The sequence below is a fragment of the Amborella trichopoda genome, chromosome 5, assembly GCF_054954075.1.
Source record: "Amborella trichopoda isolate Santa Cruz 75 chromosome 5, AtrichopodaSantaCruz75HAP2 v2.0, whole genome shotgun sequence".
In the NCBI taxonomy this organism is placed as follows: domain Eukaryota; kingdom Viridiplantae; phylum Streptophyta; class Magnoliopsida; order Amborellales; family Amborellaceae; genus Amborella; species Amborella trichopoda.
The window spans coordinates 15,111,546-15,183,634 of NC_142340.1; the positions used below are offsets into that span (position 1 = coordinate 15,111,546).

The 72,089-nt window shown below is 36.9% G+C and overlaps 1 long non-coding RNA gene and 1 other non-coding gene across 2 annotated transcripts; both read left to right on the forward strand.

Annotated features, from left to right (window-relative positions):
* The first annotated feature begins 31,785 nt into the window (after positions 1 to 31,785).
* On the forward strand, positions 31,786 to 34,489 carry LOC148781982 (uncharacterized). Its single transcript, XR_016055329.1, has 2 exons — positions 31,786 to 31,893; positions 34,259 to 34,489. It is a non-coding gene; the product is annotated as an uncharacterized LOC148781982 (long non-coding RNA).
* A 7,682-nt stretch (positions 34,490 to 42,171) lies between these two features.
* On the forward strand, positions 42,172 to 42,968 carry LOC18431114 (dirigent protein 22). The gene has a single exon (XR_016056701.1). It is a non-coding gene; the product is annotated as a dirigent protein 22 (transcript).
* Positions 42,969 to 72,089: the final 29,121 nt, after the last annotated feature.

Consider the following 72,089-nt stretch of genomic DNA (forward strand, 5'->3'; position numbering starts at 1 on the left):
ATAAGACAATCAATGGGTATCAAAACGTGCGTGACAATCCAAACATTGATTCTATGATGTTTGATCGCTCGAATTGCCACCATAAGCGTTCAAAAAAGGTCTCGAGGCCTAGCAATGGAAAAATGTCTCTTATAGAGGGATGGTTTTGTCATTTGTTGAAAAACATTTAAGGGTATTCTGATCATTAATTCCAAAAATGGGATTAATAATTTTATTCATTAAATGTGTAACTATTAATAATTTTGAAGGTTTTTAGTATCTACCCTATTTTTAGGGATACTCTATATAAGCAAAGTGTAGTCATTTGTATTGAAACTTTGAGCTCTAGCCCTACCCTACTCTATATACCATAGCTCTAGCAATACACCATAACACCTATACACCTTAGCCCTTCCATACATACCAACCTAATCCATACACCATAGTTTCTATACACCATACCTCACGCTAACCCACCTAAACCTTAGATCCTAGCCTTGGCTCACAAGGACCAAGACCTCTCTATCAAGTGCATGCAAATGAAACCATGAAGGTGCACCTAGGGTCACGTCCATTCTAGGTCCACTCTCTCTCCTCTCTTCTCTCTCTTTCTCTCTCCTCTTCTCTTTCTTTCTCTCTCCTCTTCTCTCTCTTTTTTCCTTTTCTTTCTCACTTTCTCTCTGCTCCCTCTTATCACTTTCTCTCTCATTCTGCTTAGACCCTAGACAAGTCCGAGCCTCACCCCTCCTCTCTCTCTCTCTCTCTTTCTCTCAGACCCAAGGTGGCTCGGAGCCTCCCTCCCTCTCTCCCTCTCTCACTTGGTTCTTCTTTCTCTCTCTTTCTCTCTTCTTTCACTCCCTCTCTCTCTCTCTCAAGCCTAAAAAAAAATCTCGAACCAACACTTAGGACAGGTCCGGCTTCTCCCTCTTTTCTTCTCTCTCTTTCTCACGATCTCTCTCGTGCAAAGTCCCGGACCTACACCTAAGGTGGGTCCATCATCAGCACACCCCTCTACTCTCTCGTCCTCTCTCTCTCCCATCTAAAGCTCGGACCCACACCTCGCCCTGATCCTCTCATACTCTTTCTTTCCCGTCTAGAGCTCAGACCTACACCTAAGGTGGGTCTATCTCTCACCCCACCCCCTTTACTCTCTTGTTCTCTCTCTCTCTCTCATCTAGAGTCCAGACCCACACCTAAGGCGGATCCATCTCTCTCCTCTATGTTCTCTTCCTCTTTCATTCCCTCTTGCATGTTCAGAGCCTAGACCTGCACCTAAGGTGGGTCCATCTCTTTTCCTCTATATCCTACTCTCTCCCACTCTCTCACTCCCCAAGATACCCGGACATGCACCATAGGTGGAGTCATCTCCTTTTAGCCCCCCTTTAATTCTTGTCTCTTTTACCCTAACACGTTCCTCTTTCTAACATTTATTCTCATCTCTCATTCACTCAACTCATTTTATTTTATTTTTTGTGCCACTACTTCTTCATTCTCTTTCTTTACTCATCTCTTTTCTCGACCTTGAGCACTCAATTTGGGGTCTTCTTGAGATAGTGCCTTGAGGTTCTAACTCTTGGACTGCTACTCTAACCATCAGCTCACACAGTATTGCTGAGTCGTAAGAGACACTGATTCTCTTGCACTCGATCACTCAGACTGGAGTCATCTTGAGCTAGCTTAAAGTACTAACTCTTATAATGCTCTAACCACCGAGTAACACAGTGTTCGAACTATGAGGGATTGCCATATCTTTTCGCTATCTTTTATTCTCTCCCTTGATCACTTTTAGGGGCCCAAAGCGACATAGTTACAAGCCAAGCCCTATAACTCCACTTTCCATATGCTCTAGGTACTAAGGCTTCAAGCCTGGTATTTTCCCTTGTCTCCGATAACAACTCTTAGGAGAGGTTACAAAGGGAGGCTGCCCAATTTTCGAGTCATCCTTTCACTTCTTTCATCTCTTCTTCTCCTTCTTCGTATCTCTAATCCAAACTCTCATCAACATACTCTCATCCTTTTCTTTATTCTCTTTCTTACTTATTTTTCATATCACTCTACCCACAAAACTAGAACCACTATCCCACAAGAGCATTAAAGAGGAGATTATTGTAAGTAGACTTTTTATTAGCAGTCTTTTTGTGAGAGTTCGAGTGAGGTGTTGATTTCAGAGGGGGTTGAATTTAAACCGTGCTGCTGGACTACCAGAGGGCTTTCGTCATTGATCTAAGAGGGTTGTAAGCCCGGGAGTATACCACAAACTCAACTGTGGTGAGGTAGGTGTTTGAGTCCACCTCTTCATTGCTCTAAAGTCCTCTCACCATTGGAAATACCTATCCGCACGTGGCACGCGGGGCGCACACGTGATCGAGTGTCAAGAGGTTGTCCGAGAGGGAGCTCATCTAGCCGGGTTTTCCGACGGAGCCTGAGCAAGGTAAATCCAGGCTCGACCAAAATCCTCTGTCAGAAGTGCTGAAACAAAAGAGTCAAATTCAAGAGATTTCATACTATTGAGATTCATGATTAGTCCATCCCATGATTCTTGCACAGAACAAAGTAAAATAGTTTTTCGTCTTCGTCATCAATTTTTACATCCAACGACATCAACTTGTTAATCAAGGCATTAAACTCATTTAAGTGCCCTTGCAAAGATGCACTATCACTCATCTCAAATTGTAAGTTTTCGACGAAGAAAATTTTTATTAGGAAGAGACTTACCTTCATAAGTATTTTTCAGCCTATCCCATAAATCTTTCGCATAAGTTTCTGAGGAGACATTGAATAAAATAGACTCATCAAGTGCTAAAAAAATATCTGCCTTGGCCAATTCATCTTTCTCGTCAAATTCCTCATCATCCATCTGTTCCGATTTATTTTCTCTACCTTTTAAAGCCATTACACAACCATTTTTCACCAACACCGCATAAATCTTTAATTTCCAGGATGAGAAGTCCAGACCGTTAAATTTTAGAATTTCGTATTTAGTTGAACTTCCTCCAGCCATCTTCAAAGATATGTGATCTGCCACAAACTTCGTGCCTAGCAAGGATCTAATCTACCACAAACCTCATGCCCAGCAAGGATCCAAAAAACCACCCTAAGGCTCTGATACCAATTGTAAATGATAAAAACCAAGGTTAAGCAAAAAAAGGGAAAGAAAAGTAGTGCGGAAAAATAAAAGAATAGAAACACAGAAATTTACGTGGTTCGGCAAGTTGCCTACGTCTACAGGACAACAAAGTTCTCTTCCAGTAATTAAAAAAACACCATACAAGAATAAAGAATATGAGAGATTACAAGCTCTCTCTCAAGCTCTACATCAAGGTCTTTCTCATTAAAATACTCACACAATGACTAAAGAACTAACCATTTTTTCTCTTGATTTTACCTTGCATTTATTGTTCTCTCTTTACAAATCACAATTTATAAAGAGAAAAAACCCATAAGACTCAAGTGCTTGTCTCTTTTGATTGAGTCTCCTATTGTCCATAGATTTACTAAATCTACTGGGAGTTACAAAAGGTTCCCTCAGATGATTTCCATCCTATTCATACATGGAATCAGGGTTACAAACAAACCCACCAAAATAGGAAACCTTATCTCACATAACGTGTCCAAAATCATCCTTAACAAAAACGTGTTCGTTATATCTAACGGCCTGTTGGTCCCAAAGACGACCCATTTCTTAGAACTCAAATGAACTGCTTTTGCATATTCAACTCTATTCCCCATCCGTTGATTTTTCTCTCTTAACTGTCCATTCCTTTCGCTTTTCTACTGATATAATAGAAGCTTCAAAGACACTCATGAGGTTCATGAAAAGCTATGAAACTCTCTGGTTTTAAATATTACCAGTTTTTCTCACCAACCTCACCAACTTCAAATAGAACCTTTCATTTTTTTTCCTGATAATTAACAAAACCTTTCCTTTATTGTCAAAGTGCTGAAACCCAGATCTTACGCTTTCGTTTCTAAAAGTAGGTCAATCTTCTCTTTTCTTCCTCTCTCTCTCTATTAAACCAAATGACACGATTTCATTATCTATCTTCTCTCTTGCTCTTATCTCTCTTTCTCTGTTCTTATCTCTCTCTCTCTTGGAACTTTCTAATCTCATGTCTTCCGTATATGACTGGTTATACTTTTCTTTCCCCCAAGGCTTAACAATTTTGTAGGAGGACCAGTGTTGGGCCCATGGAAGAGATGGAGCAAATGATAAATAAAACAAAGTGATTAGTAGGGTGGCAATTGATGGGATCCGTCGGGTATACCCAACATGGGTCGGGTATAGGTCTACTATTTGGAACGGCGGGTCGGTTCCGGGTGCAAAACTTGGACCCGAACACTATATGGGTCTGGGTCCGGGTCCAGCTGGACCCGACCCATACCCGTAAACTTTTAGACATAAATTACTTTACTTTAAGCCCTATTTATTTGTGTGTATTAAAGATTTTATGTAATTAGAACTACTAGTCTTCATTAGCTATTAAACGATAATTCACACGGCTTGAAATCTAATAGCAGGTGATAGTGACCTTGTGGCTAGTAATACGGGTAAATGATGATAAAAAAATAAGAGCAAAAAAAGGAAGAGAAAAAGAAGCTTATATTGAGGTTGACAATAGACCCGAGACCCGAAGGGTGAGGATATAGGTCCAGTTTTTTGACCTGATGGGTCGGGTCTGGGTCTAAAACTTGGACATGAATCTATTCAGGTCTAGGTCCAGCCGGAACTACCCATTTCACCCGTTGCCGCCCCTAGTGATTAGCGTGAAGGCTGGAAAACATTGTTGTATACATTGTTCAAGTATGAGGAAAAATGTCATCCAAGGGAGTAATTAATTGTTGTATTTTCAAGCTGGAAAATAAAGGAACAAATGAAAGGAGGTCTTATTTGCCCAAAAATAAAGAAGGTGGTCTTCCCAAATGTCGTGGAAAGCAGGGGAATTGGTCAATAATGGAAACATTAAAACCAATTTGGCTCTAAATTACTCTCATTATATATACCCTCTGTGCCCTCTCTCATTCTCCCAGACTTCATCCTCCTCAAATCTCATCCTCTCTCCTATCGACAGAATGGCCTCCTCACTTCTCTCTAAAAATTCTTGCCTCTCCCCACTCCCTCTCATCGTCCTCCTCTTCCTCTGCAGCTAGACTTTGACTGAAAAACCCGGACACTTACCAAGAAACCAACCTACCAAGTTCGATTTCGAACCTGCCATGATTGGTTTCGGTAAAGAGAAGGTGACCCACCTCCACTTCTACTTCCACGACATGCTAAGCGGCTCAAAACTGACAGCCGTACAGGTCGCGCGAGCAGACTCCACCAATACGTCGGCCACTGGGTTCGGAATGGTCATGATAATGGATGATCCCCTCACAGAGGGGCCCGAGCTGACCTCTAAGCTGATAGGGAGGGCTCAAGGGATATATGCCTCTGCCGCCCAAGAGGAAGTTGGCTTCCTGATGACCCTCAATTATGTGTTTGTCGAGGGCAAGTACAAGGATAGCACCCTTAGTATTCTTGACCGCAATGCAGTGTTTAGTGGTGTAAGGGAGCTTTTAGACTGGCTCGCGGTTATGCCTTAGCCAAGACCCGTGCCATTGATCTCAAAACTGGGGATGCTGTGGTCGAGTACAACGTAGTGGTTCAGCATTATTGAAGAACTTAATTTTCTCTTTTCTCTTTCTTTTCTTTTTTTTTTGTTTTTTTTGTTTTTTTTTTTTTATCCTTTTTTCTTTACTATGATATATTGAAGGGTGTAGACCCCGTGACAGGCTTTGATAATGCCCTTGTGTTATGTGAAACATAATAATAGACGTAGTTTTGTTTGGAAGAAGTCTATGTAAGGCGTATGCAATATGTTCAAAGTAGAGCTGTACTGAAGTAAGAATGGGGTTGGGGTTGGGGTTGGGGTTGTGGTAGTAGCATGCAACATGTTCAAAGTAAAGCTGTACTGAAGTAAGAATGGGGTTGGGGTTGGGGTTGTGGTAGTAGCACCACTTGTGCTAGGTAAATTCTAAGCTTCAATGTTTACCTAATTCATTCAAAATCCACTAACAATTTTGAAAAAAAAAGCAGGTAGGAGCTCGTCATACCCAAAAAAATGTTGCATTGAAACTCTACTCGAAAATGTAATTTTGGTGTCAAAATCCTCACAAATTGATCATCTCGACTTAAACAATTACTTATATGAAAATGTAATTTTGATGCCCAAATCTCCCGAAATTGATCATCTCAACCTAAATAATTATTAATACAAAAAAAATATATGTCAAATCCTATATGATACATTTTTTGGATCCTCCATTTATTAGTTCACAAATCACTATTTTTAGAGTTTCAATACTCAAGGGAACAGATAAATTTTCAAAACATTATAGGATTCTACTGGTGGAACTGCTTTTCTGTTTTCCTATGAATGTTCTTTTTGACTTTTTGCTTCACCTCTGTCATATGGTTTTCTCACTTTTTCTGTCTCATTCTTTTTCCAACTTTTATTAACCTAAAACTCCTTTCAGTTGTCATTTCACCTATTATGTACGATCGTTATGGAAAGTCCAAATTGGTGTGGGCCTATTTTACAAAACATAACTCTAAGAATCTGGAAAAGAAACAGAAAGTAGGAATAGAACAAAAATCAAAGATCTTAAGAAACGGTTAAAAGATATGACTCCGATGCACAAACGGTTTGTTATCCAAAAAATCAGTGGAGCAGATTTTGTCAAAATCGGTTTACCCATGCATCACGGAAGGCATACATTTATGGGATGGGATCCCTTTTGAAATGGAAATTATTTCCAAAAGAAATTATCGTAGGAAAATGAAATCAGGGGAAAATTTCTCCAAAAGAAAAGGTGTGGGGTTTTGGAGAATCTCCAAGGAATAAGGTGAGAGAGAGAGTGAGAGTGAGAGTGTATGTGAGACTTATAAAGCTAATTAATTACTTTGAATACCCTTACAGAGGTACAAGAATGTCAATTTTCTCTCTATCACAAATCGATTTGGCTCTGTTCCGATCAAGGCCTGGTAAGCCCTGAAACTGTTCAGGCCTGACCTGGAAAGTGTCCATGAAAAACATGCCTGGACCAGGCCTGGCTCTGCCCATTAAACTCTATTTGTTGGGGCAGGGCCGGAGAAGTCTTTTTGCTTTAGCTTTTTTTTTTTTTTTCTTTTGAATCTCAATCTTCAAACTTTTCTAGGTAGCAAACCAAACTAAAATACATAGGTTAAAATAATTTTTAGAGAGAGAAAGAGATTGGGATTCTAGAGAGAGAATGGTTTTAGAGAGATTCAGTTTTTGGAGAGAGAAAGAGAGATTGGGTTTCTAGAGATAGAAAGAGTGGGTTTTTAGAGAGAAGGAAATATTGATTTTTTGGAGATAGAGAGGTATGATTTTTTAGAGAGAGAGAGTTTGGGTTTCTAGAGAGTATAGGTTTTTTAGAGATTATAAACGAGATTGGATTTTTAGAAAAAGAGATAGATTGAGTTTCTAGAGAGAATGGGTTTTTAGAGAGAGAGATTGGGTTTCTAAAGAGAATAGGTTTTTAAAGAGAAAAAGATAGATTGAGTTTCTATAGAGAGAATGGATTTTAGAGAGGAAAAGAGTGTTTTGAGAGAGAATAGGTTTTTAGAGAGTGCGAATGGGTTTTTAGAGAGACATTGGATTTCTCGAGAGAGAATAGGTTTTAGATAGAGAATAGGCTTTTAGAGAGAAAAAGAGTTTTTAAAAAGAGATTGGGTTTTTAGAAAGAGAAGAGAGATTGGGTTTTTAGAAAGAGAAGAGAGATTGGGTTTTTAGAGATAATGGATTTTTAGAGAGAGAAAAAAAGAGATTGGGTTTCTAGAGAGAATAGGTTTTAAATAGAGAATACGATTTTAGAGAGAAAAAGATCGTTTTTAGATAGAGAATGGGTTTTTAGAGAGAAAAGAGATATTGAGTTTCTAGAGAGAACTAGTTTTTTGAGATATAGATTAAGTTTCTAGATAGAAAATGAGTTTTTAGAGAGAGATATTGGGTTTTTAGAAAGAGAATAGGTTTTAAAGAAAGAGATATTGGGTTTCTAAAGGGAGAGAATAGGTTTTAGAGAGGTAGAGATTGGGTTTTTAGAGAGAGAATATAATTTTAGAGAGAGAAAAAGAGGTTAGGTTTCTAAAAAGATAATGGATTTTTAATCAAACAAAGAGAGATTGAATTTTTAGAGAGATAATGGGTTTTTAGAGAGAGAAAGAGAGGTTGGGTTTTTAGAGGGAATGGATTTAGATAGACAAAGGTAGATTGAGTTTTTAGAGAGAGGAAGAAGGGGTTTTTAGAGAGACCAAGAGATTGATTTTTTAGAGAGAGAAAATAGGTTTTTATATATAGATTAGGATTTCATAGAGATAATGAGATTTTAGAGAGAGAAAGAGATATTGAGTTTCTAGAAAGAACAATTTTAGAGTTAGAAAGAATGGGTTTCTAGAGAGAGAATAGGTTTTTAGAGGGATAAAAAGAGATTAGGGTTTCAGAGAGAGAGCAAGAGTGTTTTGAAAGAGAGAGATTGGGTCTCTAGAGAGAAAATAGTTTTTAGAGAAAGAAAGAGAGATTGGCTTTTTCAAGAGAGAAAGAGATATTGGGTTTCTAGATTGAGATAATGGATTTTTAAAAAGGGACAAATTGGGTTTTTAGAGAGAGAGCAAATGGGTTTAAATTTTTTTAAAAAGTATTTTAGCGTCTATTTATTTTTGTTGCTTACTACACACAAATAAAAGTTTGAAGAGTGAAGATTCATAATATATGTCCGGTTACGTTAGGGTACTCATGTTATAAGGCATTTAATAAATGCAATCAATAAATTTTGAACACTTATATTGTTTTATTTTGTATTTGAAGCATTTCTTTAGTAAGGGTATTTTGGTCATTAAGAGGGGTGTAACAATATCTACATGTAGTGTGACATCATTCACAACGAGCACAATGGAGGCATTTAATTCTTCATGTGGTGATGTCACACCCTATGTGGATGATGTCGTATCCTTTCTAATAACAAAAATTACACTTATTTAAACTTATTAGATTACTTAATAAGGGTATATAAGTATCCAAATTTTATTAATTACAATTACTAAATGCTTTATAGTGGGAGTACTATAAATAGATATTTATATATATATATATATATATATATATATATATATATATATATATATATATATATATATATATATATATAGATATAGGGAAAAGATAGGATTAGCCCACTAGCTCATATGAGCATATGAACCCAACGACCTAGATTGAATCTAGGCCGATCTGACGATCACGGATATCTGGTAGTATTTGAATTTTATTTATTTTTCTATCCAAATCACTTGAAATTTTAGGTATGTGTTCTTCTTATCAAGACGCACCTAAGAAGAAAATAAAAAAAAGTATTCGTAAAAAATAAAAGGACCAAAATACCCTACAAAACGTTTTGGGGGTATTTTCGTCTATTTATTTAATGCAAAATATTTTTTTGATAGTTTTCAAAGATTCACCTATTTTTTATAAACACATTCACCTATTTTTTATAAAAACATGCCTAAAATTTCAAGTGATTTGAATTTGTAGAAAAAAAAACACTATCAGACATTTCTGATCGTCAGATCGGCCCAGAATCAATCTGGGACATTGGGCTCATATGTTCATATGAGCTAGTAGGCTAATCCCATCTTTTCCCATATATATATATATATATGGAAAAGTCTTCCCGACGCCTATAGGCGAAAATGAGCAGTGATTTTGCCTACCCTCATCACTGTCTAAAGTTCATCGGATGGTCACAATTGTCTGGTAGTACTTCATGTTTCATTTTTTTTCTATAAATTGGAATGATTTGACATTTGGAGCGTGTGTACATCTTAATGAGGTGCACCTAATAAAAATATAAAAAAAATAATTTCTGAAAACAAATTGACCAAAATACACTTGAAAATTTTTGGGTTTTTTCGTCAATTTATTCTTTTAAAATATTTTTTTGATATTTTTCTTAGATTCACTATTTTTTATGAACATACGTTCCAAATTTTAGATCATTCTGATTTGTAAAAAAAATGAAAAATGAAAAACTATTGGATAATCGTGACTGTGCGATGAACTTTGGACGGTGATGAGGGTAGGCAAAATCACTCTTCATTTTCATCTATAGGCATTTATTAGTATCTTCATATATATATATATATATATATATATATATATATATATATATATATATATATATATATATATATATATATATATATATATATATATATATATATATATATATATATATATATATATATATATATATATATCTGGGTGTGGTGTCTATAAGGTTGCAACCTTAAACAATCTAAATAAGGTGCACCTTCCAAATTTGTATAGAGCCGAGGCTCTAACCAATCAAATTAGAGCCCACCTTCAAAAAGTGTCCAGAAATATGGTTTCAATATTGGAAAGTTTTGTGATAGCCTTAAATTATATTTCCATCTTTAGTTATAGAATTTAAAGTTTCAAAAATAATGTAAATTAAGCAGATCTATGAAAATTTGAAAATCATGAAAATTGATGGTCCAAAAATGCATTACAAGATGCACTATTTTCAAATTTTGAAATCCATTTTTTTCTCATGTCCATGCATCTTGATGTCGAGATGATCAATTTAATGATATTTGGGTATCAAAACAAGTTCTTCTAGTGATTGTTTAGAGCCTAGGCTCTATATAAACTTTTCCCTTATCCGAAAATCTATTTTCATATCTAATTATAAAATTTTAAACTCTAAAAATGGTTAAAATCATGTATATCTATAAACATATGACAACCTTGAAAATAGATAGTCTAGATAATATGTTGCAAGAAGCACAATTTCTAAGGACTCAAAATATTTTTTTCATGTCCGTACATCTCGATATCAAGATGATCAATTAGAGGGTTTTTCAAATCATGTCATTATTTTGTATTTTAATTTTAATATTTTTATTCAAATCCAAATTACTTGAAATTTTAGGCATGTAATATTTTTTTAAAAAAAATATTAGTAAAAATATAAAAATAAATAATGTGCCAAAAATGACCAAAATACCCCTGATACATTTCAGGGGTATTTTGGTAAATTTAATTTTTGTAAATTACTTTTTAAATATTTTTATTAGGTGCGCCTTGATGAGAAGAATGAACGCCTCAAATTTTAAGTGATTTGGATTTGTAAAAAAATATTAAAATTCAAATACGAAATAAGATGGTGACCGTCAGATCGGCCTAGAGGGCTCATATGAGCTACTAACCTTAGAATATTTCTAGATATATATATATATATATATATATATATATATATATCATGTCACCATGTTAATATAATATAATGAAACCACATATCTAGAAATCCATGTTTACGGTATTTGTATGACCCAAAACTTTGCACGCACAAAGCTAATGGGCCGAGCCGGGGCCGGGCTTATTGAGTTGGGTCGCATTATGTTTCAGGCTTTCCAAGCCAAGCCAGGCCAGCCCGCTTGGCACATTTTTTAGCTTTTCTTTGCCAATTTGGCCCGGTCTTTTAAATAGTGCTATGATCAATGGCTCGGCCTGGTCCAGCCCAGAGCCTTGCCTGTTAGTGGCCCAAAATCAAATCCTGTCTGGAAACAGCCCTAGTTAGAAACTTTATAATGTCTTGAAAATCTATTTTCATCCTCAGTTATAAAATTCAAAATATCAAAAATAGTAAAGACAATCACATCAGTAAACATTTAAAAGTAGACAGTCTAAATAACTTGTTACAAGATGCACAATTTTTTAGACTTGAAATTCTCTATTTTCTTCGTGTCCATACATCTTGAGGTTGAGTTGATTAATTGGAGGGTGCTTCATTGTGAGCACACTTCTTTTGTAAGATTTTTGACGTGAACCGTATTTCAATAATATAAAGTAGTAAACTTATGATTTTGCAACCTTATCGAAAAGAAAAAAATAAAATTGTTGTCTTATAAAAGCTTTTGGGTACATATCCTATAGTCCCGCGAGAGTATGTTCCCTTGCTCCCTCGGTCAAAAGGCATACTTTGGAGGATTTTTTCAATTTGAAATTTTAAGAACGACCTAAATTCATAGATGATTATTTTCACAAGAAAAAATTTGAATTTTTTGTTTTCTAGCACTTATTTCTCACCTTTAAAAATTGGACGGTTTCTATTCAATATTGAGACATCATTTTTTCCATGTGAAGAGGGTGCAATTACAGTAAATGTTTTATTAAGGTTAATTTATGGATTGAAGAGGATATATCTCCAAAATCCAAGGTTCTAAAATTAATCCCAGATAGAGGTTCGAGGGAGTAAGTGAATATTATACTCCCAAGGAATATAATATCTTTTGGCAAAGCTTCGTCCTTGTTTTATGCTTCTAATAAGGACATGTTTTCTATGAGCCACGGACTCACATGTAGAAATGTGGGCCCCTTATGAAGTGGAGAACGACTGTATATAAAACACACTCTTTTGATCTTCTTATGGTTGTTCCACTGTCCAGCATCCCTGTTGAAGAGGCTATTGAGGAGAATGCTGCTTTGACGGTGTCTAATAATCCCATCCGCTCTGTTCTTCTGCTTCATGATACACCTATGTCTGGGGGTATCGTTGCTACTTTGGATGATACTGCGAAGGAAGATGATAGCCTTCGTATTATGCTTGATGATTTGGGCTTGGACTACACATTTCAATCGTTGTGGTCATGCAAACTCATAAAGACAATATCAGAGCTAAGAAGACCATTGGGCAGGACGCTGAGGAGAAAGCAAGGAAGGTAGCTGAAGAGTTGGTTGAGAATGATTTCGCACTACTACAGCCTGAAGTTGCGCATGTTGTTGGTTCATGTGGTCCTTCAACTATTGTTCATCAGTCGGTGAATGTCAGCCAAAGGAAAGAAGAAAGTTGCACCTTCAAGGTGCTCAGCTAGGTTGCAGGCGAAACATCCCATGCTAATGCTTCAGGAATGCCAAACGATTGAAGTTAACCCGGTGTAGCTTTGCTCGAGTGAAAGCTCAAACTCTTTGGATGTTGCTCGCACGTTGGAGTGGCAATTTTTTGGACACATTGCTGATGGTCCAGGTATTTCCTCTAATTTATTTTAATGATTATCTTATCTTGAAATGTTAGGGGATTAGGAGATGCTCGTAGAAGAAGAGATGTCCTATTGCTGGTTAAGAAATTTACACCTGATATTGTTATTTTGCAAGAGACTAAGCTTCCCATCCTTTCTGCTAATGGGGCTTGGACCTAGTCTGTTTGATGGTATGGACTCGTGTGGGGCTTTGGGAGGGTTGTGGGTTTTGTGGGATCCTCTGATTCTACAATGTTTTGATGTCTGTAAAGGGGACTGATGCTTGGCTATAATGTTTAATGGTCCAGTGCCCAATTTGTCTTAGGGTTTATGGAATGTTTATGGTCCTTATGATGCTGCTCTTAAAGAGGGTTTTCTTTTTGAATTATCAAATGTTCATGCTACATTTAGTTTGCGTGTGTGCATTGGGGGAGACTTTAATTTGATTCGATGGCCTGACGGTCGTCCTCAGCAACTCGCAGTGCTCCTTCTATGAGACTGTTCAATGCTTTCATTGAGAGCCATATGTTATGTGAGTTGCCTTTGTCTGGTGCATCTTTTACATGGTTGAATAATAGCACCACTAATTTGATCATGACCAAGATCGACAGATTCTTTGTTTCCAACAAATTCCTTGAGGTTTTTCCTTTGGCTTCGGTGAAATCCCTTCCGAGGTTATGCTCTGACCATATGCCGCTGTTATTTAGCTCTAGTGCCTCTTTTGGTGGCCCTAAACCTTTTTGTATGGAAATTCGGTGGCTGAATGAGGCAGAGATTGCTGATCTCATTAGAGATACGTCGGCAAATACCATCACCTATAGTTCGCTTGATTTTCAACTTCATAAGAAGTTGCTCAATGTAACGCATAAGTTGATTAGTTGGAAGAAAGATAATCAGTTTCACATGGGTGCTAAAATTGATAGACTGTTGGAAGATATTCAGGATATTGACCAGGCAGTTCAGAGCGAGGGTTTTCTTTCAGAGGTTAATCTCTCTTTTAAGACAGAGAATTAATTCCCTGAATGAGCTCCGTAGATATGGGGAAATCTATTGGAGGCAAAGATCTCGTGTTAAGTGGTTGAAGGAGGGGGACCTTAACACGAAGTTCTTTCACGCTATTGGCAGTGCTCGTAGAAGACAGAATGATATCTTCGATTTGTCCATACCTGGGATTGAACATGATGATAAAATAGGACGGGAACGAGCCATTATTGAGCATTTCTCTAAGGCCTTCACCTCAGAAGTTCGTTTTACTCCCTATATGGATCGGATTCCCTTTAAGACTCTCTCGGTGGAGGTGGCCGGCCAGCTGGAGGCAGTTGTGTCCATGGAGGAATTAAAAGCCGCATTTTTTTCTTTCGCTGGTGATAAGGCCTCGGGGCCGGAGGATTCCCTTTGTGTTTTTTTCATAGGTTATGGCTTATGATTTCAGGGGAGCTGTTAGGTATGTTACATGGTTTTCTCCTTAGGGGTGTGTTGTTTAAGGGCATTAACTCCACTTTTATTTCTCTTATCCCCAAAAAATCAGTTATTTCGGAACTGTCAGATATTAGGCCTATTAGTTTGCTGTCAAGCTTGTATAAAGTTATTGCTAATGTTTTTGTAATAAGATTGAAGAAAGTATTGCATTCGCTTATCTCAGATCCTCAAGCAGCCTTTATCCAGAATAGGCTTATAATTGATAGTATTCTAATTGCTCAAGAATGCATTCATTCGCGGTTGTCCAGTGGAGAGCCAGAGGTGGTGTTGAAATTGGATATGGAAAAGGCCTACGATAGAGTTGAATGGGGCATTTTGTTGGAGAACATGAAGAGGATGGGTTTTGAGGCGAAATGGAGGACCTGGATCTTTTTCGGTGATTATCGAGGGTTGTCCCAAAGGCTTTTTTAAAGCTACTAGAGGTCTTCGTCAAGGAGACCCTCTTTCACCTTTCCTGTTCACTATCAATGCTGAATGTTTTAGTCTCATGCTGACGAATGTGGTGAATAATGGACATTTTTCAGGGTTTCCTGACAAGGTTAGTAGACCTATTATTTCGCATCTTCAATACACTGATGATACCTTGATTTTTAAAGAGGCTAAGATGGAGAATATTGTAAGCATTAGCAGGTTTCTAAACTGCTGTGAAGTGGCGGTAGGGCTTAAGGTAAATTTCTCAAAAACTTCTTTGGTGGGGATTAATTGCTCTAAGGAATGGACAGAGGAGTTGGCGGCGTCTCTCGGTTGCAAAGTTGACACTTTCCCCATGACTTATTTGGGGTTACCGGTGTTTGATAATAGGCTTCCCAAATTTGTTTGGGATAAAGTGATACAATGTGTCCAACTAAAGCTAGATATTTGGAAGTATAAATATCTCTCTTTTGGGGGAAGGGTGACTCTATTGCGTTCTTGTCTGACCATCCTACCGATCTATCAGATATCTCTCCTTAAATTGTCTGTCTATGTGGGCAATAAGTTGGAGAGGATGATGCGTAATTTCTTGTGGGGCTCAATAGGGGATTCTAAGAAGTACAATTTGCTAAGGTGGGATAGCGTTTGCACCCCCAAATGTGAAGGGGGGTTGGGCATTAAGAAGTTATCACTACTGAATGAAGCTTTATTAACCAAGTGGTGGTGGATGAGTTTACAATTCAAAGATCAGTTATGGTATAAGGTCCTTGTGGCTAAATATGGGGTGGATGGGTTTGGTGTTTGGATAGGCAGGGGAGCTGGGAGTTCAACTCGTTCGGTCTTTTGGAGGGATATCTTTTTGTGCATAGGTTAACTTCATAAGGACATTCGGTGGTGCGTTGGAAGTGGTATGCATATCCCGTTTTGGCATCATAAGTGGTTAGGCAATGGTCCTCTAAAGTCCTCCTTCCCTGAGCTATTTGCTAAAGTGTCTAACACGAATGCTTTGATAAGTGACTGCAACCAGTTCATAGGAGATTCAGTGGTCTGGTCTATTTAGCTTCCTTATAATAGGGTCAACGACAGCTTCTTGATACAATACTTATCTTTGTTGGAGCAGCTGAAGGAAGTTTGGATCTCATCTTCAATTGAGGATGAGTTGTGTTGTGAGCATAGCCATGGCGGACTTTTCTCGGTGAAAGCCATGTATTCTTTACTGTTTTATGACAAGCACATATGGTCCTTGCCTCAGGTTGCTCTGATGTGGAAATTGAGGGTTCCTCATAAGGTCCAATGTTTTTTATAGTTAGCTGGTCAAAATAAGATCCTAACGGTTGACAATTTAATTAAGAGAGGTAAAATCCTTCCCAATGTTTGCTTAATGTATAAGGATAATGGTGAATCTGTTTCACATCTTTTTATTCATTGCACCTTTGGCTCGCATATTTGGGCTTCCTTTTTGGACATGCTTGGATTTAGGTTGGCTATGCCTCAGGATGTATTGTGTATCATTTCTCAGTTGGTATTCCCTAATCTTCCAAAGTTGGGTGTTGTCTTATGGCAAATCATTAAGGGGGCTATTTGTTGGGAGATTTGGAGAGAGCGGAACCGCCACACCTTTGATGGGGTTGCTCTCTCTTGTGAGAGTCTCTTTCATTGTATGTTACATACCCCTTGGCATTGGTTTTCGGCTACTAATGAAGGGAGGGGTGTCTCTGAGACGGATTCTCACCTTTACTTAGCCAATTTGGTCTTTTCCAAGGTTCCCAATTCTCGATAAGTTGGATGCTAGCTACCTCCTTATAGTGGGTCTTTAAAATTGAACTTCGATGGGAGCTCTTTTGGTCCAGGGAACGCAGGTATAGGTGGTGTTGCAATGTTGCAAAGTTTTCTTTGTTGCTTTATGGCCTACGGTTAATTAAATCTAGAAACCTAGGAAGCATTATTGTGGCGGAAGGTGACTCTCTTAATGTGATTAAGTGGTATAAGAGAGAACAGAAAGTCCCTAGTAGATTGTGCCCTATTTGGGGTTGGGTGATGGATATGATTGTATTGCCTTCTCTGTCCTTCAAGCATGTCTACAGAGAGGCCAATGTTGTGGCTGATGATTTGGCCAAAAGAGGGGTTTCGCTTGCTTCTTTCTCCCTTGGCCAATCTCTTGATTCATTTTCTCCTTGATTATTTGTAATTTTGCTTGAATTTCTGCAATAAAAATTGATAACATTGGTAAAAAAAAAAAGAATGTGGGGCCCTTAATAATTTATTTTTCAAATAGAATTTGATCCTAAATTTTAGGGAACATATAATCTTTAACATGGGGATTATTAACCTGTAAAAATAAATAAAATTTTAAAACTATAAATGATATTTTTTGGATAAAATATTTGAACGGTTGATTTTACTTTTTTTGTTTAAAGGACTATTATTTACAGGGGAACCCTATTTTGGTGGACGGTGTAAATCTCCAAACCCGCATAATAACAGGTGCGAGCTTGGGCGCACCAAACAATTTTCCTTCTAATAAGTTGGATTACATGTTTTCATGTATGAATGAAATAAGTGATGTTATAATTGTTTCTCTCGCTCATGTCTATCTCCCTCTCTCTCTCCATGTATTTTAGGATGATGATTAAGAGTAGGTTCATTTAAAAGCTTTATGGGGTCCAGTATAATGCATCAATATTCGATTCCATACTCGTTTGCCTTGCTAAACACAATAAAACATGCATTAAATTTCACTCGAAGAATGATCATTCTAATTTCCAATTTTCCATATCAGCTTCCTGTGTCATTTAGCCATTACTCTCTATATTGGATTTGAAAATAGCTAAAGAATGCACCAACATCTTTGAAGTTGCAATACCATTTGTAAGCCACTAAGAAGTAAGAACACATACATTCAAATGTGATATTAGCTAATACTCATACTTTACCAAATCATAGACTTAGTTCTTCCCTTAATTCAAATATAGTTTGGATCTACCATGTAATATGCAAGATGGATTAGAGCATATATTGAGGGACTGTGGATTAGAGCATATATTGAGGAACAATAAACAATCTTAATGAATATATATGATAATTTGTAAAGATCACATACACTCTACTGCAAAGAGACTATTCAACAAAGAGAAAACCTATTCAAAGATAGAGACTATTCAGAAAAGAGAAAACCTCTACCTGATTATAAAACTCTCTCGGTCTCTTATGCACATCCCTCTCTCTCCTCTCTATCTCTTAAGCATGTCTCTCTCTCTTAACCCCCACTCCCCTCTAAAATCTTTGTCTTCATCTTTTTCTTTTATATTTTATTATCTTTATCTCCATAATTTACAAGTAAGTTAAGAAAACGTGAAAGGGCCTAATCTAAATTACCTAATTCACCAAAAGATAAGTCAACAAAATATCCTAACCTCTTATTTTTAGGAAGTGCATGACTTTTGTAGACTGTTGCCTTTTCTATCACTTTCCCTAGGATACAAAATGGAAAACGTGCCCCACTCTAAAATTTAGGATTTTTTTTTGTAGATCAGTGAGGAATACATGCCCCTACTTATTTTTAAAAATAATTAGTGATTTTCAAATGTGTCAGTGAGAATAGAAACCTAGACCGATAGCTGAGGCTCAAGTGGTAAATGTGTCAATGGGAATAGAAATCTAGACCGGTAGATGGAAACCTAAACCGATAGGTAAGGCTCAAGTGGTAAATGGAAATCTAGACCGGTAGATGGAAACCTAGACCTATAATTGAGGCTCAAGTGGTGAATACGTCAATGGAATGGAATCCTAGTTCAAGTGGTGAATGCATCAATGGGAATGGAAACTTACTCCGGTAGTTGAGACTTAAGTGGTACTACCACCACGACCTCGATCCCATTCCAAAAAAGAATGTAATTCAGTGGGGATTTGTAAAATTTAGTATATCTCTAGGCTTTCTTCCTCTATTTCTACATGCAATATTTTAAGGTGTCAATCTCTTTGGAGTTGTATATCTATCTCTTTAGATATACACTTACAAGTTAGAATCTCTCTATGCGTACTTTCTCTCCAAAAAGATATGTACTATTTCTCTCTCCAAACAAGTGTGTACTCTCTCTAATCCTACGATGTGTACTCTTTATCTCTCTCCTCAAAACAGATGCGCACTCTCTCTATATTCAATTGTGTACTCTCTATCTCTCTCTTCAAAACAGATGCATACTCTCTCTATCTTCCTTTTCTCTCTTAAAATGTATGTATACTCTCTATCTAATCCCACAAAAGATGTGTAATCTCTGTCTTTTAAAAGATGTGTACTCTCTCTCTTTTCTCTCTCTCTTCTTTTAAAAGTGAGAATGTCTCCTACAACCTCTATAAAATTAGAGTCTCTTCTTATTTTCGTAACAAGTTTCTACCCCTTAACTTTGGCTTAATAATGTAGTAATATATAGTACATTATTAAGCAAACTACATTTATTAAGCAAGAGTTGAGAGGGGTGGACATTTGTCACAAGAATAAGAAATGACCCTAGTCTTATAGAGAGTGTATGACATAGTACCCATCTATAGGGAGAGAGAGAGATGTACCCTCTTTAGAAGGAAAGATAGATGTAGATGAAAGATTGGTGTGAGAGATATATAGAGAGAAAATTAAAGAGTAACAGATTTTTAGAAGATAGAGAATCTTTAGAGAGAATTTTATGGTTCCTATTAAACTTCCTAAAAGTGTCGGTGTAGTAATATAGGAAGAGAAGTGTGTACCCTCTGTAGAGAGAGAAATAGAGAGACATGGATGAGAGAGATCTAAGAGAGATATGTATACTTATATACAAGGGAAGAGATAGAGAGAGAAAAGATGAAAGAGAGATGTGAGAGATATATGGAGTGAAAATTAAAGAGTATGAGACTTTTTGAAGACAAAGAATTTTTAGAAAGAATTTTATAGCTATTATTAAACTTCCAAAAGTATTGGTGTAGAGATATAAGAAAAGAGATGTATACCCTCTTTAGAGAGAGAAAAAGAGAGACGTGGATGAAAGAGATGTGAGAGGATTATGCATGCTTATATTCAAGGGAAGAGAGAGCATATGTATCTCCTAAAATATTTGGCAGTATCCTAAAACAAACCCTAGATCATGTAGAGAGCTTTTTTTTATGGAAGCTTAGAGATATGGGACGTGGAAAGAGATATGGGAGAGAGGGAATGCATGAGAGAATTTAGGAGAGATGAACGAATTTTATAGAAGCTTATATTAAAGGAGAGAGATAGGGAAAGATTGGCGAGAGAATGCCTGTAGAGAGAGATGTCTATGGATTCTTGATATGGAGAGATTTTAGGAAAGATGAGATATTTTTATAGAAGGTTATGTGTAGGGAAGAGAAAGAAAAGGAAGTGGAGAGAATAAATATATATCATAAATAACTATCTATAGAAACATACTAATGATACCAAATAGAACAAAAATAAAATAATTGATTCTATTATAAATTTTCATTTATTTAAATAGAATATGATAATCTAAACATACCACAATCTATATCTAATTAGAGAGAGATGCACATAACTTTAAGGGAAGAGAGACCTAAACATAGTATATTTAAAAGAAAAAAGAGAGAGTATCCCACGTCCAGCTTTAAGAGGGTAACCCAAGCCGCTCCTTTAAGGTACGAGAATACATATATTCTTCTTATCTTCCTCTCTCAAGGTATGAGAGTACATATATTCTTCTTTGATAGGATGAAGGCATGAGAGTACATATTTTCTTCTTTGAGATAATGGTTCCCATCATGCTTTATGGTTTTCTTATATTAGTTTATTTTTATTAAAGTTTTTGTTTTCATTAGATATTGGTTTAGTTTTGTTGAATTTTGTGTTTTCATTACATAGTTTCGTCAAGCTTTTACTAGGTTTTGGACATCTTTGAAGTAATGTTACCCCATCATGCTTTATGATTTTGTTATATTGGTTCAATTTTGTTTGTGCTTTCATCTTATATTGGTTCAGTTTCATGAAATTTTTTGTTTTCAGTCCATAATTTTGTCATGCTTTTACCTTAGTTCAGTTTCATTAAATTTTTTGTTTTCATCTTATATTGGTTTTGTTTTATTAAATTTTCGGTTTTCATTCGATAGTATCGTCATGTTTTTACCTGATTTTGGATTTTTAATATGCAAAGTCATAGAAGTGCTCCTCTAATTGTTTTATTTTTGTTTTTCTAGATTAGTTTTCATAAGTTTTAAGTTTCAAGTTTTGTTATTTCGGTTAATTGATAGAGGGGCTTGCCTACCATGAAGGAGTAGAAAGAGAGATAACATACTCATAGAGGTGCTCCATAAGCATATGTATTGGTATGAATCGTGCAAGGGATTTTCATGTGCCAGTGTATGTGATGATGCAAGTTTTTATTTTTGGGGTAAAAATATGGCTCGGTGGAAGAGATCATAGTCTGCAAATATGAATTAGCAAATTCTATAGGAGGCACTCTTATGTATCATTTGTGATATTCTAGGGTTTGGATCATGGCTTAGTAGTTAGGGCATTCAATGGCACAATACCTCAATTTCTTCCTTTCCCTATTAAGAGTGTATTGGACCTGAGTTACTTTGAAATAACAAACAAAAATTATAAGATATTAAAATAATTCTAAATTTTTACTCTACTTCACAACTTTAATGAGCTTTCCATATAAATATTATTTTTTATGTATGCAATAATAATATATATATGGGTTTGTCTAGAGTTAACATCCCCTCAAAATACAAAGGTTAAAGCTAAAAGGGGTTGTGATGGGTATATTTATCAAAAAGATTATTATTTTTTGTTTAAAAAATTATTTTAATAGGTAACTTAATCGTTAACCAAGGGTACATTAGAATATTTTACAAAAGTACAATGGCATTTTAGAAGTTAGTGTACTGAAATTTTATTTGTTGAGTACCCTTGTCTTTAAATAAAAATTTCAACTTTTACTCTTTATGGAGATGACAAAAGTACCTATTGTGTAATATTTACAAAATTGTCCTAACTTAATGATGAAGATATCGCAAAGAGTAACTTTTTTAAAAAAAATAGTCTATACAATTAGTAAATCCATTATTCGCAACTCTCTCTACCTTTAACCTTTGTAATTTGAAAGGTTGAAGTTTAGATTATATATATATATATATATATATATATATATATATATATATATATATATATATATATATATATATATATATATATATATATATATATATATATATATATAAACCTTTTTGATATTTTTGAGGACAAGAACAATTTTTATGGTGTATGGATGAGGCTGTCAATGCTACCGCCCTCAAGAAATCGTCCATTGGTTGGATAGGATCTCTTGCTCAAACTAAGAGTCTAGACTATCTATTTGTTAGCGATTGGTTTGGCAACATGCCAGGCCACCCCGGCTCAGCTTAGCTTGGCTTTGGCTATGTCTAGGCCGACCCAAATATATTCAAGAGGGACATGTTCGATTTAATGTTTTTCAAAATGACCCACATATAGAAATCTCATATTATATAGGATTGAGATATTCTAATGTTACGTGGGATTGAGACATTTTTTTATTATGTGAGATTGATATTGATAATTGATAAGTTTCGAATAGGAAATAGAAATCCAAAAAGGGTTAGGACTCTTGGATATATTTCCTGGTCTTCTAAGATATATGTAATATCAATAGGAATTTCCTATTTAGTATGATTCCTAATCTTATATATATATGGGATGACAGTACAGAGACTTTGTGTGCCATATTTGGATCAACATATGAGAAATGTGCTTTCCTCTAGAGAGAGAAAGGGGCAAGGCCTCCTGTACGTAAGATGCAAGAGGTTTCCTCTTAGAGAGAAGAAAGCGTCCTATGGAGAGAAATATTGTGATGGTGCCTCCTTTAAACTCCTGACTATTGAGAGACTTGTTTCTTGTAGAGACACAGTTCCATAGAGATTTTGGGTTGTTTTCCTTTTCTTTGTTAGAGCGAAAATCAGTTTCTCATTGCTCTAGCGTCTCTATCTCGTATTGTCGGTAATGGTTGCCAGAAGTAAACAGTTGCTCTCACGTCTCTATCTGGTGTTGTCGGTAATGGTTGCCAGAAGTAAAGAGAAGAAGGGAGAGTGGTTTAAAAGGATTTGCTCGACTTGGTTTTAGTCGAGAGATGTAACTCTATATCCTAAATTCTTTGATGTAACTTTCAATGGTATAGTGAATTTCTGTTTGCCGTACCCGTGGAGCCCTTTTGGATGAACCACGTAAATCTTTGTCTTCTTGTGGTATGTGTTTCATGCTTTATTTCTCATACTTATTTGTCAAAAATCAATATATTGGGTTTTGAGCTTCCACGCAGTACATGATATTTGTTAGTGATCGGTTTGGTAATAGATCAGGCCAGCCTTGGCCCAACCTAGCTTGGAAAAATTAGAGCTTAGTATATTCAAGAGGGAAAATTTAGAGAAATACAAGATAAAAATTTGGAAACACAAAATTGGTCCTGGGGCCAGCCCCACTATGTCCTTAGAAAAAAACTATTTTATATTTTTGTGTTTTGCACTGAAAGAGGGAAATAACTATGCAATATCTAACTAGGAAAGATATAGAGCGTACTAAACTTCAAATAAATAAATAAATAAATAAGCGAAAAGGTAATGAATAAGAAAAGACTTTTAGACTAGGGTGCACTTGGCATATGGAGCCTCTGTAGGTGTAGAAGTACGATGCACTTCAAATTTTATCATGGTATATAATTTTGATGTAAAATGTTATTGGGATTATCTCAAAATCTATTTTTATATGTAATTATAAATTTTTAAATTTAAAAAATGGTTAAAATCAAGTAGATCTATAAACATGTGAAAATCTTGAAGATGGATGTCATAGATAATATGTTGTAAAATGCACTAGTTTTGAGACTTGAAATCTTTTTATTTTTCATAGTCATACATCTCGATGTCGAGATAATCAATAAAAGTGTTGTTCAACATTAAAACTACCTTTTCCGAGGCATCCGTAGTTCTACATTATAAGGTAGCATCCTTATATAAATGTTTTCCTTTAGAGAAAAGAAACGACAACCCAAAAAAAAAAAAGAGTGAATTAAATTAGTAAGAAATATATCAAAACTGTAAAATTGGATATAATTAATGAAGATATCCAAAAAAATTGAATATGAATAAAACATAAAAGAGGAATATAAAGGAAATCCAGAAATAGTATCTGGGCCCATTTGGATTGGCATCTTGGGCTGGGGCCTTGGATATGGTTGATGGATAATATACTAATTTCCTCTAATTTGAAAAGAGGAACTAAACATGATTCTTGATAGTGCGAGGCTTGGAGGAGTATATTTCAAAGAAAAGAAAAGCTAGCGTTTTGGCAATACAGATCTATATTAAACTTAGGGTTTTAAGGGGCGATTAGGACCTTGGTAATCGAAATTAGGGTATTGGCAACCTAAATGTGGGTTAGGAACCTATTGGGCTTGGCGTAGGCCCTACCCATTAACAAGAATTTTTTTTTGTCGTTTTCTTTTTAATCACACTCTTCAAACTTTTTTTGGTTTGATAAGCCAAAAAAAACATATCTTAGAATATTTTATAGAAACTTTCATGGGTTTTTATGGAAAAAAAGACGCAATTGTTTGCTGGAAGTTTTCCTTTATCATCTAGAAAGTATAAAGAAATTTTGAGTAGCTGATAACTTGCTGGAATGTTAAAGAAGTTTTGGTTTATGTTTGATAACACATACAATATATATAGAAATTTATAATATATATAACATTATTTAATATATACTATAATATAATGTATTTTACAAATATTTATAAATAGAATATTATATATATATATATATATATATATATATATATATATATATATATATATATATTATAAATGAAATGTAATGTAATACTTATACAATATAATTGATAATATAATAAATATATATGATAATATAATATATAATATATAATATATAATATATAATATATAATATGAATACTTGTAAACCCAAAATAATTTTTAATTTTTTTTTAACATTGTTCATCTAGTGATAATAAAGCCATCTAAAAATATTGGAAAAGAAAAACTTTCTATGATCTAAATCCAAGCATCTTATCAAAACGGATGGCCTAGGTTAATTGGGTTGAAAAAGTACTTTTGATGTTGCATTTTCAAAATTTATTTATTATTATTATTTATTAGAATGAAAAGAGTGTATATGTTAAATTTTGGATCAAACAAATAGACCTAACATGATTTTTGAATATTGTTGCATTATATTACTATACGACCATTGCATGAAATCATGCCATATATATATATATATATATGAAACTCTTGTCAATGTCTATAGGTGAAAATGAACAGTGATTTCGCCTATCATTGCACAATCATAGTTGTCTAGTAGTGTTTTATTTTTCATTTTTTTTCTACAAATCCAAATTACTTGAAATTTGGAGCATGTATACATATTAGTGAGGTGCACCTAATAAAATTATGAAAAAACTAATTCGTAAAATATAAATTGATCAAAATACCCCCATAAATTTTTGAACGTATTTTGGTCAACTTATATTTTGTGAATTATTTTTTTTATATTTTTATTAAGTGCACCTCATTGCATACGCTCTAAATTTCAGGTCATTCTGATTCGTAAATAAAAGTTGAAAATTAAAATACTATCGGACAATTGTAATCATGTGATGAAGTTTAGATAGTGATGAGAGTAGGCAAAATCCTTATAAATTTTTGCCTATAGGAGTTTTGTAGTATATTATATTATATTATATATATATATATATATATATATATATATATATATATATATATATATATATATATATATATATATATATATATATATATGTGTGTGTTTGTGTGTGTGTGTGTGTGTGTGTGTGTGTGTGTGTGTGTGTGGAAAATGCTGAGATTAGCCCACTTGCTCATATAAACATATGAGCTTAATCTGGGCCGATCTGACCGTCACGACTTCATTTCGTATTTTAATTTTAATTTTTTTTAAAAGAATACAAATTACTTGAAATTTTAAGCGTGTATTCTTCAAAAATAAGAGAATCTAATAAAAATATTAAAAAAATATTTTACAAGAAATAAATTGATCAAAATATCCCTGAAATGTTCCGGAGGTATTTTACTTAACTTATTTTTTGGGAATTATTTTTTAAACATTTTTATTTGAGGCGTCTTAATGAGAAGAACACACGGCTGTAATTTCAAGTTATTTAGATTTGTATAAAAAAAGAAAAATTCAAATACGAAATGAGGTTGTTATCGTAAGATCGGTCAAGATTCAATCTAGGCCGTTTGGCTCATATGGTCATATGAGCTAATAACCTAATATCAGCATTTTGATATATATATATATATATATATATATATATATATATATATATATATATATATATATATATATATATATATATATATATATATATATATATATATATATATATATAAAGTAATGACACTATGAGACCCTCCCACACTACACCCATGTGAGTAGGACATCAAATGATCACCATTAAATTTTGACACAGGTATTTATAAAAGTTATCACATGGGTGTGGCACTTGGGGGAATGAGTTTATTGATAACTTTTCAAGAGTTCTTTTTCAAAATTTAATGGTAATCATTTGGGGACTCACATGGGTGTGGGAGGGTCTCATAGTATCATTACTCATATATATATATATATATATATAAATAGGGTTTTGTTGGCCTACATCACTTGTGGTGTAGTCCCTTAAAGTGCTCAATATTTTTAGACACTTAAATATCCTTATCCTATAGTATAATAACTTTTTGTTTAGGGGTATTTTAAGTAATTAGTCAAAAGTAAACTAAAAATTCCTAATAGAAACAAAAGCATTTATTAGCACTAGTTGACAATGACATCACCCGCAAGATGCATTAACTATTTTTAACTACTAATAACATGCCACTATTTTTTTATAAAAATATTCATTTTACCTTTTTAAATGAACAAAAATGCCCTTAATTGAAAATTTTATAATCTAATATTTGATATTTATATATTGCACATAATATAATTAATATATATTATATAGTACAAATTACATTAATAAAATAAACATAAATGCGTAATATATAATATAGTATCATAGTATCTATTATACATTACACATAATATATAATATAAAATATATATGAAATGTATTATTTAATATATAAATAAAATATTAGATAACATATATTATGCTGTAAATAGTTAATAGTGAATAGTGATCACGAGAAAAAATAATCGACAAAAGCTTTTGGGAAAGTTTGGGTTCCTAGCACCCCCTGCCCCTGGAGGAATTAAACTTTTTTATTTGAAAAGGGAAAAGGAAAATTTGGGTTTCCATTATTGTAGTAGTTTCGTGAAGCCAAACTTGGAACTGTTATAATATTAGGAGCAGTATATTTTTTATAGTTTTCTTTCCTGAAAACAGACATGCCCAAGAGAGATTGGATTTATAGAGAGAGAGTATGGGTTTTTAGAGAGAAAGAGAGATTGGGTTTCTAAAGAAAAAGAATGAGTTTTTAGATAGAGAAAGAAAAATTGGATTGCTAAAGAGTGAGAGATTGGTTTCTAAAGAAAAAGAGAGATTGGGTTTCTAGAGAGAGAGAATGAGTTTTTAGAGAGAAAGACAGAAAAGGGGTTTTTAGAGAGAGAAAGAGAGACTGGATTTATAGAAAGATAAAGAGAGATTGGGTTTGTGGAGACAGAGAATGGGGTTTAGAGAGAGAAAGAGAGATTGGATTTTTAGAGAAAGCATATGGGTTTTAGAGAGATAAAGAGATATCGGGTGTCTAGAGAGAGATTATGTTTCTAGAGAGAAATTAGCTTTCTAGAGAGAGAGATATTAGTTTTCTAAAGAGAAAGAATGGGTTTTTATGGAGAAAAAGATTTGGTTTCTAGTGAGAGGGAATGGGGTTTAAATTTTAAAAAATATTTTAGCATCTATTTACTTTCATTTTTTTGAGGTTACTACAAACAAGAAACATTTGAAGAGTGAAAAATTCTTTAAAATAAAAAATAAAGTATATATTAGAAAATCCAAAAGGGCTTCGAAATGGGCCATGCCAGGCCTTATCGAAGCAAGTCTAAATATTCCCGGGCCCGATGGTAACTTTTTGGGCTTGCTGGGCCATTTCAGCCCAGCTCAGACCATCGGCAGCCATAGTTGTAGCATAGGTGGGACTCTAAAATATCTTTTTTTTTTTTTACCAATGTTACTTAATGTTATTAAGAGAAGAAACTGCAGCATTTGGATTACATATTAAAAAACAAGTAAAGAAGGCAAAGATAAGCCACTCTTAGCGAGGGAATCTGTCAAAGAATTGAGCTTCCCTCAAAATGTGATGGAAGGAAATAGTGAAAGACTCTGTCAATTCAAAAATTTGTAGCCACACTGATCTAAGTTCCTAAGGCACCTTCCACTCCTTGGTACATCACTTGATGACATCTATGAAATCGCCCTCAACCACACAAACATGTCCCCGTAGATCTAAGAGCCTCATCCTATGAAAGAGTGCCAAAATTTCGGCTCGATTGGCAGTTGCCACCCCAATTGGACCAACATCGATAAAAATCAACACCCCATTCTTAAATATCTCAAAAGGGTGCTCTATATTGGCTCCAAACTGGCTCCCTTTGTCTTTTTGAATTGTCCCTGTAGGGGGTATATATATCAGTTGGGTCCCAAGTCTAAGAGATGAGGATTTATGTGCTAATAGCTGTCACATGATGCAAGAGCATGAGGGTGATATAGTCATAAATTACGCAGCAAAACAAATTTTAACATGGGATGGCCTACTCTACCTTTCACGAGAAAGGGGTCACAGTACTGATTTCGATTGCAGAGCAAAACATTATGGCTTCCCGTATCGAGGGTATCTTTCCAAGGGTTTTCCAGGATGAATTTATCTTATTTTATTTCCTCAAGAGCAAAAGTGTTGAATTGGAGTCCAATTTTAATTAAGTGTATGTTTGATAGCACTCATATTCTAATATGGGTGTGGTTTGTATAAGACAGAGGTTCTAAATAATCAAAGTAGGCGCACCTTTAAATATTGTCGAAAGATGTTTCAGTACTAGAAATCTTGGTGATATTCTCAAAATTCATTTTTATCTATAATTATTAAATTTAAATCTTCAAAAATATTGTAGATCGAGTAGATCTATGAACACTTGAAAATCTTAAAAATTGACGGTCCAGAACTTGAAATTCATTTTTTCTCATGTCCATTCATCTTGAGCTTGAAATGAATTTAGACTCTAATATTTCTAGATATTGCAGAAATCTTCTATAATTTGAGTTTATATTATCCAAGTAACCACAAATAGCAACATTCCTCATAATTCAATTCCTAATTAAATTTTGCGGGGTTTTATTTCTTTATGAAAATTTGGCATGTCCCTCCCCACTCATTCCCTCTTTCATCTCTCTCCCTCTTTGTCTTTGGCAAGGGCCCCCTCTCTATCAACGAATAGTGTTAGATTTTGTGCTATCTAAAATCACCGGGGTAATAAAATATCATATTATGTGGGATTGAGATTAATATCGATAAGTTTCCTAAAGAAAATAGAAATTTAAAAAGATTAGGACTCATGGATATATCTCTTGATTTTTGAAATATGCGTAACATCTATAAGAAGTTTCCTATTAAGTGTGGATTTCTTACCTTATTTGGGTTACCATGTAAGAAAGTTGGCTTCCTCTAGACAGAAAGGGCAGCAGGGCCTCCAATACATGACATGCAAGGTCTTCCTTAGATAAAAGAGAGCTTCCTATATAGAGAAACATTGTGATGGTGCATCCCATAGAACGGTTTCTTGTAGAGAAGTGGTTTCTATGAAGATTTTGAGTGGTTTCCCATTTTTATTAGAAAGTCTCGATCATTCTTAAAGTTGTCCTCCTAGACGTAGAGAAGCGGTTCTTATGAAAATTTTAGGTAGTTTTCCTTTTTAATTAGAGAAAGTCACAGTTGCTCTCAAAGTTATCTTTCTATCCAATGGTCTAGTTATGGTCACTTCTTAGATCACTCGTTTGGAAGAGTAGGTCTAAAAGGATTTGCTCGACTAGGTTTTGTCAAGCATTAGAGAGGTAAATCTATGTTTCAAAATCTTTGATGTAACTTTTATTGGTATAGTGGATTTCAGTTTGACATGCCCAGTGGATGTAGTCCTTCTGGCGTGAAACACAACATAAATCTTTGTGTTCTCTATTCTTTTTTTTCTTAGTTTATTTGTTTATTGCCGGTTCTATTTTTCTCATACTTTATTTGCCAAAAATCAACCTGTCAGGTTTAAGGTTTTACTTTTCTCGTACTTTATTTGCCAAAAATCAATCCGTCGGGTTGCAAAACAAAGACCCAATCCTCCCAATCTCTACCTCGACAAAGGTTGTCTCTCTCACAAAGGGACCCTCTCTCTCTTGCTCTATCTCTCAACATACGCCCTCTCTCAAACTCTTAAAACATCATTGGAAACCCAATCTCTATCTATGTGCTCCAATCTCTATATATATATATATAGAAGAGACTACAAAACGCCTATGGACGAAAATAAACAGTATTTTCATCTATAGGCTCTGCGCTATCTGATTTTTTCGGACAACGTGGATTAAAGACGATCACGGATGTAGCATGTCTGTGGCTGTTGGTCCGTCACAGATATAGCATGCCCGTGACGGGATTTTTCTCACGTAAAATTGACGCAAAAATATACGGGGACCGCCACAGCTCCCATAGATCCATGCCAGTTTTTAGGCAAAATCGTTACAGACATAGCATGTCAGTGACAGGGGCGAAACACTGTAGCAATTCGCCTATAGGAATTTTTAAGGCTTTTCCTATATATATATATATATATATATAGGACCCACTTTCTATGCTGCTAAGCCCACATATGTAGAAATGCGTGACTCTTAATAAATCTATTTTTTAGATAGATTTTAGCACGTAATTTTTAAGGACATGTAATCTCTAACATTGAGATCATGAATACGAAAAAATAAATAAATTTTAAAATCTAGAAATAACAATTCTAGTAAGAAAACATTTGGACTGTTAATTTCCATTGTTATGTAAGGACTACAACTTTTCTAAACTTAAGACGCTCACGGCTATAAGAGAAGGAAACACACAGCTGGCGCAAAGGAAGGAGGCGCACTTCCGCGCATGTATAAGCTATTGTCGCGCATGAAAGTAAAGGAGGCATCGCCATGAGTGTAAGGATGCCTCGCCGCATGCGCAAGAGACAATGCCACGTGCGAACTGAACTAACGCCGTGCATGTAAGAGTATCGCCGGGTGTGTAAGAAGGCATAGCGCCGACTGTAAGCGCCGGCTATGTAAGAGAGGAGGAAGCCTAGCGCCAGCTGTGAAGAACCTAGCACCGATTGGAGCATCGCCGCGCATGAAGTGGGTTATCGGCGGCTATGTTTCTGAGTGTGCAGCACCGGTTGTTTTGAGTGTCTAGCACCGGCTGTGTTGTATGCAGCGTCGACTGTGAAGAGACCAGCACCAGCTGTGAAGAAGAGAGAGACTAGTGTCGGCTGTATTTCTGACATGCATGGGTTGTGAGTGCCACCTATTGAGTGCATGCTGATTTGACCACCATTTGTCCCTTGCTTGTTGGGTAGTATGCCTTGAGTTTGCCACTTGTTGACAATGTAAGCCCATGTTTGCCACTTGTGAACTCTTACACACCACTTGTCACTTGGTACCATTTTCTCTTTTATAAATAAAACTCTTCTTATCTCTCTAAGAGCTTTTGCTCTCTCTCCCTCTCCCACATCCTTTCTCTCTCTAGAGCCCAAGGGAAAACCCTTTTGCTGCTACCGTTGGAGAGCCTTGCCAAAAAGGTTGAAGTTGTTTGTGTGTGAAGTTTAGGAGCACCATGAACATAAGGTAAGTGAGCCTAGCTATTATACATCAATAAATTCTAGGGATTTATGCTAAGTGTTGAAAAGGGCGGAAAAAGATAGGATGAAATGTATGAGCATGAATGCATTGTGATGAGATTGAAATCTCAGATGCCATGATCGATTGAGCCCCGCATATGATTCTATTTGGGATGAAAATGTGTGAAGTAGTTCACTTGTGGGAGTAGTTTAATATGAACTTGGTTTGCATCAAGATTTGAATTGGTTTATTCTGTGTTGAATGTTCTCGAATGTTTGTTAAACTTGAGAAGGCAAATTTCCAGACTGTAATGGTTGTTGCAAAGGACTTTTCAATAGTCAAACGGCATCCAAATGGACCCAAGCTGGTTTTGAATGAATTATGTGATTGTCTATTTCAAATTTTATTTTTATATCATCTTGATATTCCACATGGATTAGAAACTATGCTTCACAATGTGTGGGTATGTTACTGTTAAAATATTGCAGAAAATTCTTGAATGGTTACTCTTTTCATACGAAACTTGTGACCTATCAAATTATATACAAATTCTCTCAAATCACCGCCATTTGATAAATACATGTGTCTATTATGATGTTTATGTTTTAACCTTCCCAAATTCTTCATAAATAATGGGTCATACTTTAAATTGTGTATATATGTCACAGTTAGCAGATTTCACTGGATTTCACAGTTACTACCTCTGTTGTCACAAGTTTTGACTAATCAAATGGAGTCCAAAGGCTTCAAAACTTCTGCCACTTGAACGATATGTGTGTGTACTAAAAGTTGTATGTTGAACCCTTTTTGAAATTTCAGGTAGGTTGCGAGTTATGCCCCAAGACATGAGGGTATATTATTGTTCATAGTTGTAGGAAAATTTCAGCAACTGTCACTCACTTTGTGCTACACTTTTGACGTAACAGTTGTTATCCAAACACCTTTAAAATACAACCATTTTAAAGCTCTATGTGTAAAATTAGAGTTGCATATTTTGATCATTTTGAGATTCTCCCTAGATTGGAAGTTATTCATTCGAGAAAGGAGGTATATCACTGGTACATTACATGGAGATTTTCATATTTGTGTCTGTTGTAGAAATATATGGTTTTAAATGGTTTTGCACTCTAACTCTGTTCAAATGCGTTCAATTCACTTTCAGATGAGCCTTAAGTGAGTCTATTTTGAAATCAACTTTTGAATCTCCCTAAAGCTCTCCACTGTCTGAAACTAGTGCTTTTTCCTATGAGGGCATCACAGTTGTTGATGAAATGAAATTATATTCACTTATTGAACGATTCACTGATGCTTTTAAATAACAAGTGCAAAGAATGATAGCTGATGAACTTAAATGTTATTGAAGGGCCTCGCTGTGATAAGTGCTACATATTAACTGCCCTGGAACTATACGAGTAATGCTATGCAATCGTGCAGTGAGCGATCATTTGATAAATGCGCATGATCTATGATAGCCCTGTAATACATATTGCATGAATGAGACTATGAGTCATAAATGTTAATTGACAAGTGTAAATTTCGTGTGATAGCTCTCTTATGATGGATGCCTCATGCTAGTGGCGTAGCGTACATGTTGGTTGTATATTTCTGAATGATACTCAGACTTGTTAATGAGACTACAATTGTCGGTCATGGGGTACTGACTGAGTGCGAGTAAAGACCAATGCTTGACTGTTCTGTTCTTATACTATGTACTAACCACTACTCGACGGGCCACCCATTGATAGTGGCTACTGTTCTGTTATGATACTATAATTTTGAGAGCTATGCAATGGGTCACCCATTGGTGGTGCGACTGAACTAATTGATGCTATGAGCATTCTTAGGCAGGCCTTGTATGTGTTGGATGCCCACGATTGATATGAATGGGTGTCTGCTTTGAGGGTATTGCAGGGCCTACTTATGCAACTGATACCAGTGAGGTGCATGCTTTGGGCGTATTTGCATGACCTGACCATCTATTTATTGTGAAATGGAAATGTGCTCTATGATAAAGAAAGAGTATACTCCGTTAAGACAAGAACGTCTACTGTGAAACGTTTTCGGTTAGAGATGAATGAGTGATAATGCGAAGTGCATGATTGTTATATACCATGATGGTGTTTATTAAGGAAAGGTTTTTTGAAATGTTACTTCTTATGATATATGTTATTTGCACTGTGAACGTAAATGATAATTATTGTATTGATCGGATGAGAATTCTGATACCTGAAATGATGCCTGTAATTGATGCGCTGATAAGATTCCTGTTTTACCTGATATTTATATTGTGATGGATTTATTAATGATGCTTAATATCTAGACTTACTTACTGGGCTGTTCAGCTCATTCTATTATTTTACCATCTCTGTAGAGCAAGAGTAACAAGTGGAAGATGTGGCGTAGTGGAAGCTGTTGACGGTTGGGATTCGGAGCATACAAAGACACCCTCCCCCATTGTATGTTTTAATGGGCAGTTTGGCCCTAGTTATTGTTTATTGTGGAACCCATCTACTGTTAGGCCCGGATGCCCCAAACTAAGCTGTAATATTTATGTAAGAATTTTCATAGTGGATTTTTGGTGTATGAAAATTCTATTTCTTCATGTACTTTTGCCTTTTGAATCATTGCTTTTAGTTCCTTGCCATGGTTTGCTTTGTTTACCGCATTAATAAAGTGATGAGCGACTTGAGTGGCATTCGCTACCTGTGGATAATGAACCCACACCCGGTCACCCTCCGTCGAGTACAGCAGGGGGTTGGGGGGCAGGATCGTGACAGTTGTGGTAAACATTTAGACTGTTAATTTTCATTGTTTTTAGATGGAACACCTACTTGCATCTATTTTTAAGATGGATGCTTTACACTTTCTGGACCGCATCCAACCACATAAAACAATTTTCCATCTTTAAGATAGATGATTTTAAGGGAATTTAAAATTCAAGTTACAAATTAGATATGCATGACATGAAAAGGATTTCCTTTTGCATGATATCTTTGACCGCTCCAATAATATCTTCTAGTGTGTGTAGCCTTTGAGGCAAGGAGATCTATAGAAACCCTTGCCGTGAGCTTGTGAGGCAGTTAAGGTATATAAAAACCCTTCCTGCTCTCCAGGATAAATCATCTAGCTTTCTAACTTTTGGAACTTGGTCAGCATCTCCTTCTCTCTCTCTCTCATTCTCACGCCCTCTCTCTCTCTCTCTCATGGGCAATAGGGCACCGGTCCTTCTCTCTCTCTTTCTCTCTCTCTCAAAAACAACAGGGCCCTTGGCATTCTCTCTCTCCCTCTCTCTCTTTCTCTAGACAGAGTGAACTCTGATAGCTATACACAAGAGTACCTCGAGCCCCCATGCCACTCGTACACTACTAGCCGTTAATAGTTGCAGTTTGTAACTCCCTCCATTGAATAAATGTATGTCAAATTCTAAATTGTATTGTATATCTCTCTAGTTTTCATATATTCTCTAGTTTTCATATATGAATTTATATAAAAAGTTGTTTCAATAGTTTTTTTTCATTAATTCTAAGATACTTGTAGGTAGTAACAAAATATAAATAAAATCTACATTTTTCATATGTATTGGATTTTTTGTGTGTCAGTGGAGTGGAGTGGGGTGGGGTGGGGTGGGGTGAGGGGGGGGGAGGGGGGGGGGGGGGGGGGGACTTGTGTTTACTTGACGGACTTGGACAGGTTAACTGTCCCGATTTTGAGTTACTGGGTTCCAGCCCATGACCAGTTGACTGACCTAGTTCGATTTTTCCTACACCTTGCATATCTAGAGAGATAAACTTCATTTTGGGCCAAGAGAGAAACTGCATTGTGGGTATTAGAGAGAGTGAGATTCCATTTTGGGACTCGTGGTTTGATCCCTCCTCACAAGATGCTGCGAGTGAGATTAGAGGGAGAAAGGCAAGGGAGTCGTGTGATGCATATTGCTTGCCTCATATTTCTTTTTAAGAAAATGGTTTGATAGGGCTGCATAATAAGTGAAGTCTAACCTCATAACTCATCAAAAATTCTAATTCAAGTATTAGAAAACTGTTACATCGATCATGTCGGCTTGAACATTATAGTTGTGAAAAAAATTAAGATTTCAAGCTAAAAAGCAGTGCGTATTGACAAATTACCTCGAGCACCATTTTGCTCTAGAAATAAATATTCATAGTTCAGCAAAATCTATAGTGTTTGAGTTTTAAATTTTATTGTCAGTGTTGGAAATTGATTTTAGCGCCATCATCGATATTTCCGTTGCCAAAAGTGTTTTCTGGACGAGGATTAGAGGTGAGGCTTTATTTTGTTTTTATAAAGCCAAGGCTTTATAGAAACTTCAGCCTTTTTCTATAGGAAAATGTTTGTATCTCATCCTAAACCATCAAATTAAGGCGCACCTCAAAAATTCACTAGAAAAGGTTATTTCAATGCCCAAAAATCTTCAAATTCATCACCTCAAACTCAAGATTTATGGACATGAAAAAAAAAAAGATTCAAATCTTGGAAATAGTGCATCTTGTAATGCATTTCGGACCACCAATTTTCAACATTTTCAAGTGGCCATAGATGCTTGATCTACACTATTTTTTAAGATTTAAATTGTATAATTATATATGAAAATAAAATTTCAAGTCATCACAAAGATGTTCAGCATTGAAACAACAAGTTTCGACACTATTTGAAGGTACATTCTACTTTGATGGTTTAGAGCCTCAGCCACATACAAACCATACCCTTTACTATATCACACAAAATCACCTATACAATTATCACATCACACCGTAGCCCCACACTCTTGTATTTCTAAATTTTAATTCTTTAAAGGGTGAGGTTTTTAGAAGTTGTTGACCTTAAACAATCAAAGTAAGACGCAGCTCGAAATCTTGTTAAAAGATGAATTTTTAGTGCCAAAATCCCTTTTGGTGGCCTAAAAATCTATTGTCATCCCTAATTATGAAATTTAAATCCATAAAAATGATGTAGATTGAGTAGATTTATAAACATTTGAGCACTTTGAAAATGGGTGGTCTGGATAATTTGTTACAAAATGCTACTTTTAATATTTGGAAGCCCTTTTTTTGGCATATCCGTGCATTTTGAGGTCGAGATGATGAAGTATAGATTTTTTTGAGGTGCGTGTTACTATTATAGCATAAGGTTGATACCTTATATAAACTTTTTTCTTCTTTAAAAGGTTTGTTTTAGATTATGCTTTCTAATGGGTATGGAAATGACTTGGACTCCTTATATCTAGAAAGAGATTGTATATAATGAGACCATTTATCTTTGGTACAAGGAAGTCACAATTACTTATAACCATTCGATATAAAATTTGAGAGCTTTGGTGTGCCACAAAGTTCAAGAAAATTTCTTTTGAATTTCGAGCTTGGTCAATGAAATAAATACAATCACCCAATTTCATATCCAATGGTCACGATTAAATGTGACCACTTTATACCAAAGGCAAGTGGTCTCATTGATTATTTTTCCAATTGGAAATGGAGCGTGAATTTTAAATTCTCAAGTACTAATTAGTGTGGGTTCTAAAATTACCCATCTTCAAAATAAGAGCACCATAATACTGGATATTCTATAGTCAAAATCTCGAGAGTAGGGTTTTCCAACATCACTATTTAAATGGTGTATTGGAAGAAAAAATAAGAAATTTTCTTTAGAAGACTTCTAAAGCATTTTGAAACTTCGTGGGACTTTTCTATTATATTAAATGGGATTGTCTATAAAGAGACCATTTATCTTTTGTATATGGAGGTCACCATCATTTTTGTAGCTTAAATTTTAAAGTGGGTGTTGTAATAGTATCATTGAATAGACACAAAGTTCAAATTTTTTTTTTTCTAAAACTTCGTTATTCACCTCAAGCCATCCAAGTTGACATCTATTAAATGATAATGATTGTGACCTCCATGAATAAAAAATAAATAGTCTCTTTATAGACAATCTAGTATTAAATTCCGCAAAGTGACCTTTACGTAGTTCTCAAGACTTGTTGAGATTGGATAACGTTTGCCAATATATTACAAAAATTAGCATTTTCAAGTTAAAAAATAGAGCTGAAAATTACAAACTTGAACCGGGGATTAATTGATCTTGGTGGCACATACATCCTTCTACATAGTATTTGCCCACTTATTGGACTTTGAGGTGCAACGTAGTTGGTCAATATATTTCATGGAGGATTCCAAGTTGGTAAGACCCTATTCACCTCAATCTTACATATCTTAAGTTGAACCCCGATGCATAATGGCTCATTGATTTTTAAGAATTGTGCTTGGGCATGAGAGGTTATTAACTGATACTGTGCACTGCTGCATCTTAGGTTCAATTCATACTATGCTCAAAAGTAAAAAAAAATTGGTTCATTAATTTGCCCCTAATCTCGTATTTTAAATCCGAATAATTTTTTTTGCGGGCAGAAGAAGGTTTAAACTTGATTTTTGGCAAACAAGGTATAAGAAAAATAGAACTAACAACAAGCAAAAAAAATAAAGAAGGAAAAAAAAATACATAAAAAATAACAATAGAATTTATGTAAAAAATAACACTAAAATTTATGTGATTCGTCACAGATGTGCCTGCATTTAGAGTTGGCAATAGACCTGGACCCAACTCGGGACCTGTCGGGTATACCCAACATGGGTCCAGTTATGGGTCCAACATTGGGACCCGACGGGTAGGGTTCGGCCTCAAAACCTGGACCCAAACACTATTCAAGTCGGAGTCCAGGTCCGGGTCCGGTTGGACCCGACCTATACCGTAAACTGTTGGAGATAAAAAGCCATATTTGTTTCGTTGTATTATGCATTGTGTACATTAAGAACTCGTAGTCATCTTTAGCTATTAAACGAAAAATCATACGGCCTGAAATATAATGACGGATAATTGTGACCTTGTTGCCAGTATTATGGGTATAAGATGGTAAAAAAAAGCAAAAAAAATAAAAAATAAAAATAAAGCTCATAATAAGAGTGGCAATGGATCCAACCAAACTCGAGTTACAAATATGCCTGAGGGAGCGCCTAGTTTAGCAATATAGGGTAATCCTACGGTAGCACCAAGTATATCTACTTTATTGGACAAGAGATTTAGAAATGAGGGCCGGTACGGACGAAATTGGGACACGCCTATCTTTGCCCTGGCCTAAGCCTATCCCCTAACCCACATTTTGTGGCACAAGCGCTAGTTTTATAGGGCTGGGCTAGGCCACGGACCCAATTTCACCTCTAATTTAGAGGATATTCTACATTTATTTTTTCTTCTCTAACCAGATAACATATTAACAAATAAAATAATTCTTAAACAAACTCACGTCTAAGTTCTATCCAAAAGAGATCACGATGCTATTTTCTTGTACAATTGTGCAAGGCATATGAAATTCCTCTTTCCCACGTGCGGTTATGGAATTAATATGAAAATTTTTAATGAAAAAAGTTAGGGGCTAAGGCTTAAAAAAAAAAAAAAAAAAAAAAAAGGGTAAAACCTCACTTCAAAACTCACCAATAGTTATAGTTGCTTAAATCGATCATATTAACCTCGATCATTATGGTTATGAAAAAACTTCAAGCCCTAACATAATGTATATTGTAATATGTTATCTAGTGTGGATATTCAAGTGTTTATGGATCCACATGACCTGCAACCTTCGTTTGGCTACAAATTCATAATCAGATTTTTTAAAAAATGGATCGATGACCCATAGTAGCCACCCCAATAATTAGGTTGGATTGGTGGATCGGTGATCCCGATCGGCCAGTTTTGTTCTCAAAAAAATTTCAAAAAATCACTAAAATCTGTAAAAATAGTGTTTTTTGAGTTTTCAAAAAAACAAAGGTGTTATATTATGTACTTTCATTATTTTATAAAAAATTGTAAATATTGAGACATTGTTTCATTGTATGGAGGTTTGTTGACCATTAAATTCACATCACTAACAAGAAAAAGAGCTTACAATCAACATGAATATAAATACATGGTGTAAAATGGAACATACAACAATTAAAATATAACCTGATATCAAAATGAAACATATGTTGCTCTTTCTCTTCATCATGTTGGTGCCACTCAGTTAATTATCTCAACAGTTCATCAAGTTGTTTCATGTACGCCTCATAATTGTCTCAATAACTTGTTATATATTTTATATAACAATAACAACTTAATATAATTTAAAATATATTAAAATTTTATTGCTCTATAAAATAAGTTATTATAATGATAACAAATAAGCAATAAGTGTAAGTTATAAATATATTTATTTAAAAATTACAATCTATATTAAATATGAAAATAACATAATCTATATAACAATCACAATTTATTTATAATGCTTTATAATACAATAATTTATTACATAAAATTATGTACCATTTTATTGTTTTTATAAAAATAAAATTTTTAATATAATAAATAGTTAATAAGTCAACAATTTTTATATAATTATATTCATTCGACATAATAATATTAACTTAATCATGATGTAATCATAATCACATAGTTATACTAACATAAGTTTAACATAATTATATTAAGTTATTAATATAAATAAACAACAATAATTTTAATATAACTATTCTAATTATTGTAAGTTAATTACATGAAATTTCTTTTTGTAATTGTATGCAATCAAAACCAAACTATATGTACTTTATTTTTTGTAAATTACAAAATAAGAAATAAATATTGTTAATTTAAATAAATTATTTTATAGACGATCTCATTTTTGTAGAGGAACTTGCCCTTTTATAAGAGAGAGATTAATGGGAACGTAGAAGCAAGAAAGAGAGAAAGAGAGAGAGAAAAAGAGAGAGAGACATGTTAATGGAAACGTAGAGATATAATGGAAAATGTCTAACTTTGAAGCAAAGGTTCGGGAGAAATCAGCTAGCAAAACAATATCCTACATGGGAGGATTGTGGGAGAAAATGACACCATAAAAGATATGAACCCCACATCACTAATAAAAGCTTATTATTAGGTAAGCATGATGAGAGGTGCAAAAGCCTATTGCTCATGAGGTAGCATAATGATAGGTGCATAGGTAGGTGAAGTTAGTGAGCCCACAACTTTTTTTATTGAAAAAATATTGGAAAAATCCCGTTCATTCATAAACGTTTGGTTCTCTAGTAAAGAACGGGCTCGAACCAAACGGCTCTTGGGGGACACCGCCTGATCCCGATATTACGTAATTTGGATTGCACATGATGATTTTCGATACAGATAGGACTTATATTCAAGATTTTAAAGCTAGATTTTACCTTTTTTTTCCATAAACTCTAGGCCTTATAAAAAAGGAAAAAGTTTATATAGAGCCTAGGCTATAAATAATCAAATTAGAGCCTACTTCAAAAATGTCACTAAAAAAAGTTGTTTTGATGCCCAAATATCATCAAATTGATCATCTCGACATCAAGATGCATGGACATCAGAAGAAAATGGATTTCAAGTTTCAGAAATAGTGCATCTTGTAACACATTTTTTCATTGTCACTTTTCAAGATATTCAAGTTTTCATAGACATGCATGATCTACACTATTTTTGAAGCTTTTAATTTTATAATTAAAGATAAAATTATATTTTAAGGCTATTACAAAATTTTTAGTATTGAAACCATATTTCTCGATACTATTTGAAGGTGGGTTCTAATTTGATTGTTTAGAGCCTCGGTTCTATACAAACCGCACCCTATAAAAAAAAATACACATATAAATAGGACTTTGTATGGGAGTGAATCTAGAATGTTCTCCTAGATGTAAACATGTTCCTTTAGGAAAAATTTATATAAGATGTCAATCTTATACTGTATTAGTCAGATACATTTAAAAAACCCATTAAAGAAGGTCGTTTTTATGCTGAAAATATACAAATCAATCATATCAACCTCGAGATTTATAGACATGAAAAAAAAAGGATTTATAATCCCCAAAATAGTTTCATCTTCTAACACATTATTTAGACCATCTATTTTTAATATTTTCAAATATTTGTAGATTTGTTTGATCATCACCATTACTAAATCATTAAAATTATAAATTGTGGGCAACAATAGATTTTCATATCACAAGACTTTGTGGCAACAAATCTACAATTTTGGCATAGTTGTGCAGTGCACCGATAGTATAAGGTTGACACCTTATACAAACCTCATCCCTGAATTAAATGATAATTGTCAGCCACCTCTCCACTAACCCAGCAGAAAATATTAAAATAGAGAGAGAGAGAATCCATTCTACTCTACTTTACCATATTTCACTTTGTCTATAATCCATATATACCTAAACATACAACACCATTCCTCAATCTCGCTCTACCTGCCATCCTCAATTTCCTTTGTTTCTCTTGGAGCATCAACCTGCCTTCCTCCTCACTTTGTCTCCCAATCCCATGGCCATGAATCTCTCCAAACCCTCCTCCATGTCTCCTCTCTTTCTCCTCCTCGTCACCATCTTCTTCACCATGGCCACTGCCCAGAAACAAGACAACCTACCCCTAAACTTTCTACCAGAATTCGGTCTTGGAAAAGAGAATGTGAGCCATCTCCATTTCTTCTTCCATGACATAGTTGGTGGCCCGAAACCAACAGCCATACGTGTGGCCGAGGCAGACTTCACAAAAACATCTCCGACTGGTTTTGGAGCCATCGTGATGATAGATGATCCCCTAACAGAGGGACCCATGCTTAGCTCTAAGCTTTTGGGGAGGGCTCAAGGATTCTATGCATCATCAGCTTTAGAGGAACTTGGGTTTCTAATGACCCTCAACTATGTATTTGTTGAAGGCGAGTACAAAGGGAGCACCCTCAGCATTTTGGGGAGGAACCCTGTGATGAATGAGGTGAGGGAGATGGCAGTGGTGGGAGGAAGTGGAGCTTTTAGATTTGCTCGTGGCTACGCCTTGGCCAAGACCCACTCTTTTAATGACACAACTGGGGATGCTGTTGTTGAATATAATGTGGAGGTTATTCATTATTCCTCATTGAAAACCTTTTTTTAGGGATTGTTTTCACCATGATACTATTTACCTGTGTTGTAAGGAGATAAAAAATAATATAGTCATTGGATTTCAAATTGGACAAATTAGGGTGTGTGACAAAGTTTGATTTTTTTTTTTTTTTTTAATTTTAAACCTAGTCAATGACATACAACCACCCGATTTGAAATCCGACGGATAAAAATGATTGCTACTTCTAATAAAAACAAAATTCAAAATTTCCAGGTCTTTCCTTTTGAAAGGAGAATGTAACAAGATAGAAAAATGTATATTATATGTAATAAGATACAAAAGAGTATATTACACTATTGTATTATTATTATATATACAATGAAAGAAACATACAAGACATAGTGTGTAGGGCACAATTATTTTCTCCAAGAGTTCCCCTCTCTCTAAAATTCTTTACGGTATCAGAGCCTCGGATTCTATCAAATCTTTTGTGAGATTAAGAACTTTGTAGCCTCAAAAATATTTTGAGGAAAGCTAATCGGGATGATGCACATAGATGGACTTGCATACCAATTTTAAGATGGAGTCTCCAAACCAATTTTGTGTATTGTTATATTTTGATTCTTCCCTACGAATTTTTGGGCCACTTTTGGACCATGTCCCCCACATATAAAGGTCTTACCCTAGTTTACAAATTTTTTATAGTGAAATAAAAGTCGCGAGTTAACATGGAGGGGGAGGGGGAGGGGGAGGAGTAAAAAGTCGCGAGTTAACAGAGAGAGTGCGTGTGAGAAATAGGAGGGAGGGAGGGAGTGAAGATTAATACTTAATACCTATATCTATTAATATCTATTAATATTATATTCATAATGGTATTCAGTTTTTAGTTCTTATTCTAGTTATTTATATTTACTATTGAACTTTTATTCTATTTCTTTAGATTATAAATTAATAAAATTAGAATGTGAGAGGAGGGATGGGGTGAAGATTAATACTATTTATAAGAAATATTATTGTAGAGAAAGAGAGAATGAAGATTAGTTCTCTTCACAAGAAATATTCTTCGTTGTTACTCTCTTTCTCTCTCGACAAGTTATCTACTTCATAGTAGCCATTCACCCACAAAGTTAATTTTCTTGGAACCTTCAAGCAGCATTTCTTTCTCAAATTACCATCTATAGCATATAAATAGTGAATGTAGGAAAGTATTATAGTATGCTACATGCACTCTTTATATGGTACAAAACCCAGATATGGTAATTGGTGAAAAAAAATACTGCTAAAGGTTAGCGGACCATAAGTAATTAGAAAGAGACTCTGATAATGATGTTGTAGCATACTGTTATGGGTAAGTAATTTAACTTGCTATCTCAGGCAAAAGAGTTATTCAAAAGGATTTTTTGATCTAGGATTTATTTTCAAAAGAAAAACAAAATTAAGTTCTTGGACTTGATGGTTCAAACTTTGAATGGTCTCTATTAGCTGATCGATTAGGATATTCCGCCTATTGGGTGTGTAACCACCGAAGAGAACGAATCTTGGGTAGAGGGCTCCTCTATGTAATGGAGTTGAGAGAGCGGGGGAGAGGTACTTTTGGCTATGAAGTCACTTACTCCTTTCCCTCTTTCTCTCTTTAGAGCACCATGTCTCTCTCCTTTTACTAGAAATCGATAAAAATCATCTACCAAAAAATTTCCTTCTTTCTTTCTCACTAGAAGCCCATAAAAAAAGCTTTTTCCAATTAGTGAGTGTTAGCGTATGGATATCTGGTTAGTATTGATATACATCATTATGGATACCTATCAGTATGGATATGTATGTATATGGGTATATATATCTCTTGATAAAGTTAGGTGTCAATAGGTATCTCAAGATTAGTTAGTAATTATCAATATCTGTTGGTATTTATCTAGAACTGTTATTAGCTGTATATTTATATAGGGTCTTGTATATTCTTGATGAATCAATAAAGACAGAGTTTCTCTGCAAGAGTCACCTGTCAAGGAATAGGATTGCCTCGAGTCACCTGTCAAGGAATAGGATTTGGGCTACGCAAGATTTGGGAATTATGGTTGAAAAGGAAAAGAAAAGTTTTGGATGGGTTGTCTCTGGAGGTTGAGGAACTTATATATAGAATATTGAATACGGTATGGAATTAGTTTAGGGTAACAAAGGAAGGTTTTGGGGTTACTAAAGTTGATGATTTTAACAACTTGGAAAATTTAATCAAGTATCGATTTTTTTTAAAGCTCGAACAAGACTCAGTTGGGTTCCTCTGCCTACGGGTAGCGACAAGATTAATTGTGATGGATCTTCTCTTGGAAACCCAGGCAATGCTGGTTTTTGGGGGGTTGGTAGAGACAATGAAGGCACTATTCTTTTTTATTATGCTGGTCCATGTGGTGTAATAACTGCTAATCATGCTGAATTGGCGGCTTTGTTCCAAGGGTTAATGATTTAGAAAGAGAGACATATGGGGAGTTCTTTGATCATTGAAGGGGATTCTCTTAATACTATTAATTGGTGCTCCTATGTTTCGAAACCCCTTGGAGATTAAGATCTCTCTGGTTGAAGGTCATGGATTCATTATCTTCTTTGGTGGTAACTTTTCGGCACGTTTTAAGGGAAGCAAATGGGGTTGCAGATGAATTGGCAAAGAACGGAGTGTCTTTGAATTCTCTAGTTGTTTTTTCTGTTATGATGTAACCAACGTATTGCGACTCTATATCTTTTAATAAATGTTAAATACTATTGTAAAAAAAAAGGAAGTTTCCAAAATCATTGATCCAGTTCGGAATCGTCCGATTCGTATTGAAAATAAGTTTCGCTTGATTCGTATAAAAAATCGATTCGTAATGAACTGAAGTTTTTCATCATTTTTTCAATAAAAAATGTTGTCAGCCCAACCTTATTATGGACATTTTATTTGTCAAAACATTCACTCATGGGGCCCACCAATTTTACTTATAGAGTGCACCTATCATCACGCTTACCTCATGTGTAAGGCTTTCATTAGTGTTGTAGGGTTCATACCTTTATGGTGCCATTTTCACTCACAATCCTCTGATATAGCATATTGTTGAAGATTATAGCAATAGGAAATTAAGTTTTTTATCGTGTGCATTATAAGACATTGAGTTTCCTTACACTTGTAGTGAAATTTGTTTCCTAAAAGACAAGAATTGTAACTCTATAAATATCTAAGAAACAAAAGTAATCCCTATGAATATAATATTGGTTTACTTTTTGTGGATGTAGACACCATTGTCAAACCCTATATATGTTGTGTTGATCTACTTCTCTTTCTTTGTTTCTCTTCGCTATTTCTTTTATTGCAACTTCAACATAGTATTAGAGTAACCTGATCCATCACTATCGGTTTAAAACCCAGAGGAGAACTTCGCCCTCACGTGTATCACTCTCTCTGGCCTTGCTTTCTTAAAGACCATGTCCTTATCTTGCACTCCTTATCTTGCACCAGGCTGTGGGTCTTTTTTGATGGCTGATCCAAAGGGGGCAATGATTTGGATTTGCATGCACTCTATTTCACGCGACCGAAACAGTTCATGTGAGATTTGCCAGCATTAATATGCAAAAACCCATTCATATCTCACTTTTTTTTTTTTGCATCAAAGGGATATTGTAAGACCACATCCACGTCTCCTTTTATTTATTTACTTATTTATTTTGCATCAAAGTGATTTGGAAAGCCTTTTATTATTATATTTTTTGACGTCATTCTCAATTGATGGCTAGTTTCTTTGCAAGGGCCTTGGTTTGGTTTGAAGAAAAAGTAACTTGTTATTGCAAGTGGGAGCGTTTAGGCAGCTGCGTATGCATTGGCGATTTCTAGAGAGAGAAATGATAGTGCTTTTTGGGGCCTTCGGTTATTTCCGATTAAGGTGTATTCTTCTCTTGAATTGTTATTTACTGACTAGGTTAGTCTTCGGGTTCCCTTTATTTCTTGTAATGGCAAATTCAGAATAGAGCTCTAACATGAAACTTACTACTAGTCTTTTGAATAAACTTAATTATATTGTTTGGTCGAAAGTTGTTTCCCATTCTATCTTTGGAAAATCTAAAGTTGGACACATAACTAGGAAGAAAATAAAAAATCTTGATTTCAAAACTTCCCCAATAAAGTGTTGAGAAATCTGCTCTGGTTACCAATAATGAGAAATATGAAACAAAAAGGCCTCAAAATAGTAATGGAGGTAGAGGCTCTAACAATTATTGTGATAGTGGAAGGGGTCGTAGTAATAGAGAGCATCATAGATGTGACCACTGCAACAATATAGGACATGTGAAAGAAATGTGTTGGAATTATATCCACGCTTAAGGCTCATTAATGACAAGACATCTGACAGATCTATCGCTTATATTGTAGCTACTCAAACTCATCAATACAACTATGACCATTATCAGCAATCAATTAACAACAATGGTTCTTCCTCCATACAGGATCTTTTTTCTTTATTACCCGACACATATAACCCTTATGCGTCTATATGTTCTAGTGACACTTTGCCTTGGATAATAGACTCAGAGGCTACAAATCATATGACTGCTAACTTATATTATCTATCCATCCTAAAAAATAATGAAAATATCAACCATGTGTCTATTACTTAATGGTTTATTGATTCCTGTACAAGGTGTTGGTAAGATTAAGTTCTTTTCTAAGTCTCGTACTCTGAAGTTATGTTTACGTCATCATTTTTCTCTAATTTGATGTCTATTGGTAGAATTATTCAGAGCATGAATTATAATGTTATTTTTTCCCCCAGCTCTGTGTTTTCCAGGACCTGTCCATGGCGAGGAGTATTAGTGAAGGAAGACTATCTCATGGCCTGTATCTATTTAATCCGGAGAATAAGGTCTTGATTGCTAGTTAAGATAATATTGATTTTAATAAATTATGGAATTGGAGATTTGGATATCCTTCTGATAAAGTTTTGAAAATCTTAGTACCCTCTCTATCTTTAAACTCCCATTCTTATGAAGTTTGTAAATTCTCAAAATAGACAGGACGTCATTTTCAATCTTCTATGTCTGTCTCAAAGTAACCCTTTTATTTGATAGATTCTAATGTGTAGGGATCAGTTGATTCTTATGCTGACTTTAAATATTTTGTTACTTTTATTTATGATTGGTCTCATGCTATTTGGGTATATTTATTGACTTAAAAGACATAAGTTTTTTCTGTGTTCAAAGAATTTTTCAAATTGATTTCCACTCAATATAATAGTAAGAATAAAGTTTTGTGAACTGATCATGGTGTCGAGTATGTAAACAAAGCTTTTTTTGAGTGTCTATGTAATATTGATATTATATACCAAACATCATGTGTTGGAATACCTCAGCAAACAAAGTTGCTTAAAGGAAAAATAGACACCTTTTAGAAGCTACAAGTCTTTAATGTTTCAATGCATGTTCCAAAAATTTATTAGTCTAAAGCTATTTTAACTGCTTGCTATCTGATTGACAGACTTCCGATTAAAATTCTTAAGGATGAATCTCCCCTTGAAGTTATGAAAATAGAAATATTGATTTGTCTCATTTGCATCTATTTGGATACATATCTTATGTTCATCTGGATGGGCACAATTGGGATAAACCTGATAAACATCCCAATAGATGTATCTTTCTTGGGTACTCCTCTATTTCAAAAGGATACAAATGTTATGATCCCACAACCAGAAAAATATATAATTATAGAGATGTTCAACTTATTGGAATTAAGTTCTATTTTCATGACATATTGGAGAGTGGTTTAGAAAATAGGACTCAAGGAAGTGCTTAAGAGGTCATTTGCCCTTACCTTATATTAGTATCAGTGATGTGTCCAACACACCTGAAACAAGTCATGATAATTAAGCCGAAGTTAAAGATACCTATGAAACTCACCAAGCTAGTTTAGAAGAAGAAGACTGCCATGGCCCCACCTGATCCCTCTTTATGCAGGTCTTCTCTTATCTCTCAACCTTCCTCTAGACTTCATGATTTTATACTTACCATGCAGTTTCTTATCATGTTCAAAATTATATTTTCTATAAAAATATCTCTTTTCATTATTTTACATTTTTAAGTTCTATCTCTAATAATTCTGAGCCAACTAATTCTTAAAATGCTATTTCTTAACCTGTGTAGAGGAAGGCCATGAAAGATGAACTTCAAGCATGTAACAAGAATCATACTTGATAAATTGTCAAGTTACATAAAGGGAAGAAAACAATTAGATGTAGATGAGTTTTCAAAATCAAATATAATAGTGATGAGTTTGTTGAGAGATATAAAGCTAGGTTTGGTGGCCAAAAGATTCACCCAAACATATGGAGTCGACTATAAAGAGACTTTTGCACCATTTTCCAATATGAATATTGTTCGTGTTCTTTTATCTATCGCAATTAATTGTGGGTGGTCTCTTCATCAGATAGATGTTAAAAATGTCTTCTTACATGACAACCTTGAAGAAGTCTATATAAGTCTTCCTCCAAGCCATTTAAAGAAAAAGAGAAAGATCTTTCATGCAAATTAAAGAAGGCCTTGTATAGACGTAAACAATCACGTCGCACATGGTATGCTAAACTTAACTCAACCTTAACCATACTATGCAAATGATGTTTGCAGGTACCGGACTGTGCTTGACGATCTAGGACAGTCGGTTGGAAAAAACCCATATTACCTAGGCATAGAAAATAAATCGAGAAGGGTTCTAATAGGTCATCACTTGATGAGGTCGGAGCATATGCCCGGATGAGTGAGCCAATGGACTGTGTGACCCTTGTGTGTGATGGTGGCCTACAAAGACTGGAGCCAAAGCCTCATCCATGTGACATCACACGACATGCATATTGTTAGATCGTTCGGGAAAACAAGTAAGCCACTTTAAGGGTGAAGCGCATGCATGTGCAAGAGATACCCCTATGCACCATAGGAGCTGTGGTCGCATCACGTCTAAGTGACATTGACTCGTCTTAAGGGAAGGACTTGAAATCCACAGATTGGAATTGCAACCCCTTGGCTCATCGGCTAAACTTTGGTGACCCGTTAATGAGCCACTGCTTGGACTGTGGGTCATGAGAAATATTGGGTCGGTATGATAAAGCAAGTGTGATCTGTAGTCTACAGTTGAAGGTGGAGTGCCCCATGATTGTTGATTTAATTCCTAAACCATATGGATCATTTTTTCATTAAATTAATTTGATTGTGATTGTTTTGTGATGAAAATTATTTTAAAATTATTATTTGAATTTTTATGAACCACTGGATATTTTATTTATAATTTTTAAATTTATAAAATTAAATATATTGATTTTACAAATTTTTTAAATATTCAAATAATATTTTAATTTTTTTATTAATTTTAAATATATAAAAATATCATGGGGGCCCATTGTGCACATGGGCCCACCATATTTCTAGAAGGTGGAGCCCATGAGTTCCTCCATTGGGTAGCACGCCCCACCCTTTATTCTCTTTCCTATTTTTTGGTGATATGTCATGTGGCCATATGATTAGAAGATAGTGACTAAATATTGACTTGATATATATTTGAAAGACTTTGTAGAAAGATTGAGTAGACTTGTGCTATTTTATGGTGAGCACAATATTTTGATTAGATTGAATTAATTTAATTTATATTTATGAGAAAATCGTTTAGAAAAAGGGGATAATGGCTCATGCACCTTCCATAATGTTGGTGACTCATCTATGAAATTGATAGCTCAAATCTCTCACCCCACAAGTCACCGAAGATCAATGGTTTATATTCAATCTCACAAGAAGAGGCAAGCTAGGAAAAACCCTAAGAAACCCTAATCTTGTTCAAAGCCTATAAAAAGGGATTGTCTCTACCCAAAAATCCCTACACCTTATCTCTTTTACCTAATTTTGTATTTATCTCTCATATCCCACTTAGAATTTCTCTTTCTCTCAAGAAAGCCCAAAAGGGACACGTCCCACTCCCCCATCTTTGAGATCTTTCTCACTCCCACGTCGTGAAAGGATTTAAGGTTTGGGCTATAGAGTTCTTCTCTCTCCCATCTCTCAACTATGGATTTATGGCTAAGGGTTTTAGGGTATAACAAAAAGAGAATCCATCTCTCTCAAACTAAGTTGCTAAGAGAATTCACATAGAGTTTTAGTTTGTGATCAAATGCGTTCATGTTCTATTGGTGTGGCTTGGCCAAAAGTTGCTTTCCCGGTTGAGATTGAAGGTTCATTATTGATCCTGCGCCATCGGATGGTGGTGACTCAGTGTGGGGTGTAATAAGCCCGGTTGAGCTAATCTCCGACGCACTTTTTTGTTTTGTTTTGTTTCTTGTCATATTTAATTATATTGTCTTTATATTACCAAGCATAAGAATTGTGGATAATTTCTTTTTTTAAAGAAAATTAGTTAAATAGAATCAAGGTTTTTAAAATCTTGGATTTGTTAATTTAATTTTCTTTGAAGCAAGAGTTGTTGTAATAAGACTAGTTGTAAGTGATCTTTTCCAAAAGAAAAGAAAAAGAAAAAGAAAAATAATGGTGAAAAGAAGAAAATAAAATAACATATTCTCCAGCAAGATCTCATTAGTCTTTCTTTTATTGGTATCAGAGCTATAGATACTTGATGACGTTAGTTGTCTTTTCTCTTTATTGAGTGAAGATCAAGATTGGGAGTGAGAAATAAGAAAGCTAATGATCTTTGTGGTCAATTGATACACCTCGGTTAAATAATTATTGGAATAATCAAACATCGAAAAGGCAGTCTGCATAATGGGTAATCTAGGCTATTTTGGATTAGTGGTATGAAAACGATAATGATGTATTTTTCATGTATTTTTCAATTGCATACTTCAGTGATACTGTGTGCATTTGATAATAGGATCTACATTCAAAATTTCAGTGGGAATTGTGAGTTATAGAATCATCAATAAAGGGTGTCAGTTTTGACCCTACAAAATTCAAGAACCGTCAATTGAGTTCCGTGATTTTTTCCACCAACCATATGATTTTATTTCTTGCTGAAATTTTATTGTAACTCACAAAATTGAGTCTACTTTCAAGAAGAAATTTTCTGTAATTTGGTATGTTCTTCATTGAGACTTGAATATCTATATTTATCAAGCCTACTTAAGAGAGTGATATGTGCTTGTGGATATAAATATGCTACCATTATATGTCTATTTTTTTAAAAAAATTTGTTTCAAAGGAAATCTCCATGAGGGTAGAGAGAAAATACAATTTTATTAGACAATGTTCATCATGGATTCTGCAGTATGATTTATTTTATGATGTGCATGTCACTTTTTTTATTATTCTGAAGAAATTTATTATTTGATATTCACACCATGATGTTATAATTTGGTTTTGAGTCTAGTTTTCAATACAAGAGATTTCAGGAAAAAATTCTCTGAGACTTGAGAGACAATTTTTTTATTGAGAGATGCTCAACTTGATTTTCCTCAGAAAAAATTGTATTATGATGTAAAAGTCACTAAAAGGTAGACCCACTAAATGGTATACTTTAGGGATGGAATTGATTCTTCGAGTCTATTTCAGTACTCAAAAGGATTCAGAAAGAAACTCTTTATAAGTTGAGAGATATCATATTTTTATTGTGGGATGCTCATGTTCTATGCTGCAGAAATTAAAAGATGTGGCATGTTAAGGCACATCTTTTGATTTCTAATTATGGAGACCTTTTTAAAGCTCATTTTAAAAGGTTTTATAATAGTCCATGAGTATGGTTTATTATAGTACAACTTCAGAGAAATGTAATACAGAGTTGGCAAGATAAGATACTCTATATGAAGAATGTTCGATTTGGGAATAGCAGAAAAAAGAAGAAATGCAATATCTATAAAAGCATCTTGGTTTCTTCGAAATGAATGGATAAATAGAGTAACACTAAAGATCAATGGGAGAATCGAAATTGTGATATTTGAAATCTTGGGATGAATAAGATTATTTCTTTACAGTGTGAGACTGGGAGAATCCAAGTACCAAAAAGATGGACATGTTATGACAATATATTATCCATCAGTTGCGTGCTCTTTCAAGATCACAAAAATCTTGTCAAACAAATAAAAACAATTAACCAAGGAAGCCCAGGTACCACACTACATAGTTATGAGATATGAAATATATCTCACAATACATGGTAAGATCATATAGGGAAAGAGGATTCAATATATTTTAAATTTATATGCTTTGGTTATATTTTTGCTAATTATTTTATGAATATGTATAGAGTGTATTAACATTAAGTGATAGGTGCTAACATATTTGAAGGAGTCATTTTTTGAATACCCTATGTTTTAGTACCTCATTGTGCTAGAGTATGAACTACTTAAGGTAGTAATATACATGGAGATGTGATTTTATTTAGGGCTTAGAGCCCTAAAGATGAAACACGAGAGATGAGTGTGGCTCGTTAAAATATATAAGCATTAAGGGAGTGTTTTGATGGAACTCGGTCTTAGTGACCATGCTCCCAATAATTTCTACAATATGACATGTTGCATGTGATTATGATCTCTTAATAAATTCTCCATATTTGTCAAAACGGAAATATTTTGTCAAGGCTTTAATAGACATTCTTTATTCATGCTTTATTTTGGATAAAATTATAAGATGGTATTTATGATTTGTTTTTGTAGCCATGAACCTGACTTGGTAGGAAATTAAAAGTGAATATGATAAAATGATTTATGAAGGCTAAGCATGTATTTTTAATTAAAATTGGATGATTTAAAAAAAATCTAAGTCTATAACTATGGTTTTGAGAAAACCACATAATCTTTTCTGGTCCATTAAGTCTATAAATATGATTTATTTTCGATAAAATTATAAGATGGTATTTACGATTTGTTTTTGTGGTCATGAACTTGACTTGGTAGAAAATTAAAAGTGAATACAATAAAATGATTTATGAAGGCTAGTCATGTATTTTAAAATTAAAATTAGATGATTTGAGAAAAACCTAAGTCTATAAATATGGTTTTGAGAAAACCACATAGTCTTTCCAAATCTACTAAATCTTTATGAAAATCATTTTAAATTGTTATACTATTATATAATTATTGCTTGTGAATATATATATATATATATATCTCAAGTCAATATTTTTATTAAAGAGAAATACGTTGCGTCTTGACAGCATTCATAAAAATTAGAGAAAAACTGTCACGCACTAGTTTTTAAATACCCATATGCCTTGACCCATGTTTCTAGTTATTTAAAATCATCGATTACCTAAGACCTTGAACCATAGGGAATGTTGAAGTAAAGCCATCATGTTAGGCTTCCTTGACACATGTTGTGTTGATTAGATAACTTGGTTTGTATGGATTTACTACCAAGACAACTAGTATGGTTGAACCTTTAGGGTTCATGAAGGTTTTGCAAATTGTAAAACCAACAGGTATTGAATTACATATTGCATAAGACTTGTTACGCTACCTCATGATATATGCATAAGAATGTTGAGAATGTATATGTTATATGTGCAATAATTGGGTGGGAGCTGCTACAGTCGCACGTTTTTTTTAGCTGCTTGGATATTCAGATATACAGGTGCAACCTATCTCATGGATCCAGATAATGAGAAGTTTACATATGGATATGTATTCATACTTGGACCGGGTGTAGTTTCTTGGAAATCAAAGATATAGAATGTGGCAAAATTGTCGACCATAGAGGCAGATAAGGATTTTCTGTGACGACACGATGGCAATTTGCACGTCAAATAAGGCACGATTTCATAAGAACTCCAAGCATATATAACCATGTTTTTTCACCTGAGGAATGATGTGAGATTGAGAAAGATCGAAATCCAAATAAACTAAATATTCCAGTGGGAGCACCTGCTAGTATTTGATAGGCCAAATGGAACAACAGACTATCATGTTGTTCACCCATGGAACCCGAATGTGTGACGCGGGTTGTATGGCTACAAAAGGGAGCAACTTATTTGAAGAACTCCTTTGAGCTCATGAACATATGACCCATGCGAAGAGGGTACGTGATGGTCTTCTGCGATAACAAGTCTGTGATTTGCGAAGCGATATGAAAGATGGGCTACGAGCACATTTGGGATGAGATCCGAGCAGTAAAGAGAAAAAGACGTTGCTTCTATGAATCCTTTTGTGAAAGGATTGATGGAGAAAGCTATGATTAATGTATTGAGAGAGAGTAAGTGAAAAATGCTCGAGAGAGAGATTGTAATTGGGAGAGAGAGATGGAGATGAGAGAAAGTAAGGACGAGAGAATGTAAGGCGTTCAAAGGCCAAGTTAGAGATGTTGGGTTTATGTGGCCTTTAAAGCCCTTATGAGTGCTTGTGAAATGAAATGATATAGTAGAACAAGAACTCAGTGGGAGTATGGTCCCTTGTGGATAATACAATGCAAACAATTTTTGCAGATATTGGGCTGTGCTTGACGATCTAGGTCAGTCGGTTGGGAAAAACCCATGTTACTTAGGCATAGATAACAAACCAAGAAGGGTTCTAATGAGTCATCCCTTGATTGAGTCGGAGCATATGCCAGGATGGGTGAGCCGAGTGACTGTGTGATCCTTATGTGTGATGGTGGCCAACAGAGACGGGGGCCAAAGCCTCTTCCATGTGCCATCACATGACATGCATATTGATAGATCGTTCGGGAAAGCAAGTAAGCCACCTTTAGGGTGAAGCACATGCATGTGTGAGAGATACCCTTATGCACTATAGGAGTTGTGGTCGCACAAGTCTAGGTGACCTTGACTCGTCTTTAGGGCAGGACTTAAAATCCACATACTGGGATTGCAACCCCTTGGCTCATCGGCTAGATTTTAGTGACCCACTAATGAACCCCTGCTTGGACTGTGGGTCATGGAAAACACTAGGTCGATCTGATAAAGTAAGTGTGGTCTGTAATCCACAGTTGAAAGTGCAGTGCCGTATGATTGTTGATTTAATTCTTAAACCATATGGATCATATTTCGATCAAATTCATTTAATTTTTTTTATTTTATGATGAAAATTATTTAAGAATTATTATTTGAATTTTTATGAACCATTGGATATTTTATTTATATTTTTTGAATTTATAAAATTAAAGAAATATATTTTACAATGATTTAAATATTCAAATAATATTTTAAAATTATTTGATTAATTTTAAATATATAAAACTATCATGGGGCTCATTGTGCACATGGGCCCACCATATTTTTGGAAGGTGGGGCCCATGAGTGCCTCCCATGGATGGCATGCCCCACCCTTTATTCTATTTCCTATTTTTTATGACATGTAGCCATATAGTTGGAAGATATTGACTAAATACTGACTCGATATATATTTGAAAGATTTTGTAGAAAGATTGACTAGACTTGTGTTATTTTATAATATGCACAATATTTTGATTAGATTTAATTTATTTAATTTCTATTGATAGGAAAATGATTTAGAAAAGGGGGATAAAGGTTCATGCACCTTCCATAATGTTGATGGCCCATCTATGGAATGGATGACTCAAATCTCTCACCCCACAAGTCACCCAAGATTAATGGTTCATATTCAATCTCACAAGAAGAGGGATGCCAAGAAAAACCCTAGAAAACCCTAATCTTGTTTAAAGCATATAAAAATGAATTGTCTCTACCCAAAAAATCTCTAAACCTTATCTCTTGTACTTAATTCAATATTTATCTCTCATATCGCACTTAGAATTTCTCTCTCTCTCTCTCTAAAGAAAAGTTTCTCTCTCATGAAACCCCAAAAGGGGGCGCATCCCACTTTCCCATCTTTGAGATCCCTCTGTCTTCCATATTGGTAAAGAACCTAAGGGTTTAGGCTATGGAGTTCTTCTCTCTCCCATCTCTCAACTATGGATTTATGGCTAGGGGTTTTAGGGGGTATAACAAAAAGAGAATCCATCTCTCTCCAACTAGGTTGCTAAGGGAATTCAGATAGGGTTTGAATTTGTGATCAAAGGGGTTCATGCTCTATTAGTGTGGCTTGGCCTAAACTTGCTCTCCCGATTGAGATTAAAAGTTGATCATTGATCCCGCGTCATTGGATGGTGGTGACTCGATGTTGGGTGTAATAAGCTCGGTTGAGGTAATCTCTGGTACTCTTTTTTTTTTTTTTGTTTCTTGTTATTATATTGTTGTAGATACCCCATTTTAAATCTGGCAAATTTTGTAGTTTCCTGAACCCTTAGGACTGTATTATTCTAGTAAACCCAAATCTATAGCCCACACAGTGTACCCTATGATCTAGAACCATTTTGCCTGCCCAGAATCCTGCAGATACCTTGTTTTCACCCAGAGTTCTGCAAGCGCCATGTTTTACCAAAAATATCATTAAAAATATTGGAATACTTCTTTTTGACCCAAATTTTTTCTGAGAGCTTCACAAGAGGCTGAGGAACATACCTTAAATGGAAATTTTTATTTTGGACCAACTTTGGTTTAGGCGACACAAGGCTTGTCGCCCAGCCTAGACTGGGCAACATGAGTGGTGTCGCCTAGCCGACTAGGGCGACACGAGTGGTGCCTCCTAGCCGACTAAGGCAACACAACTAGCGTCACCCAGCCCTGTTCAGGCCCAAATTAGAAATTTCTCTTGTGCATCGATTTATTGCATTTTTGTGTAGTTTTTACCATATTTGTTTGGGCGACACTATGCGTGCTGGTGTCGCCCAAATTCGAATCCCCAAATATTTGGTTGAGGGATCTGTTGGTTATGGAAGATGCCCTTCTCAAGAGATCTTTGGCCCTTATAAAACCTAATTTTCATGGCCATATAGTAGGAGAGAAAAGAAAAGATTGAAACCCTAGCCCCTTTTCTTAGAGAAAGTTAGACTCTGGAAGTCAACTTGGTGAGCTCATGAAACCCTAATCTAATGAAAAACTTTAACCCTAAGCCTAAGAAACCTTAACCTAGACCGAAGGAACCCTACTTTTTTAGTCATCCCTAGGGCACAACAACCCTTTTAAGACAAATATCTTCTGGTCAACATCTGAATCAGAGAGGCAAAGAGGATGCTGGTTCTGATACAGGCGAGCCCTCGAAGCCTCAGGGGTCCCGAGCCATCCGGCCCGGTTTCGTATTGTTCTCTTACCATTTCTTTCTTCTTCTTCTTCTCACTGTTTTGATTTTATTTTGATTAATTTTGGTCCATTTGATGCTTTAAACTCGTGTTTTGATGTTTTGGATTATGTTGGCTTTGCCATAGATCTTAGAGCAGATCTGCTTGTTCATGGGAAAATCTGGCTTCAGATCTGAATTCGATTTGTCCCACTTTCTCTACCACATTATTTTTATCAGTTTAAGGTGTTAAAATTCGAGAGGTCTTCGTCACCGTGGGGCATTCGAGCTTGATCCGAGCTCTAAAGCACGAGTTTTATCCATTGTTTTTACTATTTTTAGTAAAACAAAAGTCCTAAAAATCGGTTGTGACTAGGATCCAGGGTTTCGGCATTGTGATACCTTGTCTATCCTGGGCGACGCTAGCAGTGTCACCCGGGCAACACCACCAGTGCTGCCTAGGTCCAGGGCAACACGCCCCCTGCCGCCCAAATCCAAAAGTCTCAGAACTTTCTAAGACTTTGTAGTCCTATTCCAGGGACTCTCTTGTGACTGATCAAAAAATTTCAGATTAAAAAAAAAACTTTTAAAAATACAAAAAAATATTTTTCTTAATAGAAGTTTGTTCCAACTGCACTTTTCTGTTTTCACTTTATATTAATTTATTTCATCAGAAAAATTACTTTTCCTGCTTCTGCAAGTTTATTGTAACCTTATTTCATCAAAATTAAAAAAAAAATAAATTTTTTTTTTGTTTGGGCGGCACCAGCAGTGTCACCCATCCTGTATAGGCATCACAAAGTAGTGTCGCCCAGTTGCAGTGGCCCCAGAAATTTCTTGGGACCCCACCGGCCTCTTCTAGAGGCTGTTGAATTTCTATTCACCAATTTTTGGCTTAAATAAAATTATTTAAAAAAATATTTTGCTTCAAATAGGTATGTTAAGTTCCTGGCTTTTTTTATTTATTTTAGTTTTTTAATTTTGATTGAGATCATTTTTTCCCTGCTTTCATCATGCTTAGTTTAATTTTGTTTCACCAAGGTAAAAAGATAAAAAATTAAATTTTTTTAAAAAAATACATTGAGGGTTGCTTGCATTCTTCCTGAACCGTGTCCCATTTGAGTCACGCTCGACTTAGCACGAACTGTGCTTGGTCTCACTGTTTTGACTGTACCTTCTTAGGGGTTACTTACCCCTCCATCTATACTGTGCTTCGAGCGAGCTTCACCTTGAAGCGCGCATCGCTAGGCACGACTAGTGCCAAGCGCTCGCTTTATTTCTTCATTGCATTGTTCGCTTGACAATTATTTTTGATTGCGTGCTTCTTTACACACTCTAGCACACACCGGACTGGGAATGCCAAGGAAACCAACAAACAAATATTTCAAAAAACCCCAAAATCTGCATTAACGGTGTGAGGGGAACCTAGCTTTGAGAGTCGATGCTGTTGGGGTTCGCGTAACGTTAACTATGAGCGTCTCTCCGTAATCCTTTGCCTCCACACAACTCCGAGTATAGTAGGACCTGGTGAAAATCCTATAATAGGAGGTCAGAACCTATGTGGGGACCTATATCATCCTCGCAGCATTTCAATAGTTAGGAACCCACTCTTAAGCCAAGCTTGCCTATAATCTAAGTCAAATGTTTTCGTGTGTTGTGCTTGCTTATTTTTGCTGTTTAATCTTAGATCTCAGTCCGGACCCGCTTTTGGTCTGAGCTAAACCCTCTGGGATCTGTGGGGTCCAAAAAGTCTTCAATTAGAGGTAGAGTTCCAAGGATCCACTCCTAATCCTGAGATTTGTGTGGTCCAAAAAGTTGGCTTCGCCCAAGAAACTATGAATAGTCAAGGGGTCTGACCGAGCATCATCTTACAGGGCCTTTTAGGCAACCAAAGTAAAAGCCAAGCAAGGGAAGAAGTTCAGGCCTTATCTAATGCCCATTCTCAGAACTCACACCAAGATAACCCTAAGCATAGCGATCTCAAAACCAAGACCATCTAGGTCTAGGGGATTTAACTCAGCCTCGAGCCACCATATTACATCTCGTGATGACCTACACACTGTACGCAGCAGAGGTGTCAATCTAGACGTACCCTTAGGCGAGATGGGCATCCAAGCTGCCCTCAAAAGTCAAGTTGACCTAAGTTACACCATTCATGCCCCAGCTTACGGGTCGATCCCAAACCAACTTAGTGGGATAAGTCAACCCCTAGTGCAACCGAGTTAGCCGATTCTTCAATCAGTCCCTCTAGTTGATCTGGTCCAACAAACTATGCAATTTTCGCAACCGATGGCGACACCTATTGGTCAATACGCCCCTCAGGAACAAATGTATCAAACTGCTCCGGTGACTGCGGCTCATCAAACTCAAGCCCATGCAGGCCAACATGTACCCCAAGTCTCGACTCATTAGTCTATGCTTGGGAACCCACCGACCGGTGGTCCTACTATCATGTCAAATACCCAACTCGAAGGAACCATAAAAAGCAATACAAGATATCCTTGTAAGAATGGGTATGTATGAAATTCTTCCTCCAAAGGCCTATGTTCATGAGACCCTGGGAGGCATGGAAAACCTTCCCCTGGGTTTTTTCATCCCAAATTTTAGAAACAAGGTCAATGGAAAGAGCAATCTAGATACTCATGTCAACTCATACCTCCTCTTCGTTTGAGCTTTGCGAGATAGGCCTAACCAGCTGAAGGTCATATTTTGACAAACATTGTCTGGCGAGGCCTTAAATTGACATCAGAGAACAATTTTTGCTCAATCACACATCACTGTTTGAACACATTTTTCATCACCTTGGTCCTTGATGCGGAATAAAGAAGAAGCACGTCAATAAAGCCTTAAGATACAGTAGAAATTCCTACAATCTCAGAATAACCCCAGAATTAGTCAAGATCTTCATAACTACTTCAAGAGGCCACCTTTCAAGTTTCATCGCAATCAGACATATCTCAGGCAGTGAACACAAAGAAACAATTCCAGAAAAATTGGCCTCTAGCATCCTGAAATGGACCCTATAACAAGAACTATATTTTTGATGCGTCAAACAGATGAGGGACCACTGCCATTAAATCCAGCACAATCGAAAACCCATATGGGTCAAGTTTCGGCTTAATCGAGCACTCCAGGATAAAGTTATGGGTAAAATAGTGAAAAGGGGTTGGCCGCACACTATTCCCGTGTGACCACCCTGCACCAAAACACCATTAAAGGTAGTTCTTTTTACAGTCACAGGTAGTGACTTTCGAGGCCCATATCTCACTCGTTCTGAGTCGGATCATACTCAAATTTTGTGAGCGTGTTCATCTCATCAAGATGAGCGTTTTGATATGTAGTACGCCCCATGACCACCCAGTAGGGAGAAAAACTAGAGAGAAGTTGTTAATCCGTGAAGAAGTTGCAGAAAATTCAGTAGCGACACGCTTCACTCAAATGACCAAATCGCGGCGCTCCCGCATCGAATCAATGCCAAACTAATTTCATCATATGCGTAAGGTTCAGGGCTTCCATTGGTCCAAACCCCATACATGATGAACTGTTTGATTTTTTGCACGCAGGCGATGAAGTGACTGTAAATTCCAGTCGCCGGATTCTAGATTTCGACCAAAACCCAAAAGTTATGAAATCTTCAATCGGGCTCCAAATTGTCTTTCTTTTGTTGCCACGTGATCGTGACGGCATGCTTAGTGCACTACAATGAAGAAATCACGAAAAAACATTGAGGAACGAGCACACTATCGATTCGAAGTTTTCAAGATTCATGTAAATATCAAGTCTCATGATTGTGGTCTAAAAACATAATTCATGACTCGAAGTTGGTATCAAATTGATCGTCATGCTGAGCCCTACAAGAAGACAATCATCTTTCGATCAAACGTGCATCAAAGCAACCCCAGATCAATCACGAAAGATCATGCAAGTTCTCAGCCATCAACATGGGCTGTTTTGAAATTCTGTCTATTGTTAGGCAGGGGCAAAACAATCCTTTTTTACCCTATTTTCATAATTTTCTTTAATTCAATTAAATTGTAATTATCATCAATTTAGCTAGTTTTTTAGTATCCACCCATGTTTGGACCCAAATCTATATAAACATGCAAAGCCTAATTGTAAACAACCTTTGGTTCATTCTTCAATCATTCAATAAAGATTTCAATTAATAGTTCATGGGTACATCTTGGAGAGAGAGAGAGAGAGAGAGGAGAGAGAAGAAAAGGGTTGGTACCCTCAATAAGGTAGTTTTCTCTTCCTCCTCTTTTCTTTCTCATAACTATCCCTCTCTTTCTCTCCTCTTTAATTACTCATCTCTATCTCTCTATCTTCTTCCTCTTTTCTCTCTCATCTCTATCTCTTTCCTTTTCCCTCTTTTTTTCTCTCTCGTCTATCTCTTTCGCTTTCCTGCTTTCATCTTTATCTCTTTCTCTCTCTTCCTCCTGTGGTTTATCTTGTCTGTCTTTCCTTGCTCCTCTTTCTTTCTCCATTCACGCATGGCGGGCCTATCATCTGGTGTGATGCCTTGCTGTTCATGAGACGTGAACAGTGACCCAGGACTTAAGCTGGATGGTGGGCCAGGCCTTTGAAAAAATTCTCTTTCTTCTCCTCTATCATAGACCGCGCAAGCCATTTACCGCCTGTGTTTTCTCTCTCTTCCTTTTCGTCTGTCATAGACGACGCACGCCTATCGCCACTTGTGCTTTCTCTCTCATTCTTATTTTCTGACACAGACGATGCAAGCTTAGCGCCCCCTATGTTCTTTCTCTCTTTTCTTTCTTCTGACACAATCAACACAAGCCTATTTGTGTTCCTTCTCTCTCTCTCTCTCTCTCTCTTCTGTCGCAGATGGTAAAAGCACATCGCCGCCTGCATTCTTTTTCTCTCTTCTCCCTTTATGTCATAGCCGATGGAGGACCATCGCCGTCTGAGTTTTCTCTTTCCTTATCTTATTTTCGTCTATGTTTTTGTTTACCTTTTCTTTTCCCTCTATCGTCTCTCATGCTCTTCGTTTCTTTTCCTTCTCCTTCTTCCCTTCTTATATTCCCTTCTTCTTCTCTTATCCTTCTTCCTTTCTCTCTCTATCTGATCTCTATTCTTTTGTTTGATTAAGAGGGGATGAGACTAGCCATTGTGTCTAGCTAGTTTGTATTGGTACTGTCGTCTAGTAGTAATTCTGTTGAGCCAGTTTGAATTATCGAGCCCGTTTTACTACCACGTTGAGTCAATTACTTACTAGTTTAGTCACTATGTCAGTCTCAACGCTTGGTCAAATTCTTCTAACCCCAATATTTCTTCTTTCATTCCTCCCTTCCTCTTTTTGAATGTGCACGCCTGTGTACATTCCCAAAAGGCGAGGTGGGGTCCTTGACCCACTTGTCTTGTAACATTTTCCATATGTGTGTGATTGCAAAAACAGGAGAATACGAGGCAAGGGTGGTGATTTCGAACTAGTTTTACGACTGTGAGGCTTTCTTCGTGATCTAAGAGAGTGCTCATGCGGGCCAGCCAGAGTACATCCCAAACCCATCTTAAATTCCTCTCTCATCGGTTGGTCTACCTGCCCTTGTTTTTGAGCAAGGTTCCTGAAAAAGTGATATGAAGTCCCGATTCAACTCGAGATGCGTGCTGCTAGGTCATCTAGATCCAGAGGGCGAGATCAAGGCACTTAACCAGCTTGGCGACTCTACTGGGGACATACTAGCCCTTCGTCGAATTATACTTGTTTGGTTAGTTTCTCCTTTTATTTTATGGTTTTCACACTTGTGACTTCCGGGTTCTGTAACCCATTTATCCGGCTCGGGGACTTCCTTATCCTTGCAATCGTGAGTGTCCCCAGGGAAAAAGTTCCTTCAACTTCGTTCCAAACCTTCCTTTTGAGCAAAGACCCCTACGTCTGGCTCTTAGGTCTTAACCTGGATTGGTGTGAGGTGGGACTTAAAGGTCCCTCACTCCCCATCTCCTCGCTCTAGTGGAACCCTGCCAAGGCACTCTGCATAGGTGGCACACATGCCACCACTCACAACATGCACTCTGTTATTGAAAAGTCACTTGTCGATCGTATTGCTAAGGTATGTCAAAAGGTTGCCCAGTCCTTTGCTGCAAAAGGCAAATAAGTTTTTGTTGCTTCTGTGGGTCGTCGTAAGGTTTCCCCCCACACTACTGCACCACCAGGAGTCTCTATCCCTAGAGGCTTGACACATCGAGGCAGAAACCCTTGGGCTTCAACCTCTCACACACACCCTAAGTCTCGTGGGCCTCCCACTCGAGTCATAGCTTGGGGCAACTCTTGTATTGCCTCAAGCCAATGTCCAGGACCGGGCCACCTTGGGCTAAGTCCTTTACACGCTATGCATGTGAATCCCACCACTCGGGGCAATGCCATCGCCGTGCCAACCGAAGTACATAGGGAACGACTTCCTTGGCTCCTACTCATCACACACTAGCACACCCTGTAAGGGGCAGGCTTCCACCTATTTCCTTATAGACACCTGCTCACGATTCTCGACCTCCTAAGGCCAGTCAATCTGCTCGAGCTTGGGCTGACCCCAAAGTCACCCATGATCCGTCTTCAAGAGGTGCACACGTGCTGCATCCTCACACTGCTACTCGCCGCTTCCGACTCGGGCATCATCGTGAGTCGATCATTTCATCGCCTGCCCTATCTCTTTCGAGCAAGCACCTCAAACCTTGGTACTTGAAGACATTCCCCAAGAGTACCATCTTGGACCAGTCGTATTATCTCGGTCATGCCCTTGGAGCCTATAAGAAAGCTCGGGGCAAAGACCTCATGAGAGACCCTGTCCTTCTTCTCCCTCGACCCAGGCTGACTTCAGTCCCTGGCCCTCATCCTTTTCTACACCTGATGGAGATAGCTCTCTCTTACGCGAGACCAGTTGACCAGTCGCAGTCCTGTTCGCAATTCTGACATGAGATCCATCAAAGGCTCAAAGCTAAGCGCGACAGGGGTCTACGAATTTCTACTAGAGAAGCGGTCAAGAAAGTTGGGACACCCTGCTCTAACAACCTTCTTCACCAGAATCTCTTCTACCCTCTTCAAAAGATAAACCTTAAAGAACATGAATGAGATTCCTTCACCGTGGTTAATGTCGTTGAAGATGACCCAGCCACCTAGCAGCCACTGTCCCAAGACCATCGAGAACCAGTCCTTACACGCTCAGTGTACAAGAGTCGAGTCCAGTCAGGGCATGCTGATCCCCTACTAACTGACTTGCCATGTGAAACCCGTAAGGCGCAAAAGCCATTGACTGTATCTAAGCCTTACCTCCCTGGAGAAATGGTCAGTGTCATGGTTATACTTGCTGACTCTCAGGAGGCCCGTATGGAAAGGTTAGAACAGATGGTTTAAGAAATGATGGACAAGATCGACCGTATGGAGGTCGCCCGACACTCGGCTAACCATGAGGTCAATTTCAATCATTTGAAAGATGTACTTTCCAAGCAGCCTCCTCCTCTTGCCTCACAGGACAATTATGTTCCTCACCCCTTCTGTCAAGCAGATATTGATGCTATGGTACCTCACAGCCTGAAGAACAGGCCGATCCCAGGTATACAAGGCAGGACGCTTTACCACAAGCCATACCGTTCTTACATTGATCAGGTTCCCTTCTCCCAAGACTATAAGAAAGGGAAGTTTTGCTCGTTATGATGGAACTACATCCCCCTGTCAACATATTTCCCATTTCCAAGCCGCATGTCGAGAGACAACGTCTGACCGGAGACTCCTTCATCAGTTCGTTGAAACTCATGACGGCCCTTGCCTTCCAGTGGTATGCTCGGCTGCCTTCAAACTCAATACGTAGTTGGGAGGAGATGATGAAATTGTTCTATCAGTGTTTCTATGAGGTCGAGAGGGAGGTCCAAACCATTGAACTTCTCACCCTAACCCAAGAGCTAGATGAACCAGTGGATAAATTCATATCAAGGTGGAGAGATCTGACGGCTCACCATCCCAACCCTATGCCTGAGAAGGAAGCCGTTCTACCTACGTTCGAACATGAGACTTGAGATCGCCCTACATGTTGAGGCTTTCAAACCAACCTCCATGTCAGACCTAATCTCTAAGTCGGTGAGCATAGAGAGCTTGTCACGTTATCATAATGGGTCACGACAACAATCTTCAAATTTTGCAAACAATCGGGGCAATGGTAATTCTCAAGCCAACGCTTGGGGCAACCAACAAAAAGGAGTGATCAACGCATCTGTCACAGTTAATGATCCAAAGAAGGTCACCTCCCAAACTTTAGACCTCTCCAAAGCTATCAGCACAGCAAAGACAACACCTCAAATAGGCAAACAACAACAGTCATACATTCGGGTGCCTCCACCTTAATCGAAGTGATTATTGGATCATCCATCAGAATAAAGTTTATCCCTTTGAAAAGGAATGAGTGAATGCATTGCTTCGACTACTACTGGAACAAAATATGGTTGAATTACCCGATAGCAAGTTTCTTGACCAAGCTGGTCTTGATATGCACGCAAAATACTGTGCCTATCATTGAAGGGTAAATCACCCGATAGAGGACTATTTTACACTTAAAGATCGCATCAAGGCTTTGATCCAAAAGGGGTCAGATTAAGCTTGAGGAAAACAAGGCGCTTGGGGCAACGAAAGCCTCTAACATAGTGACAATTAATATAGAAGATGATGCGCCTGATCGCCTTCAAGCATTCTTTGTCATGATCCTTCAACTAGCCCTTATTTCAACAAAGCCAGCACGGCAACCCAAGTGCATTGCTAAGGGAACAGATAACCAGTGGTGCTCATGCCATCAGATATGGGGACATGTTCTAAGCAAATGCTCCAGTTTTCATGAGATAATCACGAATAAAATACAAGAATGCATGAATCTTGTAACCTTCTACAAGAGGATCCCCAAATCACAGCTTCACCGGTGCAAGTGGACCTCCCGACACAAGACCTAGTTAATGTTGATTCAGATCTTGCTAAACCCTCAACTTCCCAACCATGGATTGTCTACCATGGGCGAAGCAGACTTAAGTCATTAAAATGAGAGGCAATCCATCAAGCTAGGGCCATCCACAAACCTAGTGAGATGAATCAAGCACCTCCAAATGCACTCAAGAGGAATTGGGCCCCAAGAAGGGCTCACAGAAGGAACAAGCCTCCTCAATCGCAGGTCGAGCAAGAGTTCCTCAGGCCTCTTCCTCCCTTGCCGACTTTTCAGGATTCAATCCCTGACATAATCATCCTTCTCCCTTCACCTTATAAGGAGGACACTCCGGGTCATCCGTCACTCAACACATGTCTAATGAGGGTGACGACATTAAAAGCACCCTCGAGTGGTCTAAGCAGGGGAAAGACCTAAAAGATTCCCTGTACATGTCCAATTCGGGTGATGACGTAAAAAGCTGCCTAGATAGGTCCAACAAGGGGAACGACCTTAAATCCCCCTCAGTTACTAACTCTTCTTCTTCTTCTTCCCCCTCCTCTTCGGTGTCTCTTGCAGGTACAACCTTGCAATGTCCAGACTTTGACGCCCTTGATCGAGAATTTGAAGGAATCAACATAAGCAAGACGCAACAGAGGCGGCTGAGAAAGGCGTTAGCCCAAACGGCTGGATTCTTAATAGTTGTTGATGCCCTAGCAGCTCAAGCTCGGGCTAAGGCATCTTCTTCTGGTGGTAAGCATAGGAAGTCAGAGCCAAAGAAACCTCAGTGGCCACCGGAGCTGGACTTTGAGCAGAGGTTGATTGAATCAAGAGGAAAGAACCTCTATTATCAGAAAGCTTGTCGCATGATACAAGTCTCAGAGGCCACACCCATCATGGGGAAAATGAGGTTGAGGTCAAGAAAGACACTACAACCCCCACCTCGGAAGCCAAGTTTCTCCAAATCTCCTAGTTTGCCGCTTCTTCCTAATCCAAACACAAATAGCTTACCCATCCTCCATCTCCTTGGGTTCCTTCCTTGCCCAAATACCCCAAACAATCCACCTATTTTCCAATTCCTGTGGATGCCTCTGATCCCATATACTCAATCACTTTCTAAGCCTCAACCTAAACAAATCCCTATCCCCGTTAACCAAACTAACCCAGCTAAGGCGGCTGCCCAACCAAGCCAGTCAGCTGACCAAAATAAACCTTGCCTTCTCAAACCTGCTCCTCAACCCAGCATACCTCCCAAACCAGTGGCAGGACTAGGAGTACAAAGCCTTGACCAAGAAAAGCTGAAATATGTTGTAATAGGGCATCTGAGGAAGCTTCCATCCTTGCTCAGCATCTACGACACCCTCATGCTCTCAAAGGATTACCAGATGGCTTTGGTTCAGGCTCTTTCTAATCTAGAGGTGTACGAGACCAAAGTGGAACCCATTGAGGTCGACCCAGCGATTTTAGGTGGATGTATACCAATCACCTTTTCAGAAGACGATCTACAATTGGGAGAAAAGTTACACAATCGCCCTCTCTTTGTGACTGGCGAATTACTTGCATATCCAATCAACCGAATTATGTTGGATGGAGGGTCAGCAGTCAACCTTATCCCAAGGATAATCCTCTTCTGATTGGGATTAGGGTCTAAAGACCTCACTCCGATGCACATCACAGTTCAAGGGTTCAACAAGTTAGGAGAGAAGCTGGCTGGCACAGTCCACCTTAACCTTAAGATCAGTGATTGGAATGATTACGCTCAGTTTCATGTAATCAACACCGACACTTCCTACAACATCCTCCTCAGTTGACGATGGCTCCATGACCTGGGGTGGTTCCATCGACACTACACCAGTGCTTCAAGTATAGTCGAGATGGGAGACAACTTACGGTCTACGCTGACAAAATATCGTTTCCTGTAGCTGAAACTCACTATGATGATGCTAAGTATTATTTCACAGATCTGGTGTCACCTCAGAAGCCGAATGATAGGGATCACAAGTCTACAATTAAGATAGGGTCTTTGCCTCATGAAGATATTGAAGACATGGGGAAAACATTGGTAAACATGTTCAAAGAAGAAGAAAGGCAAGGTAGAATTCTCCCTCTAACCCCTATTCCTTCTAGCCTCCCTACAACCGTTCATGAAGAAACTCCACCTTCACCTGAAGAGGAGGCCTCGCCCTCTTCTGAGCCACCTTCGCAAGAAGATGAACAAAAATCGCTCTCAAGATTGAGAAGGTCACGGAGACAGAACTCCTGGTTCCAAAGGTTACTTACACACCAGATTATCAAAAGGTCCTGCATATCCCTATTGCGCTCTTGCAAGCTGAATTGGCATCCCAGGCGCCACAGAAGGTGCTTCAAACCTCTGTTACTGAGGATATTCCTCAAGTATTGTGTTTCCTAGATTCTATAGAGGGAGAGTAGTTGAGAATAGGGCATCCTACTTGTCCTCAGGAACAAAACCCCCTGGCATAGTTAAGAAGCGAGGTTCATAGTCTCCCGAGCCAATTGAAGGTCATGCGTACCGCTTCAAAATATTTGAAGGAGTTCGTGCCTGAGACCAAGAGTTAATATGAACATGAAGTAAAAATGTCGCGAATAGAAGCCAAAAACCCCCTGACTGGACTATCTATAGCGAGCAAGTTCATCAAATGATGAGAAAAATGAATTATGAGCCCATGTCCAATCAAACTTTAAAAGGAGAAAAAACAAATGCTCCTTCGCTTGAGGTTATCAGAACGACAACAATTTTTCACAAGACAAAGCAAGGCCTAGGGTTTCCCTCTGCGAAAAGATAGAAGCAGTAAAAGCCCTGAGTCGGAGACTACCTAGGAGTGGGATATCAGATCCAAAAAAACAAAATGAATAATGGAATTATGCAGCAAAATGAGACAAAAAGCAAAAGGAATTTTCATTCACAAGCTCAAACTTTGCAATTGCTGGTGTATAGAGAAGGAAATAAGAAGAAAAAGAGAGGACATTTTCTAAAATGATCAATTATTTTATTGATCTCTGCTCTGCACACTTCGAAGTAAGCCTTGGTGTCCTGAATACGTTCCTTTAGTTCGGACACCATTTGAGTTTCCTCCTCCCATGCCACAGTTTCGGACTTAGTGATGGGAGTGAGTTTTGATAAATCTGTGACCAAAGAATTCTCCATGGCCCTTCTCTGAAATATATCTTTCTCAAGCTTAATGATTTCCTAACTTAATATTTGCATCTCCTCTCTTATTTCAACCATCATTTTGAAGCAGCTCATCCCTCCCTTTTGGGATCGAGTTGATGTGCAATCATAGTGGTCTTCTTCTCAGTGCAAGAATCTATTACCTCGCAGCGACGCGAGATCGACGCCCCCAAAGAAGCTAGCTTCCTGGTTTCCGCCTCATGGTGCAGTCTTCCCGACCGCCAACTCTCCAACTCACTTAGGGTAGCATCAAAATGGGAAAGTACTTCTAGTGCATTCTCAACAACAGCGGTCGTGGCAGAAAATTCCCTCAGTTTGGCCGGTGCCTCGTCCAGCTCATTGAAAGGTAGCTCTCTTAAACCCTGAAGGTCTGCACGAAGCATGCCTGCAATCATACCAGAAACCCCGCTGAAAGTAGGCCTAGATGACATTGTTGGGATTCCCACTACTAAAGAGGCTTCGGTTTCACGGACCGGGCCTGTAGAAGTGATAACTATCTGAGCCATTGACTCTCCCAGAATGATGGCGACGACGGAGTTTGGAGCTACGTGCACATCAGACCTAGAGGCAAACCCCACCTCAACCTGCCTTGATATCAGCCTCATCGCCTTAACCTTAGCCTATGGGGGTCACTATTATTGTCCCAGCATCCTCCAAAGAAGCTTTTTCCCCTTGCTTCGCACCCTCTAGAGCCGTCACGATAGTATTGGCAAGCTCAAGAGCTGCCTCTTCCCTTTGGCCCTCAACAATTACAAAGAGCTCAGCCCCTTCATCTTCACTATCAGTGCCCTTGGGGCAGCACCCTCATGGTACTCTGGGGCATCATTAACCATAGGCCCTTCCTCTTGAATCATGGCCCTTGCCTTTGTTAGGGCACTAAATTCCTGAAGCACAGAGGCCATGTCGATAGCCAGTTCCCTTCCTAGAGCAATACCTTCAGAGCTTTCAGACTCATTAGTCTCCATGTGAACCAGAGCTGACCTAGGAACTGCCCTTGGACTTAGAGACGCCTCTCCAAGTTCTGAAGTCATTTCCCGATCAGAAGCAATAGCAATATGCTCAGTAGGGCCGGAGTCTTTCATCTTAGTCTCTGAAGAAGAAGAGAATAGCTCAAGAGAGATAGAAGATGGTGGAGAAAGAGAAAAAGGTGACATTGGTGGAGTTACTAATGAATCAGAAGAACGAGAGCTATCTCCTGACTCCAAAATCATAGGAAGTTTATCACCCCAACGTCTTCGAGTATGTCTGCCAGCGTGAGCCGGTGCACGAGTACCGGTAGGGGTGGAGCGTTTCCTTTTCTTTACCCTTGTTGGAGGAGGAGCAATCGCTTTAGAACTCCCTCCTTGAGAAGGGCCCACAGCCAATTTACTGTGAGGACCACTCCCGATCAGTGCGTTCGAGTCCTGAATGGGACACCCCTAATGACCTGGGACCTTTCGGCCCTCACTCCATTCAAGGATGGAACCAAGTTTATCAAAGATGCTCCCAGTTTTCTTCTTCATGGCAAGAAATTGCGGCGAAGTGTCATCGGCCGCTATCTCTGGAGAAAGCCCAAGAGCCTCCCAGTTCAAAGGATATCCCAAGACAAAGACCTCGTCAAGACCAGAAGTATCCACCAGTCTCCTATGTCTAGTCTTCTGATGTCAATTTCTGTTTTCCCCTTTCCACAGGTGATCAACATCCCAGTATCTTCGACTGGTGATTCTTCACCAGTTTGCATAGCCCTCGATCACCTGAACCCTTTTGCCGAAATGAGGTAACACATACTTGCTAATCTCGGCCATCTCTAAACATGTGGAGTAAGCGGTCCGTATGTGTCTAGGCAACTAGCACTCTCGAAGAGTCCCAAGCTCCTATTTCTTCCCCGTGTTTATTTTGTCGCATTGCTTTTCGAAAAACAAGAGAAAGGGCAGCTCTGATCCAGCCCATGCTGACAGGCGAAGCGATGAGGGAATTACCCTTACAATCTGGCACTGTGCGGGTCCGATAAGGTAAACTCCCCCTCTAATGCTCGAGATGAACATCAACTCCCTGATAGTTGTGAGAGCACCGTCTAGCTCCTTTCTCAATTCATCAATGAAAGCACGATTG